Below are 72,089 nucleotides of genomic sequence, written 5' to 3' on the forward strand. Positions count from 1 at the left end.
AAATCTAATCTGACAAGTCTTAGGAATGCACGACATTATATGCAGCATGCATAACATCATTTGGAGAGATCCAATAAAATAATAAAATTCAGGTGCATGATAAAGCAGAACACATTCCAGTAACTTCTGTGAAACCCATTCTTATGGAAATGTGAACAGAGATCTTCATATCTCATATGCAGGGGGAAAAAAAAAAAAAACCTTAAAAAGTTTGTCACAAATAAGGATCCTGGAAAATAACTTTCTTCTTGTGCCTTATCCTTACACCATACTTATGATAAGGGATTTCAGGTTATGAGGTGACTGGTTTGGACTTGTTACATTATGTTTACCACACAGACAATAAGAGCATAGCTCTGTCTAAAGGCAAAAAAAATCCCAGATACACAGTTTCAACACAGTACATATACAATTATACCACCATCCTGAAAAAAACAACAATTGTTAAAACTAAATAATGTTACCTTGATTTTGATATAAGGAACCATTTTTATTTCGGGAAGAGATGCAACCATACGGTTGCAGTCAGTCAGTATAATCTAGATGTGATGGGACAGATGTGGAGAATGAGGGCATGGTTATAACAGCAAAGCTCTTCATGCTGAAGTGTATAAAAGTTACCCAAATAAACTCTTTCCACAAAAAAAATTACCTGGTAGCAACACACTGCACAGATCTTTCTGAATCCTTGAGACCCTTTGTCTGGATATTGCCACTTTAAAAGACAGCAATGTTTAGGTAAAATTCTACCTAAAACATTGCTTGAATTCCTATTCTCTTTTGTGGGCATCAGTTTGTTTGTTTGTTAGGTGTTTTTTTTCCCATGAGATAAAAAGCACCACCCTTTATGCATGGTAGGCACAATCCTTGGGGGAATGACAGTAACCTCTTTTGTTCAGAACCATCAGGTTAAAGTTGTTCATTTATGCAATCTGAGTTAGAATTACTTTCTTTTTCCATAAAAATATGATGTTTATTTAAAAATCTGTGGTTTTTTCCCTCATCAGGTTTATCCTGTCTTCTGTGACCAGCCAGAAGTTACTCTTTCTGAACAACTTCTTTAAGAAATACAGTTCCCACTAGTTAAAATCCCACCCTAAGGAGAAGATCAGCAGACTGTTTGTTGTACCTGATGTTGCGCTCTCAATGAAAGAAAATGTGTGGAGCTCCCCCTTACCTGCAAGATATGCAACATTTTTTGAAATTAGTATCTGTTTAAGCTTTTTCATTAACTGATTTACATTCAATGACCTTCACTTTTTATTATTGCCTCATTTGTCTGTTAGGAAAGAAAAATATGTTAAATTGTCCCATGGCATTAAAATATCTTGATGGAATCAAATTAGTACCTATCTTTGTCATCTTGAGGGTGAAATACATGTAAAGATAAGGGGTTTTTTTCTGATAAAAGTTTTTTGCTTCATTTTTTTTTGACCCACATATTGTTGTTCATGATAGTCTTAAGGTAGTGAGAAAAAGAAATTGTTTGAACTGTGATGCATTGTATCTAAGGCTAGAAAGGTCTAGAAAAGTAATGTTTTTTAAAAAGTGTTTATATTTATATATGCGTAAAATAAAGATTCTTTGAATTCATACTTCTTATTATTTGAAGTTCATCACATCATGAGCCACGAAAACTTAATGAAATGCCTTTTTCTGAGTACTGGAACTAAAACAAGGACACAATAGGAAAGAAATGCAAACAATACTGAGTAGTCTAGTGAGCATTAATGCTTCTATGACTCAAAAGAAACTTGCTTTATGGTGGGAACTAAAAGAAGTACTTCCAAAGATAGTTAGACATTAATTAAGACTGAAGACTATGCAATTCATCCAAACTCAAACAACTAGTGACAAAGGACTGAAGAGAAACTTCAGAGTTAAACCTCTTTATTTCGCTCTGGCTGCTAGGCAAATTCCTAGAGAATTATGCTGGAAATTTGCAGCCCAGAATCCAGAGTGAAAGCACAGCCGATTAGATAAGCAGTATAAAAATGTTAGTATGACTAAATTATGTCTTGATCATGCTGTGAAACCAGGAACAGTGTTAATTTCCATTTCAAATAACATACATAGCTCAGCTCTGTTTGTTTTGTTGGACAGCGAAACCCAGATTTAAAAAAAATTAGATAAAGAAGGGGAGCCTGTACTGTTGGCATGGCAAAGTACTTGGCTACAGTAAACCTCAAATTTCATCACAAACTTAGTGTCAACAAGTCATCCAGATGATTAGATCCTAACTTGTACAAGACTGTCTAATAAACAGAGTGTTCTAAACACAATGCAGCTTCTCAAAGTTACACAAAGCAGGTTCTTAACTACATGGCAGCCTGTGTGAAAGGCTTTTCAGTGAGTCAGAAATCTGGCAAGAGAGTTTGATTCCATTAGATGAAGAGCAGAGGAGACATAGGAAACCTTGCAAATAGTAAAGGAATAGATTTAAACATGGTCTCAAAATAAGATGCACAAAGTCTCAAGAAGTTTATAAAAAATAAAATGGTCTCTGTCTACTCATGATTTTTGTAGACACACAAAACCATATTTTATTATAGTTTGTTTCATTCCAACAGGTATCTAACAATCGAGTTAAGGTTTAAGGGGTCAACATTTATATTTACCTCAAAGGGTTGTGAAACAATGGCCCTCTTTTGCAGCTGCCAAGCTCTGGGATGTTAGGTTTTGCAGACCCATTAAGCATTGAAGTGTGTACCCAGTTTCTTCCAGTTTCTGCCAAAGATTAATCAGAGATCCCAGGTGCCTAAGGCACAGAAATGAAACCACGTGACGACCCAGAACAGATGAGCTCATCAGAGAAGTAGGGTAAGGAACAGGCACTAGGTTTTCATTTGCTATGTCTGGATGGCCCAGGGGAGTGTACCAAGCTGCAAAACAATTTTTTTTTGAGTCCACAGGCTCTGGTTGGTCCTGTCTGCATAGAAAAACTTTGAATTCTGCTGACTATTTCATGCTGAATGTTGCTATGCATCCCCAAATCATCAGGCAGTAGGAACAAACAGTAGGAACAGTTAGTATGATGCAGCTCTCATGTTATTGAGAACTAGCAATTAATGTCACACCTACATATGTATAATTCTTCCAGCATATTGTTTGCACACTCAAATAGGAAACATATCCAACTGGAACAGGAGAAGACGTGGTCCTACTGAGATCTGCTCAAGCTGAGGTGGGAGTCCTTTCTTTGTATCCTAGATTGTTCATACCAAAATCAAGTCTTGAAAAAGCGTGGAGAAAATTATGTTCCTTTTTCTAGTATTTAGTGCTCTGGAGCTAAGAGAAAGATTCTGTCTTCTAAGACGATCAGTCTGGCAGGTCTCACTGACACTTTATAAAGAATTAAGCTTGACACAACTAAGTAACGTCTAGACATGAGAAATTGTGCATTGACATCTTTAAAATTGTCCTAAGGGTATGGAACAAGAGTTAGGAGTTTTATGTATCTTGATTTTTTTTTCTTTTGTGGGGAAGTAAGATCACAGTGCTGAGAGACACAAAACAAATATTCTCTTTACATATAAGTAGGAAATTGAAAAAAATCCTCCAATAAATATTATCACCTTGCCTGGAATTCGAGAGTGCATTTCCTGATCTAAATTTAGCCAGATACATAAAAATTACATCTTTTGCCCAGTGCAAAGGTCAGAATGCAGGCAGAAAATTTTCAGCACAGGTAATTTCCACTGAAGCATCATGAGACAGCCTTTCATGCATCAAAAATAAGAAATTCACACAATGTAATTTTTAAAAAATACCTCCCTTCTCCTCCTTTTCTTTTTTATATTTCTTAGGGAGAGGGGCAGGCAAGGCATTTAATACAGCAATCAGAAGTAGTTAAAGCCTTATAATAACAACAGAAGCACACAGCTAACACTGCTAATTAAGCCAGAAGCATCATGGGCAGGTTCCTGTTGATCATAGGTTTGCATGTTGGTTTTGGGCTCAGGGCCATGTTTACACTCTCCATTACTGATATAAGTAAAAAGGGTATTTTGAAAAAACAATGGCATAACAGAAGACAGAGGGCCTCTGTAATTAAAGTTCTGTGTAATTAGAGATCCATGAAGGTGAAGCTACAGAACTGACACTATTCTGTCCCTCCCTTCAGAACCTGGTGATGAGTTTGCCTGAGGTACCTCTAATCTGAAGACCAGCTGCATCTTTGCTGTTTTTCCATTTACAACTTTGTTTCCTCCATCATTAAAACCTTTCATCCCAAGGAGAGTCACACTTCAGAAAAGCATTTTGGTATCAAAATTCATCACAATTAATAGGGCAATATAATACCACACTAATTTTGACAGTAGACTTTACTAGTTAAATGGCCAGACCTCTCTCTCTTTTTTTTCTTTGCTTTGTTTTTTTCTTTTCATTTGCTATTGTTCTGAGAATACTTGGACCACTAATAAAAAAAAGGTTGACACCCACTGAGCCAGAGATTTGTTGTTCACACAGTGTAGCAGAATAAGGCTCTCAGCTAAGTCACTGGGCTCTTCAGCTCTAAAGGAGTCTGAGTGCACTCAGATCCTTCCCAGAAAGATGTGTGGGCCCAGCTGGAAATATGGCACACGCATGCACCCTCACCCTTTTAAAACAGGGACATGCAATTAGTAATACAGTTATTGTGTTAAAGAGGGGAGAGAAAAGCCAGAGAGAAAGAGATGGAGTATGGGGGGACGGAAAACAGGGATGTATCTGGCTACCCAGGGTAGCATGGGTCCAACCAGCTACCAGGGGTTTCACCAGCAGGAACATCTCCACTGCAGAAAGACACTTTAGGATACAAATTCCCCTGCGGAGTCTGGCTACCTTTCTGTGCCGTGTGCCCCCAGCTCACATAGATATCCCCGAGAGGGAAGCACACATGCTGTCACAGCACTGACATTCAAAATATATGAGCAAAGCAAAATCTGTAAAAAAGAAGCAAGGCTTTTATAAGACCAACTAATACAGTTGGAACAGCAATGAAATAGAAAGGCTTTGAGTCACATGGAACCTCGAAGAACAGTTTCTTGCCTAGAAGTTTTCTGCTTTTTTCCCAGCAATTTTTCAAATCAACATCAGTTGATTTAACATGAAGGATTACCTCCCAGCACAAAACAGTGATTCTCTTAGATCTGGCAGCAAAGAGTCAGTGATGGTTGGCAGACAGCTTCGATGGAAAGTCTATCTAACATACAGAGACATTTTCTGAGATCCAGAAATGAACTCATGATCACAGGACAGGACATACTTGTCAAATCTTATATTTCATTTGCTCTATAGAAAAACAATCATAATTACAAGTCTTTTACAATTGCATGATAATGTGAAATCTGATAATAGTAATAATAAACCCAAACAACTATTTCCATTCTGAATCTCAGAATAAAGGGGGAATAACTTTAAGGAAAATTTATTTCGCCTATAACAATCTGGTTTTATCAATTTAGTTCAGACAACTTCCTGAAAATTAATGAATGTCACTGGAATGATTTTCTTGCTGACTTGGTGTCTCGGGGATTACCAGCCTGACAGAAAGAGAAAAAATGTATATATGTACACACTTCTGGGTACAGAAACTATTTTCGTTTTATCAAATATAAACAAAAAGCAGCAGTATTTTATACTCCAGTAATTTATGAGCAAATATCTTCACTGACACAATAACTTTGCACCTACTCACATCAGGAATGATTGCAGGATGGGATTTTGCTTGAGATGTATAAATTAGAATTTTGTCATAAACGCAGAATATTTAGCAAGGCTCTCTGTCTTCACTAGGATTCATTTATACATATTAAAAGAAAACAAAAAACCCACAAGGATCTAAATTAAGGGCTACATAGCAAAAAAAGGGATTTTCAAGTATGGCTGCCTGGCATTACAATGTAACTAAAATTAAAAACGAGTGATAGAAGAACAATATCACCTCATCTTGTGTCGTGCAAGCCTTCAAAGCAAAACTATGAAAAGCAAGAACACAGCAAGTATTTGTGGGTTTACAAATTATGTCAATAATGTATGAAGTGCTGAATACACCACAAAGTGCTAGATTTTGTACCCTTGGTTTAATCATGTAAACCATTACATGTTTCTTTGTCCCTATCTGGTGCAAAGCAGAACTCACAGGCTGCTGCCAGGAGACGGCTACTGAGCAAATACAGTGAGAAACATCTTGACCAAACCAGGTTTCAGCTTAAATACACAAAACAAATAATAGAAGTTTCCAACAGCAAGATCTTGAGGTGGAAGTGAAGTAATTTCCCTGCACCGAGAGTAAAAAGCCCTCCCAAAACACACGATCTTTAGTTCAAACACTAAATTAATAAGATGAAAACATATTTCACATTAGTTTCTCTGCTGGACATCAACAGCACCTTGAGGAGGTTTCTAGCCTTAGATTCATTCTGCCTGACTTCACACTGTAAATATCTACATCTGAACCTGTAATCTCAGCTGCCCATTTTGTCAACAAGGAAAACCAAGCTTTTTTAGAGCATGATTCATCTTATCTGATGTAGACATCTGCCTTAGGCTAAACTGAATTTCCCTGGCAATGACTCAGTCTCTCTGGAATTGCAAAGGGAGTCTGGGGTGACCCACTAGGGTGAAAGGATTTACAGAGGAAGCATGTAAATTTAAATGGAGGAATCTTCCTCCATGTGCCAAAGGTGTGAAATGCCATCTCCCTCCCTATGCTCCCCACTCCCATGAAGCAAAAAGCAGAAACAAAGTGGGAAGTGATAATTTGTTTCTACAGTTATTTGCACAGGTGTCAGTGCAATGTTAAAATGTAAAACATAATTTAGAGCACAGGTTTGGCCTGGATGAACTTCCTCTCATTTCTTCTGCTAAGGAATAGTAGTAGTCCATAACAGCACAAAAATGAGTTTTGGGGGATGAAATAAAGGCATTATGCAGGCTGCCCTCTTATTTCTACTCTGCAAAGAAACTGAGTTTTCTGTACAAAAAGGACTGGCACTAAATGTGATCCCCTTGCATGAATTTGAGGGAGATTATTATTCTTAGAAGAGAGCCTGATTTCTTTGTCTTGCAGAACAAATGATAAGTAAGTTGGCTACTATAGATTATTAACTTGAGGCTAATTGCATAGGGTAGATGCTTAGTGGATAAATCAGAGGAGAAATTACCTTCTCAAAGAGAAGAAATAAAAGCAGAAGTGAAAACTATGTACAAGACAACTAGTTAGACTTTTCTAGTTCATCTGGAGAATAAGAGCATGACTAAACAAATATAAAAAATAGGAGGGAATTTGAAAGTTAGAGTGAAGTTGTAAAACTGATAAAAGTCAATGATGCTGTAATGAAAGACATTAAAACTTGGTGAAAACATTTGCAGTATATTATATTTCTGTGTCGATTGTCAGTGGGTGGTTCTTCAGTTATGTACTTGGATTAATATTCTTATGATTCCTGTATATTTTTTTTTTCTTCTTTGAGACTATTTTTGGGTTCCCCAAGTAAGTTCTTTGATGAAAAATAAAAGTTGGAATATATTAGTTGCATGGCAAGAAGCTTCACAAATCTTTTTAAGAGCACAGAAGGCATGATAATTTTCAAAACACATCACCCTATGTTTTCCACATGAAATATTTACCTGTGACTGAAGACGCCTGAAGACGTTTAAAGTCTTCTTAACTACATTAGAGGTCAATTTTACACAGAATTCAACTAATTTTCATGTTTCTAGCTTCACCAGTGTAGTAGGCATTGGCTACACCTACCAAAACAGGAAGGAAAAAGCTGTTCAAGAAAAATGTACTAAGCCAGATACGAGATGGTGGGGATTTGAAGGCCCATGCTTTCAGAGCTCCCACAGGGGCACACCACAGCCCATTTTCTTCCTGTTGTGTTCTTAGGGGAAAAAATATTAAGAGGAAAAATGGAGACTATTTTAAAAGGCAGATATGTAAGACCCAGTAGAAGACAAGGCAAAAAATATTTTTAGTCACAAGTGTAGCAAAACTAATTAATCATGTTAATTAGTAGGCTTGCCAAGTAGTGATGAAGCACTGGGGGTTGGAAATTATGAGAAATTGTGTAAAGCTACAGTTCTCTGATGTGAAGCAGAAAGTAACTGTGTCCAACATCCTCAAGCGTGCAGGACAAAGTTGCTCAGGAGCTGGCTGTGTCTGGAAAGGATCTGTGAAGGAGTCTCACAAAAAGATCTCATAAGAGACAGAATAATTATGTAATGCTCTGAAGTGCCCATCAAATGCAAGTCTGTTCTTGAGAATACAGTGCCGCTGCTATGCCAGCTCTCCCCATTGAACAGAACCGTGTGGAGAAAATGTCAGTGTGGAAAAGTCTCCTTCAGGTAAGAGGGGGTGTAAGGGGGTGTCCCAAATACATGAAAGTTATGAGTTTGATCACCATCCCTACCAGTTTCTAAAATTATAGCTACTTTCTTACTGACAAGAAAAATGTAATGAAGACTCATAATTTCCTTTAGAAATATCTTAACCATAGTAGACATTTTGCTCTGAGGACCGTTGATGCATTTTTGTATTTGTTTTTGTCATATTACTTAACATATTCCTGAAAAGCAGTTCACTGGGGAAAAAATAGAAATCTGAATGGAGTAATATATGGATTGCTTCTCCGTCTCTGGAACTCGGATTCAGACTCTAATGGGATTTCGAGAAAAACAGGAGGTACAATATTTTACTAGAATGATATTTCAGGCCATGATTATTTAGCTCTTTTAGGACCTATTGAATATACTCTGTCAATATTTTCATAATGCTGAAATCTTGTTGTTAATGTATTTTATCAAACTAGTGCAATACATGATGTCAGACCCAAGTAAAGTACAATGACTGTCAGATATTCTTCTCTAAAAGGGACACTCAAAGCAGGCTTTTTCTTCTTTTTTCTTGTGAGATTTGGAATGACTGAAATCCAAGTCATTAGCATTCAGGTTGTTTATGGCACTACAAAATGATGAAAGTAGTTTGAAATGAATAGTATCTTAAAGTGTGAGACATTTTGTGAAATTATGCATCTGTTTCTTCCCTGGAAAATTTGTATTCCAGCCAAGGCATAACAAGGCAGAGAGGCTACAATTAAATCAGATAAAATTTTATTATGGTGTCCAGTTCAGGGCCTCAGCAGTACAGGTAAGGATTTTTTAGCATTCTCAATATAGATAAAACACACTTTGAAAATAAAAATGAAGTATAAAAGCTCCATGATAATCTTCCCATATTTTATTAAAATAACTTGAATTTTTAAATTGACAGACATTTGAAGATATTTAGACAAGGCCCTGAATATCTAATCTTGTGATTTTGTGAATAATCCAATTTATTATAATACTCACAAGACAAATATTTACCTGAGAGTCCATAACAGCTTAACTAAACACAAAAAGGCAACCATGCAAAATAAAAGAAGTACCTTGTAAAAGCTCCTAGTCACAATTTTGATGAATTAAATATAGATGGCAGTCAAAGAGACAGCCATTTTTGACCACCTGTAAAAAGCTCTGAATTCAACCCCCCCCCACAAAAAAAAACTTAATTGCCAGGCTGAGAGCAGACATAGTAGCAGTTTGTCATCTTCTTGGGTCTTGGTTCAGAAATTAGTTCCCAATAAAGGAAAATATGCACATACTTACATTTAATTTCAGAGTCGTGTTTGCATATCCCTAAAATTAAACATGTACTCAGCTAATGAGCTGAAATGCATCTTCAAGGGCCGGAGTCCAAAGTCCTGGTTTGCATATCATATTCAAAGTTTCCTATACACACTAGTTTTATTAAATATTACCACAGGATTTTTGTTCATCTTGCTTTCATTAGTATATCCACTTTTTTTACATGCATTTCAAGTAGCTTATTTTGGGTCAGGTATTCATCATGAAAATGCTGGTTTTGCCGCTAATTCTTGTTTGATCTCTATAAAGATTTTAGCTATCTGAACATATGAAAATACAAACATTGATATATTGAAATACTTGAAAATAGAAGCAGGTTCTTATGCTAAGTTAAGCCATATAGTAAATTTTACAAAGTGTTAGTAAAGACTTCTGTTTTACTATCAAAAGTCAAAAAAATACAATTTATTGCTGATAAAAAACATACCTATTATAGCTGTTTTGAGAGGACTGGAAGGTTCATACATATTTAGAGGGACATTGATCAAGGAAAAGTGAAAGATACTGCTGCATTTTGTGTGTTCTTTGGCCAAAGGGAAATTAAAAGGCTGAATTCAGCCATGTTCCCAAAGGACAGGTGACAGCATAAAAAAGGATCCCCAAAACACATAATTCAGTAACATCAATGGAACAAAGATGTTAATGATAAACTAGGCTCACATCCTCATAGACTCATAGAATGGTTTGGGTTAGAAGGTACCTGAAATATCATCTAGTTCCATTCTCTCTGACATGAGTAGGGACACATTCCACTAGACCAGATTGCTCAAAGCCCTGTCCAACCTGGCTTTGAATGCCTTTAGGGTTAGATAAAGTGCTACATCTATGAGGCAGATCCTACACATTGCATTTGATGTGATATCCAACTTAGGAATGACTCACAGCATAAACATCCACCTCCAGTACAGACAGCTCACTTTGCTGAGCTGTTTATTTTGTAAGCATGGGGAGGGGAAGGAGGTTTGCCTCCAAGCCTGGGATTTACAGAAGTCATGATGAGTGTTGGTACATGGAAAACAGCTGAGAGACACCACGTTGTGGCTATGGAGGCATTCCCCATGGAGCTCAGCCACCTGTGGGGTCTGCAAATCAAAGTCTGTTGTTTTGTGGCTTAGAGCACAAGCAACACAATATAGGAGATGGGCAGAATTGAGGTGACCTCCTCCTTGGGTCATTGGCTCCTTGTGTCATTTCTAAGTCATGAATGGTCTTTCTAAAGAAAAATACATAAACATAACAAACTTCCCCTCTCTACATATCCAACCAGCAGGCTACAGCTTCTTCCCATCCTGGCTATGCGCTCATTCAAATTGTGCAGGCATTAAGTTCTCTGTAGTCTCTTGTCCTGGATACTTAGGTGAGAGATCAGAGCTGTGGGCTCACCTGCTGTGAGTCTGCAGTAGATGACTTCTCTAAGTACTGGAAGAAAAGATCTACTAGCACTATGTCTACTGCATGAATTATTGTTTAAGTGAGTTAAGATCTAAGAATTTCAGTGTTCTCTTCCTGAAACTCAGGCCCACGGATAGCAGTTTTCATAGCTAGGCTTACAAAAATATTTGCTGATTGTTTGTTTTTGTTTCCCCATAGGAAATCAAAGCCACACACCATTCCCTACGTCAGCCTCAGACAAGAGGCATGTGAAGTAACTTTACTGCAGCCAAACATGAGGCAGTTCAGCCCCAAGGTAGACAGCAGCCCAAATGAACCAAAAAGGGCTTCACAGATGTTTTGTGAAAGTGGAAGACATTTCTTCTTTAATGGTATAGGTGGATGGATGCTGTGCTTTAAGCCTTGGAAAGAGATCAGCTCTTTGGGCTTGATGGGCAACATGTATCTGCCTTGTGTTTTGATTTGTAAATGAAAGGTAAAGTAAGTAGTCACAAGCAACAATGAGGACCTCAGTTCTGATGTTTCTGTGTCCATTCCATCAGAACCAGTCAAAAAATTAGGACAGAGTATCAGCATGTGCCAAGCATCTCCTATTGTATAGTCATCAAGAAAAGATTAAATAAAAGAGGAAAAAAATAGAGCTCAGTATCTCTTTGTTTTTAGCAGAGTTAACACATTTGAATTTTGGGTATTGCAGCATCCTCAAAAATGTCAGAACAGTTTTGTAAAATTTGGAAGGAAGTTGCCTAGAATTTCTATTTTTCATCCTCTTTTATCCCTGGTTAAAGAAGAGATTCACAGTAAACCACTTTCGGTATTTATTACAAGCCTTAGTACAAGCCAGATCTATTAAAAATGCATATTGAGTTGAGAGTGCAAAAAATATAATAATGCATTATATTTTTTTCCATTTTTTGACAGTATTTATTCACTTTAATGGTTGGGTGGTCCCATTCATTGCAACCAATTTGTAGGAAGCAGTGACACCAACACCCTTGAGCAAAACAACCTACAGAAAATCTGAGACAGAAGAACAGGAGGGTGCTTTTTGCAAGCTCAGCATTAACACTCCCTTGTTCTATAGTCATGACAAGGATGGCAACAGGAAGGTTCACAACACAGATGTGGTAGGAGTGAAAGATATAGGAAGTGGTGCAAAAAGTCCTCACCTATTCCCATTACATCCTCAAAAGGGTAATCTGTGTTCTCTCCTCATGGACTTCCTGCTTTCTGTGAAATATTCCCAGTTCTCTTCTCTTCTCTTTTCTCTTCTCTTTTCTCTTCTCTTCTCTTCTCTTCTCTTCTCTTCTCTTCTCTTCTCTTCTCTTCTCTTCTCTTCTCTTCTCTTCTCTTCTCTTCTCTTCTCTTCTCTTCTCTTCTCTTCTCTTCTCTTCTCTTCTCTTCCCCTTCCCTTCCCTTCCCTTCCCTTCCCTTCCCTTCCCTTCCCTTCCCTTCCCTTCCCTTCCCTTCCCTTCCCTTCCCTTCCCTTCCCTTCCCTTCCCTTCCCTTCCCTTCCCTTCCCTTTCTCACAAAAGGCAGTTCTGTAATTCCTGAGTTTTCCAGGCTGTTCTGTTTCCACAGGAGCTACATGAACGTGTCTGACCCCATTTCACTGTGGCACTGAATAGCATGGCATCAAGGTTAGAAGAAATGAAAAACAAAAAAAAAAGACAAAAAAAAAGAAAAACATTATACAATAGAAACCTTAATCATGTAGTTATAGGTTTAGAAAAGGGTTGAGAGTCTGTTACTTTGTCTTTCCTATTTCACATGGTCCTGCTGCTAAAAAAAATTTCCCTGAAGTTCCTGCTGCATCTCTCCTATGAATGATTCTCTTTGATCAGAATCCAGTGCAAGCAGGGCTTTTTTTTCAGTCTTACAGAGGCAATGATTTCATATCACAGCATTGAAACTCTTGACAGCTCAGTGGGGGTGAGAAGAAGAAGCAGGATTATCTAAAAAAGAGAGAAAAAAGAGGAAGCAATTCAAAGTCAGGCCAAAGATGACAGGAGAATCAGGATAGCAGCTGTACAAAATTGTACTTGATCTCTGCCAGAGATGTGGTATGTAGGGGTGAATGACAACTTCTAATTAAAGTTGTGACTGATTACCATGTAAGAAATGACACAATTTGTCGAAGACCTGGAGCCGAAGATGAATCACTTTTATTTGTGGAAAATGCTAATTTAAAGTTATGAATTTTTAGAGGAACATCTGTGGCTTTTTTTCTTTTTTTTTTTAAATTCACTCCATAATTAAATCCTTCAGGTTTTTACTGAAACTTTTAAATTGTCTTTTATCCAAGCACTGACTGTGCATTACACTACATAAGGAGGAAGAAATACTGAAAACAAAATTTGGAAGAGACTTTGACCGTAATTCAGCAGCTCTTATTTGAAATTCCAGGAATGATGCAGTTTTGACATACATAATCTATTGTTGTGTAATAGATTCACAGATCTGTATCAAGAAACTCAGGATATTATTTTTCAGAGATTTTGAATTGTTTACTTGTCACATATGCATGTGAACTGAATTCAAATCCCTTTTCAAAGAGACACATGAATATGAGCATTATTCAAACATGTGCTGACTCACTCGAAAGCACATTTTGAAACTGGACTCACACTGAGATTAGTTGGCTTCTGTGCGGTTTTCTCTTTGTTGTCCAAATTGATATTTTTCAATACAGAAGACTAAATTATTGTCACCTTCTACTGGTTGCTTCACATTTCTCAGACAGGGCAAAGCCTCTGGGAATCCACCTGGTTCAGAGTTTTCTTAGCATGAAGTCTTTGCATGGCCAGATACTGCTTTGCCACCTGTTCTGATTTGATCTCATATGGAATTTGTCTCCATGGTATGTTTTATCTTTAAATATCTAAAACATAGTGTTTAACATTTTTAATAAGATCAGTATCTTAAAACAGTCACATAGATAAACATTTTCCAAGCACCTTTCTTCATTGGCTTGCTCGAGAATTCAAATTGTGTTTTACACTTAAAGGTAAATCTGAATTCTGAGGCATTAATTATCACATTTTCACACTATTCAGTGTTATTATATACCTCTAGGCTGTTGTCAGATGATCTTAGATTTAAAAATCTAGGAATGGAAAGCAAAGATTTTGCATATTTGCTTATGCCATTGTTTATGTCTGTAGTTAGCTTTACAAAACTGGAAGTTAAACTGTGCATTTATTTTGCAACTCTTTATAATTTGTCCTTATGTAAATCACATTTGGCAAACAGGCAATAAAATGTGAAAGTCAAATTTTATGTCTGTTTTTTTTTTTTTTTTTCTGAAATTACACATTTTTATGAGTTACCAATTAAGTTACATATGCAAACACCATCTTTCCCTGTGAGAATAAGGAAACAGGTAATTGAGGTAATTAATTAAGGTAAAATTAACATGCAAATATTAAAGTACTTCTGCCCAACACTTCTCTTTCCATCTAGCATAGGAAGCATGGTCTTGCAGCTGTTATAGTTTTCCGTATCAGCACATCTTGGAGCTATGGCAATAAGACATCTTGAACACCATTCTCTCTTCAGCAAGGTCTATACTGCGCTTTATCCATGATACTGAAACAAACTACAGAACAACAACAACAAAAGAAAAGCCTAGGAAACTTCCCTAAATAAAATAAAAATCTGGTCAGAAAAGCAATGTTGGAAGGGACCACAATGGGCTCACCTGGCCCAAGGTCCTGTCTCAAGGGAACTTGTTTTTACTTGAACATTTAAAAGCCAAAGCATGACTGAAACCTACAGAGGAGAGAGGACAAGAAATACTCTGTATTCTTAACTGACAGCTCCACTAATTCGACCTGAATCCCAACTGCTAACTTGAGTTATGCTCTTTTAAACCTCATCACTGATCTAGAAGCTTCTGTAGGTGAGTTGGGATATCAACCCTGCCTCACAGATTCCACACTTTTCAGTAAGTTTTTACAAGTGCCATTGGTTTGTCCTGCATTTTTAATTTTTTCAAGCAGTTCTGAAATGTTGATGATGGTGCACAACAACAATCCAGCATTTTAATTGATCTATGGATTTTTGTGCTCTCTGCGTAAAATGCATTTCCCAGTAATCCCAGCAAAGATTATTCTGGAAGAACATATGGACAAACTTGGCTCGGTAGATTGGTACAAGTTTTAAAGATGGCCTGTCCTTTAAAGTGGTCATGTGGTTTTGTTTATTGTTTAGCATTAGACTTTTTCTAATACTTTAAATCTTGAATTGAAGATCAAAACACATCACTATGGAAAAAGACACCATTTAAAAAGTAGTGAATATATTTCTGGATAAATACCGAAAATATTATTTTTAAAAGGATAATATTCTCTAAAAGCTGTAAAATATTCACTTTTCCAAGCATTAAGTACTTCTTTTAGGCTTTTCCTGTATCATACATTTAAATAAAATATGTAAAGCTGACATTTTATGTCATCTCTCTATAAAATAAGGCAAGCTCACAAACCAGTCAATGCAGATGATAACGATATACAACTTTGGTTCAGAGAGCAGATACTCTTAAATCCAAAAGTGTCTTTTGAAGTTCAATCCCTTATACTTGTCACAGCCTTCTTCTGCCTTCTCATGATAGAGGTCTCTCCTCAGTTCTATAAAATAAGATTTGCTGGGAAACACAGTTTTGACAGCTACCATTTTGGATTACGTCACAAGAATCTGGATATTGCGCAAAGGTAAGCTGAGGAGGACAGACAAACTCCAGATCTGAGACAGAAAAGAACTCATTGGCTTCACTTGTTAATGAGTAGTGCCTTTGGTTTCATTATCCAGGGACATTTCAATTTCATACAACAGTGCCAGTGCACTTCAAATTTCTCAAACATGCTCTTCTGACTGGTCTCACATTTTTGCTCCTTCATTTTCCACTAATGGAGAAGATCACTGATGAGAGGAAAGATACAGTGTACACCACAATGAGACTTGAAACACCAGGAATGTGAGATGGTGGAGGCTGATGACACAGCTGCATCAGCTACAAATATCCTTGGTGAAAACCACGTGAGTCCATTGCACCGACCATGATTCCCACCCAGACCCTCCAATTAGCAAGCTGGCTGATTCAAATACTACTGCAGCAGAAAGAATCACCTTCAAAACGGAGTAGGTATGGTTGGCCATCTGTCACCCAAGAGAGGTATCAATGGCTGCTGGGATTTATTTTGTTAATTAACATCTTGCAAGCAGGTTAGACATGAACAAGGAATAGTTTGATATCTTTCCTGCACCCAGATAATGCTTTGTTGCTGAAGCAGTCCTAAAGAGGCCCACCAAGAGACGAGGGTAAGTAGTAAGTTCAGATCCCAGATAGTGATGGGGAAATACCCAGATTGTCATGAAGAAATCTTAGGGTTCTAAATGACCATGCAAAAGGGTTTTGTATCCCTTGATTCAGAGCTATTCTGCAGTTTGTGCCCTCCATAATAGCAGAGATAAGGGAGAATAATCTCCTTTAGCTCAAGTGCTCAGGACTAGTGCAAAGAACTTCAGTTGTTGTAAAATAAAGTAACTGAAAAATAGCAATTTGCAGCATATTATCAGTATGTGCAAGCCAAGCAGAAAGCTTTTAAGTGAGATATCCAGCTGGTCTGCCATGGCTGGCATTTCCAGCTGGTCTTAATCAAGCACTGCTGTCAGCAGAGGTGCATCACTTTCTGGTAGCTGAGAGTCTCATACAATAACTCCAGTAATGCAGAATTGATTTTCACTAGCTGATGACTTCAACTACAGATTTTCAGTTTTCATAAGCAGTTAAAGTCTTTAATTATTGTTGTTGTTGTTGTTGTTACTGCCAGACTGGACATGACAATGATAACCTGGGAATTTCACTACAATCTCCGTTGCTGTTGTTCTTATTAGAAGTGGGTTACAAGTGTTTGTGAAGATTGTTTTCAGACAGGTATTCAGATTTAGAAAGGGTCTCATCTAAATGTAAAGCTAAGGTAATGATATTATTTTCCTGATATTGGGAAGTCAAGTTAATGAACAATTAAAAAGAAATTTGATATGTATAGATAGAAGGCAGGTACAACCAGAATGTATCTTTTTTTTCCCTAGCCTGATCTAGCCCCACAACTTGCAATTATTCCACCATGTACGCTATTAAAACCGCATGTTTTATTTTTGTTCATTATTATGTTTTCAGTTTAAGTTTTATAAGTTTTATAACAGGCACTTCTAACTTTAACGATCTAACAGTGGTGGTAAATGTTTAAATCAAATTGACTGTATCAGGGAACTATAACCAGGCAAGAAAGCATCAGTTACAGCAAATATAAGACACAGATGTTTATAGAGAAAAAGGAGGAAGAGACAGATCTTTGAAAGAGGGATTAGTTCATGCAATGGTATAGTATACTATACTATACAGTACTATTTTATGACACTTTTAGAAAAGCTCAAAACACTTCAGGTAATGATTTACTCTGTGAGGCACTTGATCCTAACAAAAATGCTTAGCAACATAATGACAAGTAAACAGCTGTTCCAAAGCCACCAAACACTATTCCCAGATTAGCATTTTGTTAATAACATTGGCTTAAGGAATAGGACAAGAAAAAAACCCATGAATTCATGCCTTAAGGGAATATGAGATGATATTAATTTTGGTAGAAAGCAAAACTCGAATTTGTTATATCAATGAAAAAATCCATAGATTTGAAAATTGGCCATATATTCCAGCATCATAAACAATGGGCTTTGATTATAACAATCTGGGGTGCTTCATGGGAAAATACTACTTACTTTCCCCTTTAACACTGTTGCCAAATATAAGAAAACTTACCCTGACCAAGCTGATTATAGCTGTTCTGCAGTCATAATCTGTAGCTCCATTGCTGAGCAAAATAGTATGGAGTTAGGCAAAGATCAGAAAGTAATACATACAAGTCAAATTAATATCCTTGATACAATCAGTAGTTTAAAACAAATCCCAGAAACTGCAATGTCATGGGGCACTCATATGTATATGAACAGAACAGGTTTCCCAGAGAGGCGGGAGATACCCCATCCCTGGAAACATTCAAGGTCATGTTGGATGGGGCTCTGAGCAACCTGATCTAATTGAAGACATCCCTGGTCATTGCAGGGGGTTGGACTTGATAGGGTTTGAAGGTCCCTTCCAACTCAGACTATTTTATGTCCTTCTATGAAGGCATAGAAGAGAGATGTTCTGGTTTTTTCTGTACTTCTCTTTCATTTCAAATCATGAGAGCCACAGCATATTACAGTCTCACCTATAAGTGGTGTTACAAAGCACTGTACACAGGTTCCAAAGGAGTGTGCCAAAGTAGCCTTTCCTAAAATACACACATTTAATAAGAGCAGTAAGAAACCTCAATTCTATGACTGCCTGCCTGCAATCATGCAACAACCTGCTATCTCTCCAGCCTTAGTCAGAATCCATAAGCAGATACAAGGGAAAAAGTCCAGGGATCATAGATTTAAGTGTTAACTATTCAGTGCTACTGTCCCTCACTACATCTGACCAAATCATCAACACCTATGTAGCTCAAAGCTTGACCCTATTCAACTCATGGGAAGAGTTGATGCAGATCCGGAGTAAAATATGGTGTGCTCTCCAGCAAGAAAATACTGTGAGACAATCTCAAGGTTAACTCACTGACTAGCATTTCATGAACATGATTTTTTACCAGTATCAGCTGGTTAGAAGGAACTGGTTTATCTTGACAAGCAAACCCTCAGTATTTCATGCATTTATACCATCTACTTTGGAATATAAAAGAATAAGCAGGAAGAAAATCTTCCAGACGTGGCAATTGCCATCTGGCCCAGAGCACTGAAGCATGACTCCCTATTCTTGAAACAGTATATTGCTTGCCTAAAGCTATCAGATTAGATTCATGGTCTCCATCCTTATCTTCAAAGCCCACAGTATCCCAGAATTACCATTCGAACACCAGGTATTCAGTGTTCTTAACATAATACTGATATAAAACTCATGCATGCTTATAAACAGGATTCAAAACAAACCTTTGTTCACAGTCTGATTAGGAGAGAAAGGTGGTGAATTTAGCCAATATATTTAATGCCGTCTTTATAGGCAGCCAGTCTTATAGTCTGCTGAACACCATAAAGCCCATGTAAAACAACTGACACTTACTATCAAACTGGCTTCACAAGCACTTGAAAATTATATAGTCTTTTAAGATTTCCTTACAAATATAACAGCAGAGCATCTTGTCATATTCCCACACTCTCCTCTTACAAACATTATTCTGTAATTCTTGAAAGAAACGGAGAAAATAAACGCAAGATGAGAATTTCACTACTGTTGATGGTAGAATACATTTAGAAACACAAAAAAACCAAAATATGTGGTACAATAATTGATATACCAACCATTAAAGGAAGTATGGAGTAATTAATGAGACAGCAAAGAGCTTCCATCATGGAAAAAGGCAATAATGACTACATCTGTTCTACGGGATGCAGGATATTGTAAACTATGCCACTGAAGATTAAAGTTCCTGAATTTGTTTTGTTTGCCTATTTGTTTTCATATAAAGTATCATTTATAGGAAGCCACACATTCTGTACTGCGTCATAAAAATTTCCTGCAATGAAACACTTTCCTTTCTAAGCATGGATTGCACTAGGGTAAACAGGGTACCAGTAAAGAAGATTCTGCATTATTTCTTAATCAAAACTTTAACAGGTCTAATACAGATATCTTTTCTTAGAAAAGGGGCTGTCTACAACTCAGCACCTAGGGTATTCTGTTGAGAAACAGATTAGAAATTGATGTACAAATCCAAGTCTGCGAAATATAAAAGCATCCATGAATAGTAATAATAAAAATATGACACTTGGGTATCTAGAATTTCCTCTCACAGGTGAAAGATCAACTAATAGGCTGTATTCTTTGTACAGTTTCCAGAGGGAGGTACTGGTCTTGCAGATTAGGAAAATTTATCATCTTTCTGGAGCTCATTGGAGGCATCTGTTCAGTCAGCACATAAAGCACAGATACCAATGGGCAACATCCCTATCTCTAAAGTTCAAGCACTTACATTTCAGTGAGGTATGACAAAGTTAGGCAGCTGCTGTAGGATTAACTCAATTTTTCTGTCAACTGGTAGAAAAAGAGGAGTTTGCACTGACAGCAGCTCGTTGACCACAAGGTTAGATAAAATGTGTGACTCCCCACTATGGTTTGCGTAGGTCTTTATGCCTTAAGTGTATGCATGCCATTTTAAAAACCTGAACTAAAATCTAATGGAAGTTAAGGTTATGTAAATAAGAGCAGCAGTTAAAATTAATTACAATAGCATCACAATTCAGGGTGTAGGTCTAAATCCATCCTTCACTGATAGACTGTTCTCATCTACTATTATCCTGTCACTGATGCAGCAGTAGCTTGATCCAATGCTTGATCCAATCCACTCATACCATGTATAGTCCAATCTTATGCATTAGGATAAAAGATACACAAAAACACAGAGGAAGGACTTAAGCAAAGAGTTATCAGACTCCTTATATCAATGGTGAAATGCATTTCTCACAGTTGGCTGTGCAACTTTAGCATCAAACTTCTAATTGAAAACACTTAAAATAATACGTGCGTTCAACTAACATGCTTAAAGTGATTTTTCACAAACTTCAGTTGGAGAACTATGTTCTAAGCTAATATGCTCTCTCAAATGAGAAGCCAGTGACAGCAAATTCATGCATACATCTAGGTGATTATATATAAAACATTAATTAATGCCACACTGATTGACGACCTTGTCTAAAGTTAAACCAGCAACAGTCCTTCTCCAGCTGTATTTCTTCTATCCTGAACAGATTTGTGTTTCAGAGATGGGCAGCTCTTCTGGCTCCAGGAGTTGCATGTTGAACACCTCACCTCGTCTTGCACCACAAAGCCATAAATGCCACATAACCACCGAGGTGAAATATGGTGTGGTCTGGGAACGCTTCACAAACTGGAAATGACTGCCCGTCTGCAGGGATCCTGGCATTCAAATTATAGGACAAGGACAGTGTAGGCAAGCCTGATGGAGCCAGCCAACCATGCCATCCCAAACAACCTCTGCTTGCTCCCTTCTCACAGCCAGGCACTCCCTGCAGCTACTGCCTGGCCAGGACATGTTGAACAGTTTAAGAGGCCTAATCGTGGGTTTTTGTGTTGCTCAAAAGCCTCAACTGTTTTCATTTCTTTTTTCTCACTTTCTTTCCTTTATGCTTAAAGATCAATAGAGCATTCAGACATACTGCCTTGTAACTTGATAGTGATCTGCCCCAAGGTATGATGGTTCAAACTTTTTTTTAGTCTGAGGGTCTCTATTAGCACCAGGATGTGACAATGATTGTGATTTGTGATCAAAGCTCAATATGGTAGAAGAGAATCTCTTTTTACTGTCAGAGGTAAAAAGTATGGAATTATAATGCATATTTCTTGTCATCCTCATGCTTCCCCCCTGTAAATAATTACAGCTCCTGTTCACTTATTCATATATTTAAAAAAATTCACTGGTTTATTTATTGTCTTTGAATTTATTTGCATGTACTGTGCCATCTCGTCAACTCAAATGCTAATAGAGATTCTGTGTGTCATTTGCAATAATAATCATATTTTCATCCTTTCATATTTATTGGTGAGCCTGTTTTGTCTTCTAGAATATACATATAATTCTCCTCTAGATTCATTAGTAAGAAACTGTGATACGATGAAAATAATGTTTATGAAAATGTAATTTATGCTCTTAGTGTTAGGGAAAGTCAGTTATACTAAGTAATATGCATTTTAGGGAGCTTACCAGATACCAGGAATGAGACTGAGTATGACTGAGAACTCCCAACTGATGTGCTGTGAAAGATTGTTTTGTATCATTTGCAGAATGCTGATGCCTAGGACTGGGATCTCATTTCTGCTATATCTAACATCATTTAAATTACAGTGAAGGAAGAAAGGAAGTGATGGTTGGTGTGAAGTAATGGTGATGACTGATTTATTTTGTCAGAGATGAAGCTTGACTCTGATCTTTTAAAATAGCTTTTCCAGGGAAAAATAAAAGGCATTTAAGTACTCTATTTATCTGCTACCTACAAAGAAATTGGCAGCACATTTCCTGTATTGAACAGCAATACTCCCTTCAACCGAAGGAGTCTCCATCTCCAGTTCAGTCAGATCTTCCCATGAATTCTGCCTGTTAACACTTGTATGGTAAACTGGTTACACAGGCAGCAAAAATTATGAAATTGAGCTGAAAATTATTCTTCTCTTCATAATAATTGTATATTTCTGTGAAATAACAGAGGCTTGGAAGGTGGTGCTCTGTCTGACCTTGAACTGTTAATAATAGGAGCTGTGAAGCTTGTTACCACATTTCATCATTCTCTGGCCTGAGGGAATATATCTCCTTTACCGTGCTTCTTAAAAAATCCTAGACAAGGTTCTGTGTATGGTGGGTGCAATGGCTGGAAATTTCAGTTGAAATTAAAAATACAGAATCATAAAGATTTCATCTAGTTAATATTTTGCTTAAACTGTAATTATAAAAACAGTGCTCCCAAATATGAAAGAAACAGTTATTCTTTGCCCCGAGTATTTTCTGGTAGGAAAAAGTTTGAAGGGATTTTTGTTTAAGATGTAGTCCTGTTTCTAAAAGAATGGTTGCTCTTATTTTCTCCAAAATGAACAAAGGAAACCAAAGAATGAAAAAAAAAAAAAGATGTAGGAAGCTAACAGATCACTGACAGAGTCAGAGGAGTTACTAAAGTGGTGTATGAAGTAATCTAAATATGTGATCTGTGTGTTATTTTGAAACTTATAAAATGCCTGCATCAACCTACATGCGCAGGGATATGCAATACCTGAATGTTTGTTTTCACAATCACCACTATTTAAAATTTCTAGGCTAGCTCTGAGAAATTCAACCACTAACACTCTTCAAGAAAGATGTGGTCCTTGGTCTTAATAGAAATGGCAGCATTTCCCACCTCTGTGACAGGCTTCACATATAATTAGGGAGTCACTATTTCCCCCCCTTTCCTACCCTGACATATGCCCTTCACATCTCATACCAGATAGGATCCCAGTTCTATCTCATTTATTTTCACCCTCTCAGTTACCTGGTTTATTGGTTTTGCATGACAAAGTTTTGTTAGCAAAGGGCCTGCAGTGGTTTCTGTGAGAAGCTGCTGGAAGTTTCCCCCATGTCCAACAGAGCCAAGGCCAGCTGGCTCCAAGATGGACACACTGTTGAGTCTGGGTGGAGGGAAGGTGCTTTAAGGTCTGGTTTTTATTTTCTCATTATCCTGCTCTAGTTTTAGTTGGTAATAAACTAATTTCATCACGTCAAATCTACTTTTCCCATGGCAGTAACTGGTGAGGGATCTCTCCCTGTCCTTATCTCAACCAACAAGCCTTTCATTATATTTTCTGTCCCCTGTCCAGCTGAGGAAGAGAGTGAAAGAACCGCTTTGGTGGACACCTAGTCTCTAGTCAGGGTCAAGCCAGCACACCTTGTCATATTCCACCTCTGTCCTGCTACATATCATTCCAATGGTATGTCAACACACTTCCCTCAACCACAAAACTCGTGAAAGTCTAGGTGGCAAGAAAAGGGAGCTAACAGGAAGGTATGGGATGATATACAGCAAAGCACAGATGATATAACTTCTGAGGACTCAAGTAATATCTAGCTGTGACTCCCTTCCACCCACTTCTCAGCAGGATAAGGATAATCAGTCTGCCAGAGCCTGTGTTAATGATTCCTAATTCCCACCCCCTGCCGCACATTTAGGAATTCGCACAGCTTTCAGGATATGAAGCGTCATATGCCTTGTGTAGGGGACGAGGATAGTTAATTTCACAAATCAGAGGAAAGTTTTGAAACTTGTCAAATGTCTACTACTCCTGAAATAGAGATATTTTGAAAACCTAATGTGTAGCCTAAACTAAACAAAAACCCAACAACAACAAAAAACCAACCACAAGACATTTAAAACAGAGAAATTTGTTTTGTAGAGGGTAGCAGTCAGAACACTGAAAGCCTTGATTCAATCCCCAGGCATGGCTGAGGGAGTACAACAGTCTTGAGGTGTTACCATGCAAAATGAACAGAAGAAAGCAACTGAATTTTGTTTTTACTCTAATTTATGACCAACACCTAGCCCTGGAGGCTTTCATTCAGCCTAAATTCCATGTAAGTCGTGGTACCTCTTTGTTGGCTCTGGGCTTTTAGAGGCAGGCAGCCAATGGGAAATACCAGGCTCAGAGATTTAAGTGGAATTCAGGCTGGGGGAAAGTTCAATGAAGTATGATTTTCATAGATTTGTTTTTCCTTGATATTAAGATAACTTTAAAAATACATCTGCTTGGACTGTAGAATAGTTTTTCTCATGTTTTTTCTACGGGAAACCAAAAAATATTTTCATTCCTTTTAATTTATTAAAAAAGGCAACACCAGTTATAATAATGACAAAGCCATATGATATATTTGAGTCTGTTTTGAAAATATACCTTCAAGTAACAGAAAAGAAGGGGCTAAATTGTGTTTTATATAGCTTCTAATAACATTTCAATGTGTAATAGAAGTTACAAGGTAATTTTTATAAATTTAAAACCAGACTGCTGAAAAACCCTGATCAACAACAAATAATTAATAGCCATTTACAATGCACACAACAGCAAGATGTCTTGGCTCTGGGAATCTACTGAATGCTCAGTTTCAGCTTGTCCAATGTATTGTAGTTTTGAACGTTTAAAAAAATTTCTCTCTTCAGTACCACCCTAATTCCACTACCACTGGAATTTAATGGCAAGTACAATTGTGAAGAATATGCAGATGACATCTCAACTGAAAATTTAGTGAAGTCAAACAACAAACAATATTGAGAATGTTTCCTGTAGGCACTAAATTGTTCAGAAAGTGGGGAAAAAATGATGAAAAACCCCATCCTTCCACTTTGTTTCTGTAAGATGATTATTCTTTTAGTGATTCCATATAGCGTCATAACAATTAGAAATACCTCAAATTGTTGAGACTCTAAATAGTCTTTTATTTTTTAGACCATTGAAAACTTTGAGGTTGATCCAAAACATTTTTTTTGGTCATGGATCAGAAACAAAAAAAATCATTATTCACCCTACCATGTTCTCAGGAGAATGAGATAGCAGGGCCAGTTCACCACAAATTCTAATGAGTATGAAAGATACTGTTTAAAAATGGTAAAATATGATTAACCTAGAAATATAGCTAAAATGTAAGGACCCAGATGAAATTAGCACTTGATCTTGAAGCAGTCTGGGAACACTGTACAATGCCTGAGGACTGAAATTTCAAAAATCACTTTAAAAGCTTTCAGGCTGTGCTCTCAGTTACAAAAGCATGTTTGAGAAGAGAATGATGTTGAGGGAAAAACAATAAAGGTCACATTTCTCTGAAGCCTTACACAGCGTGTTTAACAATGGCTGAGCCTCCAAGGATGTTAATCTTTCATTTCAAAAGATTATCAAATCAGTAGAGTAAAAATGAAAACATAGAAAATGGTTTACCCAGAACCGGAATTATTTCAGAAGGCAAAAGGGGTAATTTCATGTTAGTAATTTTCTGTCCCCTGTAATTGCCCATATTTAAATGGTTGGTAAAGTACTTATAAACAGTTATGTGGATACTCAGAGTAACATTCTTTTCCAAGGAATCCATGGAAGAGTGGATGTCCACAGCAAATGTGGGGAAAGCCTGCTTGGTTGATGTGTCACCACAAGCCACTAAGATAAAAAACAGATGTTAAAGCTCCAGAATGGGCTACTGACTCTCCCAAGAGAGATTTGATCATGGTTTGGTAAGAGCATGCTCTAATTCCAGTGGAACAACATATAAACCCTTCTTTATTTTTGCACAAAAACTATAACCCTAAATACTGATGAATGAATCACATAAGGGAGACCACATGTGAGCTCTTTAATCAGAGTTACTGAGAGCAACTGGAGGAGTTCAGCATTGTGAGAAAATTGAAAATCTCTGTATCACTGCCATGTGAATCTCAGTATGGATCATGGATGACTCTGCATTTTAAACAAGACTATTTTTAATACATGGTATGGCCATCTTCCTGCATTTGGCTTAGTTTAGAAAAACTTTTTCATCATTCACTTTTCCACAGTGGATTTCACAATCTTTACAGTATACATTATAATCAGAGGTAGGTGAACAGGAAGGTGGGGAGAAAAATTGTGCCAAGGCAACACATTTTTGGACAGTATTTACTATCCATGAATGAACACTTTCTTGTCAGTAGTCATTCCTACCAGTATTTCTGCGCAAATGATTCACAATCACTCTCAAATGGATGCTTGAAGTACTACTACATTGTGGATTGAAGGATTATACCTCCCATCAGAATGCAGAAGAGTTGCTTATCTAATGCATTTTATCATTAGGGGAGGATGATACAGAGGGAAAGCCAACAAAAGGGGCTCTTTGGACACCAGTGAGCCACTCAGAGCACTTAAAAAAGAAGCCAAAGCTGTAAGAAAAGCATTGTTCAAGTGTTCAGTGATAGCAAATTAGTCTTAATACTTTGTGTAACACAAAAGAGATGAAAAATCCCTGAGTTAAAAATAGAATTATCTTTATTTCTTAAGTGTGAGAAAATTTTTGTACCTACAGAGACCAGTCTCCCTGGGTTGCAAGGCAGCATCACATGCATCTCAGCTTATTCACATGCAGAATTTCTCAAGTATTTGCCATATTTGGCTCAAATTGCCATTGAGGGCTACAACTTGTTCCCTGTTTTCTGGAGAGTTTGTCAGTAAGATCAGTTACTGGAATACAGTAACACTTCAATGTGACTTCAAAAACTCATTTTTAATGTGAAATAGCAAACTTGCTGATGAGTAATTTTTCCTTCCAAAGAGGCTTAATTATTTAGCCTCCCCATTCTCTTTGATGGATGCATATTCCTTTTATTGGCTACCATGACAACAAAGAAATTCATGATGGGATGTAACAAAAACTTTCTATTCCCTCAGGTATTTAACTTTTCTCTAAGATTTCTCTGAAGTAGCTGAAGCAGCTGCAGAAGTCTGCTGAACTATTTAAGGCAATTGTAGAAGTACAGTATTAATAAGTAAAATTTCATTAAATTCTGGGCAATGTCTGCCAAATTGATGTGGAATTCTCTGTCCTTCTCCTAGAACACTTTTAAACCACCTGTGTTGATCAACACATTATCGACAAGTAGTGAGGTTCAAAAAGGCCCAGTGCCAGGTCCTGGACTTGGGTCACAACAACCCCAGGCAGTGCTACAGGCTGGGGGAAGAATGGCTGGAAAGCTGCCCAGTGGAAAAGGCCCTAGGGTTGCTGGTCAACAGTGGCTGAATATGAGCCAGCGTGTGCCCAGGTGGCCAAGAAGGCCAGTGGCATCCTGGCCTGGATCAGCAATAGTGTGGCCAGCAGGACCAGGATAAGCCGTCTCTGTTGTGTGCCTTGGTGAAAAATAGTGCTGAGCAGGGCTGAGATGATTCTTCCTGTTCAGGATGACCTCCATTTTCAGAGGCTGATCTCCCAACCCTAGCTCCAGCTTTTCTTTGAGTAAAACATTTTGGTGTGTGTGCTGTGCTGTAAGCATTGTAGAAATGAGACAATCTATTGTATTGTAATGCAATACACAGAGTTTCCTCTCCCAGAGTATATAGAGTGCCGAGATACCTTTCACGATAAAATACATCGATGTCTCCCTCTGGCCAAGTCAGTGGCAAATGAGTCCTGGGCACTTTCAAATATTCAGTGATGCAAACAAAAAAAAAGTAACAGCTTGTTAAAGAAAAGTAACAACTTTCAGGTTTTGTCATTCTGGTACTGCATATCAGGTCATTTAAGGACTTTGTCCCCCGGTACTCTACTAATCAAATCCCTGAAGAGGTCAAAGTCTACTCTCCTGAAGTCCAGGGCATCCAGCTTGCTGTGTTCCCTCCTCACTGTCCTAAGGATGTCCATGATTTTGTAGTCACTGTAGCCCAGACTGCCCTTTACCTTCACATTCCCCACCCTTGTTGGTGAGAATAAGGTCCAGCATAGCATGACAGAACAAGATCTATCAAAGCACCCCTCCTTGTTGGCCCCACCACCACTTGATCATCAATGCATTCCAGGAACCTCCTGGATTACCTGTGCTCTGCTGTGTTTTCCCTCCAGCAAATATTGAGGTGGTGGAAGTCCCCCATGAGGAAGCAGGGTTTGTGACTATGAGGCTGCTCCTATCTGTCCATAGAGGGCCTCATCCTCTCAGTCTTCCTGGTTTGGCAGCTTCTATCAGGCCCACACTATAATGTCACCTGTCCCTGCCCTCCTTTCAATTCTGACCCATAAGCTTTTGGTTGTTTGGACCTGGAAAAACCTGGTAAGCATGATGTCTGAACCATTTAAATTTGTTGGCATCACAGATTTAAGCCCTTCCAGCTTTATTACTGTCCTTTCTATTTCTGAGGAGGTCATGTCATGTTTCATGTCTAGGAAATGTTCTGCTGAGGTTTTAAACCCTAATCCAACCATCTCAGCATGTTAGGATGAGGCAAGAACTTTCTCAGCGTTAGTTTTTGTGGTTGAAACAGGCTAATAGATGAGGCTTCGTGGTCATGTACAGCTGCAAGAAAAAGAGTCTCTTTTCAGGTAATACCTGAAAAGTACAACCCAAAACACTTGGCAGAGTATCCCACTTTTGCGCAGTGCAGCACCATATGTGGGTGTGAATATGGCAGCTCAGTAAAAGCTGGTAATTATGGTCAGTTTAGCCCCAGAAATGTCTGGATTATGCTCAGTCCTGAATGCATTAATTTCTAAAGCACATTCAGAACTCTAAAGCAGCTGAATCTCCCCATTTGCAAGTAGTCTTTTTGCCTGTTTGAGTTCTGGAGCCACAAATTTCGCTTACCAAAGGATGATACAGGGTATAATGATAGACATTGGCTCATACCCAAAGAGTCATCCAAGCAAAGGAGTACATAAAGAAATTAGTCTTCTTCACCCTGTCACTTTATGTGACAAGAGACTATTGCCAGCCTAGAAATTAAAATAATCCTTAAATGATCAGTTTTCTCTGCTTAGCTCTTCATACACGTTTTAAATGATATACCACTTCAGAGCAAGTTGCAAAGGGAAATTTCCTAAATGGCTGTATCTTTATCAAGAATTTAAAGAAATTAATGGTATTCTTGCATATTTCAACTACCCTTTGACTCAGAACTTGACATTCATAGAAGAAGCTACTTCAGAGTGGTTTCTATTATTCCACTAAGAAATCTTGTTTGTCAAATGGAAAAAATTCAGTTGAGAGGTTGTTTTTTGATTAATATCTTCTGTTGAGAACAATCTGGTTGATTAGTAATTTTTTTAATTCAGTATTTTTATTTTGTGTTTCAGATTACTTTTTTTCTCGTGTGTGATTTACTAATAATAGAAACAAAATTTCAAAAGATGAGGTAAAATGAGTATTTTAGCTGTTATAAAAAATAAATGCAATCAATGATACAGACTGGATGCAGAGCTTAATCTGCTAGGATTACACTCTTTTCACAACTTTTGCTTTCTTTTTGTGTGCTGAAAAAAGTCTATCTTCCCACTTCTGCTTATTTGGGGAAGAATTCATATGAACAAACACACAGAGGACATCTCAATAACTGGAATTTTCCAATAGTTTGTACGCAAGAAATGCTATTCTTGATGTACTAAAAATGCCATCCGGGTCCTACTGTGCTGCTTTAGTTTCTTAATGTTTCATATCTCAATTTCTAATATGCCCACAGTTTACCTAGTAAGGCCAATATGTAATGATGTTTACTCAAAGTGTGTCTTTGCCATCGGATCAAATTCTAATGCTGTGTTTAAGGCATCCAGCGTCTCTTTATAGCTTGCAATGAGATGCACATTTTCCTACAGTCTCTGCTGGAATCTTGTAACAAAGTGTCCTCTGAATCCTACAGAAGCCTGGTTTTCCCTCCAACATTATAGATGTCTGCAGTGTGCCTGAAGTATTCTGCACCTAGAACCACAACACAATGCCAGGTTTTTGCCTTTCACTCCCCTTTTATGAGCTGCAAGTAAAACTGGATTTCCCACAGAGATGAAAGCTGACTTAAGTGTGTCACGTGCTCCTGTGTGGACAGCTCTCCCCACTGTCATCCCTCAAAAGAACACCTTCCAGGAGGAAGATGCAGTTTAAGTGGCATTCTCTATTTTCTTTAGATGACACATAAGAATGAAGTTGGATAATGAACTGTAAAGAAAAAAATCTGGGTTTAGAAGAAATTTCTTCAGCTGAGGCAGCTTTTCAGGAATCAGTTCCCTAAAACTAGAAGGGGGTAGTATTCCCCAGTCTTAGTTTCTTCAGGAAGCTTATTTATACATTTCTTAAGATGCATGTTGTTAAAAATATATTAGAACAACATTAGATTAATTAAAGCTGTTCTGTATTCCAGCTAAATAAACAAAAAATATAACCACAAATTTTACAACAATGTTTAACCTCTAAAAGCAACAAATATCATCTGATCATTTTGGGCTAACAAGATCACTAGATATCTAAGCATAGGGCTCTTCCTTGTTCCCAAATTTCAGTAGTTCTTACTTCTTTCTAAACTCTGTAATGGCAGAGAGAGAGAGCTTGATAGAAAAGTGTCAGATCTCCCTTGGATTCCCTAGAGGGACAGCTGCCTGCTGTAGGCACTCTGAAAACAGCTCAGTTCCCCTTTCTTCTACTTCTCTCCTGCTACATCTATGAGACTGACAGACCAGCTCATGAGGACTGTGGTGGGACAGATAGAAAACATTGCCCTGGGCTGCTAATCACACCTCCTCAGGCAAAGATGGTTTGCTGACCTAGTTTATGTTTTACTGAAGTAGACCAAACATGTTCCTACAAACATCTATCACATCTCAGCTATTGGGCCTGTCACCTCCACCTGCAGGATAAGGAGCAATGACTGAGAGCTCTCCAGTGTTGACACTGAATTGAGGTATAAGCACCTTCATGGACCAAGGCCTGGAGGAGTATCTGGCTGACTATTTGAGTTACACAAAGTAGTGAAAAAGTAGGATTCTTGGGTCAGCAGTGAAGCCCAGTGGCAGAGATGTCTTTGTGCTTTAATATCAGCAGTGCTCAGGGCCTAGAGTTTGCAGTTTTGTACCCTTTCACCTAAGGTGCCATAACAGTGGTTTTCCAAATTCTCTGTGGCACTTTCCCCTTGTTTCTCCCTTGCTTAAGTTCAGGTGCTATTGCCCTCAACCCTGTGCCTGCCAAACCCTGATGTTGGTGTTCTCACGAGTTCTCATGGGAAGCGACAGCTGCTAGCATAAGAAACACCTAGCTTTGCTTCTTGCTTGGCAGATTTCAGTTTACACAAAAGAGAAACAAGAAAAGCAGCACAGTAGATAATAGCCAGTTATATATTTGACAAGTACTATCCATGGCTACATGGCCAGAGGCTTAGCAGCCAATGGATGTGCAACATCTGTACCCAGTTAGCCTGCTCCAGCCAGGGCTAATAGTTTCACAGGCAGAAACATGGAATATGAAGCTTGAGCCATCCCTGATTAAAAGTCTTATGATACTAGGGAAAAAGCATGGTGAAAGTGTCATCATTCTTATCAGTCATTGCTGTTCTTTCTTCCTGCACTGAAGAGAGCCCCTACTTGGGAACACTCATTCTGGGCATCCATCATTGTTCTCCTCCCTGGCTACTGGAGAGTTTCCCCTTTTCTGTTCCCTTTCCTCTTCCTTTTCTCAAAGCCTTTAATGTTCCCTTCTCTCTCTCTCTCCCTCCTTTTCCCCAAATGTAACTTCCAAAATTGGAGTCGATGTGTGTCATGTGGTGAGGACCCTGCTCACACATCCTCATGCATGTGGGCCCGTCTCACCTTCCTGTGTGCAACGAATGTCTGTGCAATTAATCATGGGCATGGGAACATGATACCAGTGTGTATCAGCTGAGAGTCTACAAGTCACAGGACACCATGACCTAAAGTGTTGGAATGAGAATATGGAAGATTTTAGTATGCCAGAGACCATGCTGATTTCCAGTCTGTAAATCAAAGCCGTCCTGTGACCACCAAATTCACTTAATGTATTAAGATATACAGGTAAAGTGCCATACTTGATAATTTATAAGCTGCATTTTGAAAGGCTTTTTTTAAAATACTTCAGCAATGTCATTTTTATTTACCATACTTTCAAGTATATCTCTTTTGTTAATTGAAAATATTCTCTAGATGCTTTTAAAAATAACTGAAATTATTAACCTTTATGATTAACCTGAAATTATTAGATTTTCAAGGATACAAAATCTTTTATTATGCAACCTTTGGCACTTGGTATTTCATGTAAACCCTGATCAAAACTATTTAAAAATGTATTTTAAAGTTTCTGTAACTCAGGTTTCATTGAGCTCAGAAAATTTGCAACTATTTTAAGATAGAAGCATCTAGCAGCATCATGAAGTAATGATGCTTTCAACACATTTTTCTGATTTTTGTGCAGCTTTGGCTGCATTTCACTCTCTAATGAAGTATCTATACAATTCTGTTCCATCTGTGGTGTGGACTAAGTACATTGTTACTAAGGTCTTTATTTCAGATTTTTTACTACTTAATCATTATGCCAAGAAATAGCATGACCAAATTTCTAAATGCGGATCCTTTAGCTTCTCTCACATTCTTGTTGCAACTTCCTTTCCCACACTGTCTTTACCACAGATCACCACAGGATCAAACTTGTTATTTGGGAAATCTATGAAGCTAGACTTCATTTCCATCATACTTTTTTAAAGGGTTTTTTTTTTTTCAGATGATGAATGAAGAGGTTAGAAATCAGGATAGGCAGGTTCTGATCCCAATACTTGAGAGTTTTATTATTTTTTCACTAAGCTAAAAATCTTTTAGAAATATAAGTATTGAAGAATTGAAAGTACATCTTAAATTTTAAAATTAAAGTTTTTTAATGATTCTTTACCATCTTTATATATTTTCACTAGTTGTTTCCACCTCTAACTAGCAGAATCCTAGTGCAGAAAAATAATTCCCATTTGATGATTCACAGACATTTTATATATATATATATAGCAAAATAATTTCTACCTCCACTCTTAACACTTCTGTTGCTAGTTTGATGCTAAAAAGTGGGAGACACTTCAGTGAAGTTCATGAAAAGTATCTTCAATTCTTTTTATTGGGATCTTACTTCAATAATAGGCTGTTTCTGGTTCTTTGAAACATATATCCTAAAAGCATATAAAATGGTCGACAGAAAGAAGGCCCTCAATTGCTCTTTTCATTTTGTGCCTTTTTTGGTTTTTTTCCTAGGAAAACTTTGCAAAATTTAACAGGACCATTACATTACAACAGTGGACAGCATAAGATATTTCCTTTATCTTAACAAATCCAGAGGTATAGTTGTTACTGCCCCTGGCAGCAAATTGTCTGAGGTAATTGATGTTTTGCAGAAAGTCTGGAAGAAATCCTCTTTGGCAGTTCCAAAGTGAGTCATGTATTCTGTACAAGATATCATTTCTCCATTTGCTTCATGTTTGACATTCTAAAAGAGCATTTCTGAGTGGTCATAAACGTACTGTGAGTTAGTAAAGATGCCATTTATAATAACACATCAGAAATCTGCACTGGATCTTTTAGATTTGACTTTTGTCTCCTCAGTATCTTTTTCACACTGATGTGTTGCTTCCAACCTCTGCAAGCTACAGGGAATGGTGGGCTGTGTCCCGTGTGTGTACCCATGCTAAGGGTCATCTACACCCATAAGAGGCAGCTGGGGGCCATTAGGGACGTGCTCCCTATGCCCAGCTATGGTGATACCTTCATAAAGATGCCTACATTTAGCTATCTCAAACTGAAGCTGCTTTCACTGATTGGTTCTTATGGTGCTATGGGGCATCAATCACCTCACAAGGGTGGACAGTAAAATCAATTAAATTGCTTTATTGTTTCATCAGATTTCTTTCTTTCTCATGTCTCATTTTACACTGAGATTTTAACTTCTGTCAGCTAGGAACCACTTTATTTTGTAAATTAACAGTACTGGCACAAAGTCCTTGGCTAGAGTTCCTAAGTGTGATAATAATACAATTATATTCTCTACTTTCCTAGGCTGTTACAAAGTGCAACAAAGTAGTGCCCTTCAGTCAACTGAAAATAATCACTAGGAAAGAGGCTTGGGTGCCTGGATGAATCGAAACCCTGTTTTGCTCTCCTGCTTTTTTATTCATTGTTATGAATTTTTCAGCAAATTATGCAGTAACAGAAGTTATAGCAGACAACGTTAACTGTAAGTTAATCATGGAAAATATTTACAGAAAATATTTCTAATCCCATTTTATGGAGGAGTAAAGTGAAACAAATTGAATTGAGTGTTTTAATACAAACTAACCATTGGAGACTGCAGCAGAATTGAGAACTGAGCCAAAGCTTCTTTCCCATAGCAACTTTAATGTTTGTTTCCCCATTTATGTTCAGTATTTGTCCATCTACTGATGAACACTTAATTGACAAAAGTTATACTGAGTGCAGAGCCTCAAATAACCAGGAAAGTAAACCACCACAAAGTATTTTTTTTTCACCAAAAATGGAAGAAACTAGTGCCTCGTGTTCCTCAACTGTCAGTATCCTCAAGTGCAGATAACTCCCCCTGTAAAAACTTGAGCAACAGCCCAGAAAATTGATTTGTTTGCACCACAAATCTCTCAGATGGATGAAAGGAATGGAAATTGCTGAAACAAAGCAAGAAGTCTGACTCAGAAAATACAGTAATAGAGCTAATAAAGTTCAAAGTCAAAGTGCAATTCTTTGAATGTCTGGCAAAACAGAATAGTGTATTAAATGCAGCATGCAAATGAAAAGTCTTTTGTTGCCTATGATCCATCCCAGTGGCACAATAAAATAATAATTTCTTAGACCACATTCTAGTCGTGATATTTATAACCATAAAATGCAGTTCTTAAGAATTAAGACTTGGTGATTATAAAATCTGTAAGAATCTCAAAAGAAGATGATTGTACGTCTCTCAAGACATAGAGTTTTCCTCTGAAATTACTGTACAGTGGATTTCGCGTAAGTGTACAAATCATTGTTAAAGAATTGAAATGCTGAAATTGAACATACTGATATTTAACCACATCTTAATCATCCTTAGTGACAAAAATTTATTGGAATTTTTAGTGTGAATTTATCTTCACTTTCCATTGTTACAGCTTTGTATTATCTTCTCATTCTGTTGATATAAGAACCTTCAGTCTTACAAATTAATGTAGGCAGCTATGGAATTCAAATAGAAAAAAATTTTTATTCCCCCATGGGTAAGCAACAGTTCAAGCATGTTAGAAAGCAGCTTCCCAAATATCAAATGATTCTTTCTGCTCTTTCATGAGCAATTTCCACATTTTTTTTTATATTGTCCATGAAATTTGAGAATCAAATCCAGATATGGCTTTCTAGGAATGATTTAAATAGTTTTATCTAACCACTTCATAGAGAAGAGAACTTAAGAAAAGTTAACTTTTTCCTTTTTTTCACAAATACTCTGACTTCCACTATCTAGAAAGATGTATTAATCCCTCCTTCCCACAACTGACAATCACTATTTACTTATTTAAATTATTTAGCTTGTGGGACACAAAACCCAACCCAGTTCTTGCTAGATTTGTGAATAAAAAACCTGCAAATAACTTCCAAACATAGACTTCTGCATGGAATTAATATAATTTTGTGACTTTGGGCACCTCTTTAACCTTGTATCCTTCTCTCTTTTGTAGTTTATGAGTTGTGCATCAGAAAGAGATTCCTAAAATTATGCATCCTTAACAAGTTTTCAGATGTTAGATTCCCCCTCTCACAACTCCTCAGGAAAACAAGAAAAAATCCTATAAACCAAATTATTCTCCCATTTCATTATGGCCAGTTTAGTCTTCTTATTTTAAGTTGTGTTATAGAAGAAACAAAGAGATTGCTATGTCTAAAACTAACAGCCTGCTGATCCAATTTTTTTGTGCCCTCAAATAATGGCTGAGATTAGCTTTTTTCACCTTTTCTGAGTTTAGTCTGAATTATATCAATTTCAATTATAAACCCTCTAACACATACATCTTTAGAGATTTCAAGTTCTTGTTCAGTCTAATCTCTAGGAAGAATGGAATTTTTGGACGTTGGTTCACGGTGGACTTTACTGCAGTGTTTAATCAATTCCAAATGCCATGTTTTGTCATACACTCCACTGCTATATTAGCCCAGATACAACAAGAGGACTTCATTTCCCTCCAATGTGTCACAGTGAGAACAAAGTCAGCTGCTTAAGATGGGAATTAGAGAAGAATGATGCCAAGAATAAGACAAGATTAAGGATTATTAATCAGTGCTTTTTATAGCCCTGATTTACAATGCTCTCAAGAAGCAATGGGAAATTATCTCCAGCACATTAGCCATAATGTGCTCTGACAGTAAGAAAATAATAAAAAAATGTTTCAACAGTATTATCTTGCATTGGTGTGAGTAGCAAACATGCAGATATATGAGTGATGCTAAGCAAGGCAGGCTCATGAACTTGGTCTAAAAATCTGCTTCCAAGTGTGATTATGTTCAGCTTGCATGTTTTACAACACACAGATACAGCCTGAGCTGACTCAGAATATTTCTCACAGAAATGAGAATGAGTTGGTTCTTCCCTTTTCTTTGGATCTGTTTATTAGTGAATATGATACTGTCTTTACTCAAATCTGAATTTTTCATCATTAGAACTCACATATAGCTATGAAGGGAACTCAGAAGGTAAGCGAGTAGAATGTGTCCTTAATCCACTGAACTCAGTGGAATAAAGAACTTGGCCCAAACGAATCACTCTGGTTCATCTTTATACAGCTTGGCAGGACAGCTTCTCCCTGGACAAGACCCACAGCATCTTCTCCAGACACCTATCAAAGTCTTCTCTGGGGTCCGTAAAACGTGAAAATATTAATCTGACAAATTTTTTAATTCAGAGGTGGTTATAAGAAAAACTGTTATGTGAAATAGGATTTGTCTTTCTGTTCTTTATTTTTCTGTTGTACCTTTCTGAACATGCTGCACCCACTAAGCCATGTGAATCATATAATTATGATTAGCCCTCCCAATAAGCCCTGTCTGAAATGAAGGTTTATATAGACAGCGTGTGATAACCATTTATTATTTTTCTCTAGCTCACTTAGCTGTGAATTTTTATGGGAAGTATTTAAATAAGTGTTCCACTTGGTAGAACTGACTGTCTGAATAAAACCCCAAAACACGGAGGAAGCTCAGAGGGATTTATTAGAACAAAAATTTTAACCATTGTACTGCAAACACATCAGTTTTTATACTCTTGTACAGCATTTTGTCTTTAATCAAGATCAGACTGTACAAACTGTAACACAGACAGGACTTGATAGCTAATCTGAGGCAATTATACAATAATATGTACCTAATAACCATATTAATAAAATAAAAACTTAGCAATCAATGTTTCCCTCCTTCTATGGTGGTTTCTTATCTTCCCCTTTTCTGTTTCTTTTAGGTTTAAAGGCCTCGAAGGGAGAGATTTTTCCCCTGCATCTATAAAATAATAGTACAGCCAAGCACAACTTCAGTTCCCTTTGGGATGTTTGTGTGTTGGTTGGAAATATTTGTATTGATTTTTTTTTTTTTTGCCATTATATTCTCTTTAGAAAGTTAAGATTTTTATGTAGTTTTCTTTTAGTAGTCTATAAATGTTACAGCTACACTTTTAACACTGCTCCTTTTTTTTTTTACATTTTATTTGAATTAAAGAAAAATATTTTCTAATTTTTTTGTTTCCCTCACGAGTTGTAAGGACAGAAAGGAGACGTTTATTTCATTTAACCAAATAAAATAAATAGAAGATTAAAATTAAGATATTGGAATTCCTCTAGCACAACACACACAGAAAAAGTAACTGGAAAAATATAGTCCTCCTCAAACATTAATATCTTTCTAAGAAAATAATCTTTTTCCTTCAATCCATGCTCTGCCATCTTTAACAGAGATATCAGGGAATTTTTTTCTTTAGATTAAAAAATTATATATTTTTTTCTTTTCATTAGAAGCGGATTGAAAATAAAACCTAATTTCATGTGACAAAATATTTCAGAAAGTCTTTGGGGGCTAATCAAAACATTCCTGTTTTGATTTTGTTCTCCTAAGACATTTTGAAGTGAAAAATCAAAACTTTTCTCTAGAAACACCAAAAAGGGACTTTTCAGCACTTCAGAAGCCTGTCATTGCTGGGTTTGATTCTCAAAATAATTTCCCCAGCCCACAGACAAGCACTGCTGAATCGGTGCACAATGGTGCCCACAGGAGGGAGCAGTGTGTGCGACGATCTTTTTCATTCTATTTCACCTACAGCTTCATTCACATCCAGCACGATATTTTCTAAGAACAGATTTAACTTTAAAATCATGTGTAATTCACTACGAGGCAAATATTTAAGCACGTACTTACCCTGCTCTGACCTCAGGAATACATAAATACGTACTTCAGTGCTCTGCCGAGGAGGGATACACTAATTCCTCACTAGCATGTTGCAGGGCTGAGGCCTCAAGCTTTTAATAAGGGATGCACAGATATGAAACGAAAGAGCGTCAACCATCATCAAAGGCTTGGATTTCTCATTTCATTGCTAACACATGAGAAAACACGCGTTAGGAAGATCTGTATCAGGTTAACTGCTTCAGTGGTGAGATGATACTGACGTAGCACTGTCTATCCTCATCAGTTACAGAAGGCCTGAATTGATTTATAATACACTGCATGGATTCTTTTACAAACCATCAGATATCTGATAGGAATTTAAAAACTGGGTCAGTTCCAGAAAAAAAAAAAAAAAAGGCGAGAGAAAAGAAAAGATTAAAAAGAAAAAGAGAATAATGTTTAAAGAAAGAGTAGGTCATGTTTAACAAAAGGCATTTTCTAGGCAAATTCTTATGATCAGCTTACCCATAGTTGGATTTTTTTGGGTTTTGGTTTGTTTTTTTTTTTTGAAAGCCTTTGCTTATACAAAATGAAGATAAGGTTTCTTTTTTTAAAAAAGGAACATGAATCTATCAAGAAAGACATTATGACAGTGTTACTACATGCTGGCTATATTCAAACACCCTTCTCTGAGAATCCAATTCTGGTCACTTAAACTGATAGGAGAATGGGTTAGATGGATCTTTAAACAAACTTAATATGGCCAGTTTCATATCTTATTGAATAAGTCATGGAGGAGAGATCTGACATATTTCATTAACAAGCCAGTTCTTTAACCTTATTTTCCTGTTTAAGCCATTTTGAAAGTTGGGGTTTGGTTTGTTTTTTCTTTTTTTCTTTTTTTAAGTAAAATCCTGCATTTTCCTAGAGTACATGTAAAAAGAGTCTGCAACTGTTTGGTGAAGGATCTCCCAAGGTGTCCTTGCACCTCATCCTGCACCACTGGTGAGCCCCACCCAGCTGGTGTGATTTAACCAACCTGGAGAGTCGATGATGATGAAGGGCTTCTGTACAGCCTGGTACTTGTGTAACCACTAAGGTAGGTCTACAGAGACCAGAGAGAGACTACAGACGTGACTGAAAACTCCACCAGATACTATTGGGAGGGAGGAGTTCATTTTTTTTTGCCCTGTTTAGAGTTCAACACACTCTGCTCCTTTTAATTTCAATTCCTTTCCATTCAATATTTTCGGGTGCAACACTGTGTGACAAAAATATGTAGAGGATCAAAGAACTCACTATACTGAACCCACCAGTCCCATTCCCAGCTTCTAACCAGTGCTGGCCAGTACCAGAAGATTCAGAGAAGGTTTTGAACAACTTACGTTTTATGAAATGGGATAATCTGGTTCACATTTATATCACACTCTATTTATACTTGGTTGTTTTAGACACTGACTAACAAGACTTAACATAAATTTTTTTTCTGGTTATTCTTGTCCTCCAAGTAAATCTCCAAACTATTTCTGAAACTTGTGAAATTCTTTGTCTCAATATCTTATTTTGACAGTGCATGCATAGTAGGCACTCATGAGAAAAACATTGCTTATATTAATTTTGAATTTGCCTTGGATGGTATTTATTTCTTTATCATGCCTCTATTCTTACAGCTTTCAGTGTCTGATTCTTTCCTTCAGCAAAGACCATGAAGCTATAAGAACATCTGTAAACCAAGACAGAGTGGATTAGCCCAGTAACTGTCTCCAGTAATGGACAGCATAGAAGGATATGAGAAATTCCTGCAGCATTTACGAGTCTGTAGAAATCTTCTTCTCATGGCTGCTTCTTTTCTGTTTTGTCTTGGGTTTTGGTTTGGTTTGGTTGCTTGTTTTCATTTTTTTTCCCCCTGAGGATTTTCTCCCATGTGTTTGTCTTTTTCATTTTTAACTCATACATACTTTTTCATATACAATATTCTGAGTTTCACAAGTTATGTGAAGTAACACTCTGTTTTGATTTTCCAGACATGGCACCTGCTAGTTCCATTTAAATCTCCTTAGTTCTTGCATTGGAAAAGACAGTAAATAATGATTCCCTTTTGGCCTATTCCTTGACTCTCATCATTTTATAGTCTTCTGGCACAGAAGGCTATAAATTGGTGCCAATTAAAGGCTGGTGCTGATCTGTAAGGAAGAAGTGATCATGCCCAGCCAACTAAACACAAACTCCTGGACCATTCAAGCTCCCACCCAGGATGGTACAGGGCCACCTGAAAATCAGAAGAAGACCAGATATATTAATATGTGCCTTCTTTGTGACAGCTGACTGTGCCAAGGCTCAGGATATATTTACTTCTCCAGAGCACCGTGCCCTGCTTTCAAAGCTAAATGAAGTATCTTCCCCTGGAGGCATAACCCAAAAGCAATTTCTCTGAAAAAAGGACAAGACCTACAATCAGCTTCGATGTCATTATTTCTGATGATTTTTTTCTAGAGAAAGAGAAAAGAAAATTCTATTTCTCTGGGTATTTTTTAAATCCCAAAATGCCTCCAATAAATGGAGGTGCTTAGGGAAGCTCAACAAATGCCATTGCCATTCTGTAAATATGCAGGGAATCTTCCAACCAACAGGAAAGAAAAAATGGGTTTGTTTTTTCATACTCTGGACAATATAATCCAGTGAACAACTCTGCTAGACAAAGAACTGGATTGTGCTAATTGTTGACAGAATAGTCAGCTTTGGGCTACCCTGTGTCTCATTTTCCTGTCTGAAATGTGGCATGCCCTCTCCATAATACAGTCCTTTTCTTCATGCATTTCTTATACCTTGCTTCAGTAGTTTTTAAAGTTTGCAGATGTGATGGGTCCCTACAAGTGGATTGACAAACCTGACACACTGACTGACATTTAACTCGAATATTTAACTTTTTCCTCTTCTACTTCACAGTAAAAATTGGCTAGTGGGGCCAGCATAGCAACAGAGAAGAAAATTCAAAGAGAATAAAAATCCCTAGTTTGGGTAGGGCTGAGAAAATTTTCCCTTTTTTCAATTAAAAGAGAAATTCAATATAAATTTTATTTTTCAAAAAAATTAAATTACACGCGGGATTTAATGTCAATCATTTTATTCTGTTTTCCTTATCTTTTAAAAGGAATTTCAGTCTTTTTAAGCCAAAAATATTGGTTTGATACCAAAGAATTGGCAGATTTTCTCAAAAGTGTGTTGAAAATAACATTCTCATGTTTCCATGATAAAATATATCACTTAATATTAGATACTTAAAAATGTCAAAATGAAATGATTCAGCATTTTCATTTCCCTCCCTCTTTATTTCTAAGTTGGAATTGTTATGATTACATTGATTTCCACCTATTCTCACTCCAAAACCTTCTTACTGTTAAATTTTCTGTTCCTCAAATGCTTCCTGATTGCACTGGGTAGAATGGGTTGATCCAGCCTAGCCATTGCACATTGATCCTGGTACTTGGAAGGGCCCAGATAGCAAATTCATCACACCAGCAAGCAGTTTTAGTGACCTACTGCATGGAGACCTCAAAACATCACACAACCCAAGGAACTCTCTAACCTCAGTAATTTTTCTCAGCTTCAGCTCCCACAGACACCAAAAATCTTCTGTTCTATCACTGTTTAAGTGAATGAGCACTTTGTTTCTTCAGCTGAGAAATCCAATTTAAAACTCATTGGGGAATACTGTTAACCTGTAAAACACATACAAGGGAGAAAGCAAGCATGAAAAAACTGCTCAGCCAGGGACTAAAGTAAGTGGGTTATTCTGCAAGTAATCCATTCACTGATCAATTTTAGTGGGAGTTGTGGCTAAATCAGGACAGAAGGAGAAGCACACAATGGGTCTAAACCACCAACATCTGCATAGTAATGTTTCTGAAACAACTACTTCATAAGCTTTTTCCAGCAGCTGGACAAAACCCATGCAAGTCACTTCTCAAGAGATTTGTTCCAGAAATACTGCTTTTAATATGTACCGTTCCAGTTACTACTTTCTGACCTTGCATATTTCGGGATCTCTGGCATATCTTATAACATAAAATAAATACTTTCCCCTCTAAAGTTGCTGTCTGTTTTAGATTTTGTGCTTTATTTGAAAAACTGTGCAGTAAGTGATTTTTCCATCCTATTTTAATTTAACAACCTCTGGTTTCTTGGTGTATATCTTGTAATACAACTCCATCCACTCTCTGTGGGTTCAGGTATTCCTATTTTTGTCTGTCCTTAATAAGGTCATTCAGATCTTTTGCATTCCAAGGAGGCCTTACACTATTCTTTTAAAGGATTATTAAATCTTACAATTTCTCCTTTTCTTCTTCCTTAATGAATTTTAAAATTATTGCTGTTTCAAGTTCCTTTATTTGTTGCAACAACTTTATCAGAACTCACTGTTCTTCCCAGTAGCTAAGTGGCTTACTCTCTGTTCAACTCCTCCCCTGACTCTTGATTCCACCGAATCAAAATACTTAAAGGAAATCTCCTTCAATTATCTTTTTGGAGGGTTAAGCTCTTTCCTCTTTCCTTCTTCTTTTTTTAATGCAAAGACATGTTAGACCTCTGTTCTAACTAGTTTCTTAAAGAAAATGGTCAGCTAAAATTGTCCTTTCCTTTTTTTTAATGTTCTCAATATTTTATGCTGTCATCTTAAAGCACCACATGGGTTTGATTGTCCTCCTTAAATCAATATTTATAGAAATATTTCTCAGTGGAGTACCATCTAGAGCAACCTCCCCTGCTCTTGAGTGGACTGGTGCACCTTTGAAATGGTCTGAGGCTGAGCCTGGAGGACTCTGCTGTGGCACCACATGCAGACAGCTGCTCCCTGCCTAATCCTTCACAACCTCAGCAGATAACTAATATGTGCTCTAATACAAGCTTTTATCCATCAGTTTTTGATACAAACTTTCATCCAATCATATTACCTTGCCTTGATCCTTCCATCTTGGGCTTGCCACCAAAGCAATTTCTACTTTGGCCATGGACACACCTCTTATTAAATCCCTTTCCTGCCTGCCTCTTCTCTGTCACATCAAACCAAAGTTACATTGGTTTGACAAAACTGTCAAAACAAACCATTCTGTCTCATATTTAAATCTCTGCCTCCATTTTGCTAACTTTCTATGTCCGTAACCGAGCAATTTTTGCTTTCTTCATTCTGTTCCTCAAGTGCTATCATACTTGGGAACAGTTATCATATGTCTTCTTTGTCTTCCTTCCCACTCTCTTTAAGCATCTCTTACCATACCAAATCTGACAGTAGTTATGCCTCTAGGACGTGGATGCCAGGCTTCTACGTGTCCCACAATAACTTACTCCCTTTCCCTCTGCATGCAGTTACCTACGGATAGATGACATCTCTTTAGAGTGTTGTCATAGAGTTCCCAGTCCCAAAAAGCCCCTTTAGGGGTTATCTAAAATAGGACAAATGTTATCTCAGTGATTTTTATCTTTCCTCTTGTTGAATCTCCACTCCATAAGTAATAAATTACTTAATGAAACACCGTTCTTGCTTTTACTTAAGTGTTTATGTAAATTGCATTATATGAAAAAATATGTATATTATCTCATGTATTATGTAAAATATTATGTGGATTGGTCTGCCAGGAAGAGATGTGCTCATGAACTTGTATGTAGCTTGTATTTGTTCATAACCCGCAGAACACTAGTAGAAGCAGAATTAATTCAGCTGGATATGATATTCTTTTTATGAAAGCTGTGTCAGAAAATTACTGCTTTAGATGACAGGAATTAAGAGGTGAGCCACTTTCCTAATAATATTGGTTATCAGGAATATGAGGTAGAATAATTTACACTGAACTGAAACGTGATTGGAGGAGTCAGCATTGTGCTCTTGCAGCCAAGGAGCCCAACAGCACCGTGGGCTTCATCATCACAGAATTATAGATTGGTTTGGGTTGCAAGGGACCTTAAAGATCATCAATTTCAAATCCCTCGGCTGTAGGAAGGGATGCCACCCTCTAGACCACATTACACAGTACCCTATCCAACCTGTCCTTGAACACTTCCAGGAATGGGTCATCCACAACTTCTCTGGGCAACCTGTACTGGTGACTCACTACTCAATTCTTTGGGTACAGAATTTCTTAGTAACACCTGATCTGAATCTCTCCTCTTTCAGTTTAAAACCATTCCCCCTTGTCCTATTATTTTCTCTCTGTATATATAAAAAGTCACTCTCACTCTTTTTCATAACCACCCTTTAAGTACTAGAAGGCTTCAATGAGGTCTCATTGGAGTCTTCTCTCCATGCTGAATAACCCCAACTCTCTCAGCCAGTCTATACAGAAAGGGTTCTCCAGCCCTTTGATCATCTTTTTGACCTCTTCAGGACTCATTCAAACAGGCACATATCCTTCTTATGTTGGGGCCCCCAGAACTGGATGCAGCACTCTGGGTGGGGTTTTGTCACGGGGGCAGAGTAGATGGGAAGATTCATCTCCCTCAACCTCCTGGCCATTAACATTATCATAGCCACCAGGTCAAGGAGAGTGAATATTCTCATCTCTTTAGCATTTCTGAATTCATGTTTGGAGTACTGTGCCCAATTTTTAAGTCCCCAGTATTCTGGGAAAAAAAAGTATAAATTAAAAATTATAAATTTCATTAATTTTCCCAGTGTAGGACAAATCTCATGGGTAGAGCATGAGATGCTCAGGGAGCAGCTGAGGGACCTGGCCTCGTTCAGCCTGAAAAGGAGAAAGTTGGGTAGATACCTAACTGCTCTCTTCAACTACCTCATGGAGGAGTTATAAGATAGCCAGACTCTGCCAAGAGATGCTCAGTGAAAAAAGAAGCAGCAGGAATCCAAAGCTGCAGCAAGGGAAATATCAGCTAAGAATAAAGACAATACAAGTCACAATGAAATTTGTCAAATATTGGAACAGGCTGTCCAGAGAGGCTGTGGGATCTCCATTTGGGGATTTCCAGAGCTCAGCTGGGGAAGCTGGAAAGCATTCAGATAGAAAATCAAAACCAAAGCTAATTATAGCTTTGTACTGTTTGATTTATCAAATACAATAACTAGTTACTTACACCTGGTAGTTTAGCATGAAAAAATTTAATTTGCTTTTACCTTCTCTATCTCATAATAAGGGAGTGAATTCATGTTGATCACAGTGGTATCTCAGTACTCCAGGACTGGTGATATTAAACACACCTACTCTTCCCACATGGTGATCAGGAGGCCCAAGGAGTAGCAGGGTGCCTCTCCACAAAATTGTGGGGGGAAGGAATTTTTTGGACATGGTGATGGTGAGTCATCCCCCAGGGCAGGCTCTGGCTCTCTATCCTTGCCTCACAACATAGTGGGGAAAATACCTGTATCACAAGGGACTCCTCAGAAAATAACAATCGTCTTTTATTATTCACAGTGAAAGGAACTTGTGAATCTTGGCCCATAAAGGGGCCTCTTTTGTGCTATAGCAGTAAAAATGAAAATAAAAAGAAGATTGCTCTGCATCAAAAAGAAAAGAACATTTGTTGAACAAGCTGCTATACCAACATAAATAATGATGTCATGGTCTAGCTCTTTGTCTCTTTTTCTGCTCTTTTTTAATTACCTTTGTCTAGTTAGCTTCTTAGGTATAGAAAATGGGGTTTTTTTTTCTCTTTCCATCCCTTTTAACTCTTGTTGTCTTTTTTTCTTTTTAATCTTGTTTTTATTTGCTTTATAATTTCAGGTGTCACTAAACTCCAGTGTAAATTACATGTGTTTGATGGAAAGAGAAGACAAGATTCTGCTTGTGCTCTGCAGGGAAGCAACGCTTGGGACAACCATGTCCTCATCCATTTATTTTTCCACTGTATTTAGTGGCTTTCCCAGACTAAAATTGATGAATCAGGCAAGATCTCAGTTGCTATTAGCTCATCAAGGATGTCAGTGCTGGAAACATAAGACAGTTCCACCTTTTAGGCTTCAATGCAAAGCTGCACATATATATGTGCAAGCATAGGCTTGGATACTTTCAGGCAAAGCAGGCAGTTTGGAAAATTGAGAAAGCATTAAATCTAAAACACTCTGCTTCTCAAAACAGAAAGAGGGAAATGCAAGGGGCAATCTCCCTGCCCTTGCTGTGACAATGCCATGTTCTTCACTTTCCTGAGAATATTCTGCAGTCACGTTCCTGAATGTGAGCTAAACTTTTCTGAAAACACCTCTCCAACACTGTGATGAAATTCTGTCCCTGAGCTGATCTGAGTAGCTGGCTGTCATATGTGCCAGACAACATACACTCACTAAAAGAGACTTTTCTTTCAGGGAGCCAAAGATAAATGATCCTTACATCCGCTAACCTAGAAACAAAGAACCCTATCCCTTCACCTCCTAGTAACAGAATAATAATCACTTGACACCAGGTAATGAACAAAACCTACAAAATGTCTCTTACTGCAGACAGTCACAGCACTAGAAAAATTATTCATTCTAGCTAAAAAACTAGTAATTCCCATCTGTTTTTTCCATTAAGTATTAGCAAAGAAATGTGAGAGTCCTATACATTTTATTCTCTCATTTCTACACTTAGACCTCATGAAAAATTGAATAATGTCTGTAGGAAACATCAAGCACCCCCCACCCCCAGTTTTGTATGATTTGTTGGTCTATGAAAATTAATTGCAAAATGTCTTGACTTCTTCCTGCAAGGAAGCACAAATCTAGCTTCCTTCACCTCAGAAAAAATGTAACGCTTTAAAACAAATGGTAAGGTTTGAACTGTATCACTTTGACTGATTATTCAGACTGATTCTTTCCTTACCAATGCTTGTATAAAGTTAGAATAAGTCCTTTGGCTTCCTTGTTTTTCCTTGAGTTTTACTCTGACTTGAAGAAGAGCAGAACCTCGGTGAGAAGCTGATATCATTCTGGCATGACATCATGTAACTCAGTTGATTGCAGTAGAGCTGCATCTGGTGAATATGGGCTTGACAACAGACTCAGGTCTGAACTGTTGATTGAGGTATCAAAACTAAAAGAGGAGACTTTTACTCTGCTAGGCTATTATGTTCCCTTCCTTTTGAATTGCATCTCAGAAATATTAAACAGTTTAGAAAATCTGAATAAAACTTCAATACATTTACTCGATTATTATTATTAATATTTCATCTGTATTACTAACCAATTGAAAAAAACTAGTTTGCTTGGTTTTTTTTAATTTGAGATAAATACGGTTTTAAATCTTCACATAAAGAAAAGAAAGGATTCTGTTAAACCCCCAAATCTTTCAAGTGATAAGTATGGGTATAATGTTTTATATTACATTTCTGTGTTCAACCGTGCCACAGATGGGACTAATTTGAAGTTTTAAAAGGTACGTGATCCTGGCTGTCTTTATATTTTGTTTTATGTTCTTTTTTGAGTATTTTTGGGGAAAAGGTAGACTACAGGATTAACTTTCAGGAGACTGAGGATTAGATACCTCTGTGAGAATAAATCCGTGATTTGCAAGCAAGACAAGATGTAATATTTTGTAAATGAAAATATCTAGGGAGAGAATTATATACATAGAGGGTGCTGACTTGTTGAGTGCTGGGAGAGCCAAACTGCTGTCTTTGAGAGCCAATTTACTGTAGTGCTATACAATATTTACTAGCTTGAGGCAATAAGCTTCTTCCAGTCCAGGAAGAGCCCTACAGCAGGTAAGTGCCTTTGTCTGGGCAGGGTGGAGCACTGTCTGGGAGCTGGCACTAGAACAAGCAGGCCAGCCAAATGTTTTAGCCTTCCAAAAACTAGGGATACAAAGGGCTTTTCTCTTTTGGGCAGGGTGGTAAGAAAGGCTTATAAATAGCCTGCAGTAATGTAAGAGAAGGTGTAGACAACCCAGAGGTGAAGTCAAGACAGCCTACCCAGTCAGCAAAGCTCTCATGTTGCTTTTTTGATCACGAATATAAAGTTACCAGGCAGTCTGCATGAGTGTTCTCTCACGACCACTCTTAAGCTGCAATTAATGCCAGGTGTTCTAATTCAGTTTCAGATCAAAATCTGCCCCTACATTCCCTGTCCAGAAAAGATCTGAATTGACCAGCTTTCCTCTAGCAGTGGAATAAACTGCCTACTCTCTCCTGAGGCACCTACATGGAGGACAGATCCTTGCTACTCACTGACTAACCTACTTTGCCCATGAGTGCAAGGCTCAGTCCTTTTTTCTGCTCCTCTCTAGCACAGAGGCACTGAAGTAGGACATGCTGGTATCCATCCTGGTACAGCTATTTATGACCTAAACTACATCCTGTAAGTATGTCCTTTGCAAACACCCTAAAGGAACCCTGCTGAAATCTCTGAAGAAACAATACACCCAGCCAGATATATTTTTAAGATTGGTGGGGTGTGGGCGCAGAAAGCCATGAGACACCTACCAGAGAATTTTTGCTCTACCCAGTCTATTTTTAATTTGTCAAAAATATCTCCAGGTGGCCAACCCTAAATTTAGGAATGCAACACACAAGTCCATTTTAAACTCCTTGTGGATACATCAGACAGTTAACAACCCTTCACACCAGTCATGCACAGAGGTCACCTAGATTCATTGTGAGGAGTGGGATGGAGAGGAGCATGCAGAAGTGATCCAGAGTTCTCCTGAGCAGACAGGAGATTTTTTGCTCTTCTTGTGACACTAACAAGTTTACTGCAAGAAACAGGGCACAGGCTTACAACCTTTGGTTCTCAGCATTAGCAGCAATCTAAGGAACACAGGGGAAAAGGCATATGAGTTCAAACACAAGTTATTTTGTAGTCAGTGGCAAAACTCTCAAACAGAACAACTGAGTGGAAATGGAGAATGGAAAAAAGACACATGGAGAGAGCAGACAAAGAAGGAGAAAAATGTGGTGGTAAGGAAGGAGAAAGACTCTTGAGAGAACAAAAAGCAAAAATGTAAGGTGGGGTTTTTTTAATATATGTAATGTAGAAGCATGGAGTAAAAAAAAAAGAAACTTTCATTAATGTCTTTTTCGTTAGTTGATCCAGACAGCAGGCAAAGGCATGGAGCAGGGCAAATAGAGGAATAATCTAATTACATTTATAACAAGGGAGTAAACAAGGGAGTATTCTTCCATACAGACGAAAAAGTATGGGTGTTTAATTTCAGTGGAGCAAGCTTTGTTAGAACTGATACTGTTGGATAAAAGTGAAAGAGAATCATGAAAGGAAGGGGCAAGTGAGTGAAATTGGAAGGCATTTAAAGTAAAATTCATGTTTGCCTCAGGGAATGTTGTGTATGTGCATGCTACCTACCCAGTAAATATACTGTAAAGGAAAAGGTGTGCCAATGTGAAAGAAAAATGCTCTGTAGAAAGTAATCAAGGTTACAACGGGAAAAAAATGGGAGAGATAAAATGGGGATTATGGAAGGGAGAGATGAGAAAGTGTAGAGAAAAGAGTAAAATGTGAGGAGACAATAGAAGCAATAGAAATGTGTTAGGGCAGGAAGGTCATCCAAGGAGATTACAGAGGAGGATATTGTAAATGTAAGATATTATTAACTAAAAAATAAGTATGGCAGTGACACAAAGTTAATTCCCTGCCTCAGTTTTCACAAAGTAAAAATAAAGGACAAATGTTAAAAGCAGACATGAAATTTCCCCAGGGAGGAAAAAGAAGTATTAGAAATAATACAGGAAATCTCGGCTATGCCAGAACAGGTAATCAAAAATAATGGTCAAAACCATATACACCAAGAATATATATAGAAAAAAACCCTTCAAACCACCTCTACTCAAGCCTGCTTTACAACTTTCTTTTTAAGGAAAGGAAAAAAAAAAAAAAGGAAAAAGAGGTTAGAGGAGAGATGAATAAAAATTTCAACTCACAGCTCTCCTTTAAAACATATTGATGACAAGCTAAAAGCTGTATTCAAAATACCCAGCTCACCAATTCATCCCTTTTCTGATAAAATAAATGTCTTTGGAAAAGAACAGAATAAAACCACCCCTCAAAGCCTGTACCTTTCACTCTTTTATGATCCACATACCCATTAAGGACATCATCTGCTACCACTGAAGCCAATGGAAGCATGTAGTGCTGATTTCACTCAGCATTGAGTCATGCCCTGGCAAACAGAACAATTTGCATGCCTGTACTGGAGAAATGGTATGGGCCTTCACAGCCCTGTATGCTGACAGTGTCTCCACCACCAGTTCATTCACATTCATCATTTCTTGTCTCAGACTTTCCAGGTGAAAAATGGGACATGCAATTGGTGCTGAAGGGCTTGAGATCAGTTGGTGACAACTTCTGGACGTTAGGCATATGAAAACTGCCCAGAATGCTTCTTCTTGGGACATACAGAGGAAGAAATTGCAGCTGCGTACCTCTGTATTTCTCTGCTTTGGCTGATAACCCTGCATAAAACTACGGGGCAGAAGGGCAGTTGCCTCTAAGCTCCTGTGCTTTTCCAGTTACTCATGTTCGCTTGTGTACCAAAGTGCAGGTCAACAGGAGAGAAAAGTGCTACTTCTGTCCCCAGGCTGCTCTCTAAATTCCTGCTCTACTGCCAAACAAGTGTAATGACATGCGGCCAATTCCTCAGGGAAAATTGCAACCACTGTGTTTTCAAGCAGTGCTCGGTGAGGATATCTGAGACTCATCAACATAGTAGTCTTAGAAGAATCAGCCTTGAGGAGTTACCTGTTTGACACTTCATCTGAGGTCCCTGGTTCTAAAGCTACAGGAAAGTTCTTTTACCCCTTTTAAAAAGGTTCCCCAGCAGCAGGGCCTCTTCTAACAAAACTGCAGCTGGCTCCTGCTCTGAGTTGTTCTGGAATTAATTCAGATGTTTTCTTGACTTCTACATGCATGTAGAGTTGCCAACCTGCCACAGCAAAAAAGGAACTTTCCTCAGCCCAGAACACTGACACAGGCATCTAAAGGTTACTTTTTCTTTTTTTATATAGTTAAAAGCTTTTAAAACCCATTTTCATAGGATCATAGAATGATTTGGATTGGAAAGGACCTTAAATATCATCTTGTTCCAAGCCCCCTGCCATGGACAGGGATGCCACCCACTAGACCAGGTTGCTCAAAACCCCATCCAGCTTGGGCTTGAATACCTCCAGGGATGGGGCAGCCACAACTTCTCTGAACAACCAGTTCCAGTGCCTCACCACCCTCACAATGAAGATTTTTTTCCTAATGTCTAATCTAAACCAACCCTCTTTCAGTTTAAAGCTATTCCCACTTATCCTTTTACATGTTCCTTTTCACATGCCCATGTGAAAAGTCCCTCTGCAGCTCTCTCATAGCCCCCTTTAGGGAATGGAAGGCTGCTATAAGCTGTCTCCAGAGCCTTGTCTCCTACAAGCTGAACAACCCCAACTCTCTCAGCCTGTCATGCAGGAGAGATGCTTCAGATTTCTGATCATCTTGGTGACCCTCCTCTGGAATCACTCCAACAAGCCCATGTTTTCCTTTTTAGGGGCCCCAGAGATGGACTCTTTTCAGAGTCTTTAAATGCTAGTAAATCACTTAGTCACACAGTACTCTTCTCTCTCTTAGTTCCCTCGATAAGACGCCAGGCATAAAGTGGCAGAGGCACAGGATACAGTTTTTGCTTGGTTTTATCTTAAGTATAAATGCTGTCTCATATCTTGCTGGAAGAAGAACATATATGTGGAAATGAAAACGTACATGGAAATGGGACATGGAAAGCAGCAGGAATAACACTTCCTTGAGTATACTAACTTCAAATTTCTACTGAATCCAGAGGAATAGTTGTCTTCTGTCTTATGAGGATTAAAAAGTGTTCTCTGATCCATCTAAGAATTTAACCAATGGGGTTTCTGTGGATATTTTCAGAGGTGTGAATCCCAGATGGTGGATTCAGATTGGCTGTACTGAAATTAGACTGATTCACACCAGATGAGAAAGATTAAGCAGCAAATCAGGAAACAAGAAGCAGACTCCAGACTGCCTTGAATCACATTCCCACATGTATCTTGAAGGCCTTTAACCTTCCCAAGTGGTCAGTTATATTGATTAGACCTTCTGGTGTATTTATTTAATTAAGTATCCTATATTTGAGACTATACTTAAGGCTTTCTTGAGTCAAAAGAGAAATTCCAACTTCAGAATAGGAAGGAGCTGTACAAATGAACCAGCCCTCAGTCCAAAAAGAACAGTCAGAAGAAAGTGTCATTCCACAGATAAGTGACCTTTTCAGCTAGGTTTGCAATCAGACAAAGATCCAAGCTTTTGTAGCAGAGGTTTCACTGCAAGAACCTTTTGAAACAAATTGAAAATACAGGTGCTCAACACATTAAAACACTAGTAGAAGGCAGAAAATTAGTATTTGAGCTGCATTCAAAAGACAAGTGAAGAAGATACAAGAAATTGATAGAACAAAGGGCCACAGTGTAGGAAAATATTATTGAACATGCTATGCTGCTTGGGAGGAATCCAGATCAGCACCTGAGCAGCTGCATATTCTGGACAATCTGTTGATGATTAATGGAAGGAAGATGGGAGGCCAGTTACAATCATCTCTGCCCAGTGCTATGAATGCAAAGCATAAATCAGGTTTTCATCATCTTTTTTAAAGAGCCTCTGTGGAAAACACAGACTAACTCTCAGGTGGCAAGCAACTAGGGTGTTGTGGAAACTCACCTTCAGTAAGCAGGCACAGTGTTCTAATAGCCCTTCATGCAGAATTAATTATAAACAAAAAGATATAATCATATGGCAGTGAACAAAAACTGAGGAACATTTTGGAAAATATTGCTGAAATGGTAGAGGAAGTGAATGAGGTCATTCATCAGCTCAGGAAGTCAGCATTTGCACAGGCATAAGACAAGCTATTTTGGCATCTCCAGTGTAAGGGTCCATTCCTAACATTCAGGGTTTCTCTTGTTTTTACAGAAGACATTCCTAGGATGTGTTTCTCTGACCTGTTCTAGTTGTTTACATCAGGATGAGTTCAACTGTACCTACGAATGCTCATTTCTGTCCTTCGACCATGAGGTGGATTGGCAGTAAAACAATCTGAGCTATAGCTGGCTGAGCAAATGCCTCATTACTCAGATCACACACATGCACACCACGGCCACCAGTAGGAAATGCTCACGTTGGGCATTAAATTTTGATGTTAAGGTTTGGAACTGAAGTCAAAGATATTTGGGATGGAAGATACTGGCTGAGTTTCTTTGCTTCTTGTGAAGGCTCTGTGGTTCCCTTTACACCGAGCTGTGGAGTGTGATCCAGAGATCTTCAAGCTATCAGCAGCAGCCCATGTGTGTGAATATGTTCCCACAGCAAAGCTTCTTGCTTAACACCTCCTCTTCAGAAGTGGTATGATCATGCTGCCAGAGCCAAGGAACAATATGGGCAGGAAAATACTGTTTTGATAGCTCAGCAGCATGCTTTCTAGAGTGCTGGATTCCAGGTCAGGAAGAGCCAGTCTGAATTTCTCTGTACACAGTATGCAAAATAAAATCTCATCCTTCATCTATTATTGCAAGGACTTAAATACGATCTCCAGTTCCTTATTTTTTTCACTAGAGACTCGGTCACCGAGGACTTTGGGAAAGGCATGGATTTTATCGTATATTCTATATTAAATTAGGGATTGAGTTTATAAGATATTTAAGGTCCCTTTTAACTCAAACGTTTTTACAATTTTAAGGGTGTTTTCCTACAGCTAAATGAGATACTTTAGCTTACTTTTTAGTGACCAAAACCTGGAACAGGAAAAAAAGGAAATATGTAAAAATTGTTAAGTTTATCAAACAGTTCAGCTAAAGTGAATTAAACGAAACACAAATTCTTAACCAAAGGAGAAGTTCTGCTTTAATTTAAGGTTTTAGAGAAGAAGTTTTCTGTTCCTAAATTTATATTGCATTTTTGAGATATTAAAATAAAAAATAACCAAAGAAGCTAAATATTTTTTAAAGTAAATATTTAATCTGAAGTAACATATTTTTAAACTCTTGAAATTTAATATTAACACACTTATGTTTTTAATATTACTAATCCTGGTAAAAAAAAATGAAAAATTAATGTGAATATCTTCATATATTGAAGTTTCAGAGAAGAGGGATTATAATGCAATTCTTTCTGCAGCTTAGACTAACATAAATCCTTAAAGAAAATTTTCACATGGCAGTGTTCTGATCCAATGTTCCATCTGGAGAGGTTCATCACCTGGTTGACTAGTGTTTTTATAACATTGCAGCAACCCTCATGTGGTCTGCATATATGTTTTTAAATACGTGTAATATATTTTTAATATATGCATACATGTCATAATGTTTGAGAAGCCCAAAGTGATCATAATGGAACAAGGCTACTAAAAACACAACAAAATACTTGTGTTTAGAAGCTGCCTAAACTACCAAAAAAAAAAAAAAAAATCCTGCATTTCTCCTCGCTATGTTTTGGTTTTCTGTCAGCAAAGGTGAACTACTGTATATATCTAAAACCCTTCTTGGTTAGGCCATACAAATATGACAGGCAAGAATATGTCTGAGAATCAGTTGCTGCTTTGGGTTTTAGTGACTGATCTTCTCAGATGTTGTATAATTGTGCATTTTATCAGTGTCAGAAACTTATATCCGGATGGGATTTAGGTGCTGCAAGTACAAGGTGGACATAGGAAAGGTCTGTGCATACTAACAGATGTCAGCTGTGGTCATGAGTCTCCTTCAGGTACAATTTATCCTTAAGAGGTGAAAAAAGAACATCTTTCTCATGCAAATTTTTGCTAGTATACAGAGCAGAACAAATGGAAGGCAGACGTAGCAAAGCTATGCAGGAGGCTATGCAACCATAAGATTAAGCTTAAATGAGAATAAGGGCACAATTTGTCTTCTGAATTCCTTGTAGGGTCCACTTGGTTCACATTGTCAAGCTTTTCTGTACACCTGTGACCAAAGAAATTTAATTTTCTTAAATAAAAAAGAAAGCTGAGAATCATACTTAACCACATCATTTTGCAAGCTAGATATGGAACACATAATCCTTTCCTTCTAAGTATTTTCAGAGGCTTTCAGGGAATGGTCCCAGTTCTTAACGCAATCTCCTGTAGTTTTTGACTTCAGTATTGACTGCAATTGAGTGAGATCACCTTATATTGATCCCAAATCTCACCTTCAAAGCAAACTTTTTGTTTAATCTGACTCACCAGTTCTCTGACTGACCATTTCTAGTCTGATGTCATGTTCTTTAACTGTTCGCATTCTTTCTCTTCAGGATGAATTATTCATCATTTGGACACACTCCAAAATGCATAGACACTTTTAAAAGTCCAGAGATAGTTCATAGCATTAAAAGTAACCATCTCAGGGAAACATGCCTTCCTTTCCTGACTCTGACTCCTGCTCTCCTGCAGAAAATGCTTTCAGCTTTCAGAGTCTTTTCCCTGAATATGGTCTTCACTCTTCATCAAATTACCCATTCATTGCTCCCCACAAGCATGTGGTCCCATGTTGGTCTGGAACACATAGAGGGTTATTGAATTACATGGTTATTTGTGACCTGTAAAATTGATACCAAGTTTGTTATAGTGCAGCTGACTTGGTTTCAGATTTCAGACATTATTAATCATAATAGAAAAGAGTGTAACAGCAGGAGCAGGTCTGATGGAGGAGACTTCAGACTGAGATTTGTCCTATATGTAGGCTGAAAACCAGTTAAAACTATACATATTTTAAGCAGAAATTCTAACTTGTGAGATCTCTAATCCCTTACGTTTGCTTTTCAGATATCTAAACACACAAGGAGACTTACGCCCTTGGAAGTTTAGCATTGCTTTTATCCGGGAAACAAAATAAAAATAAATTTAAAAATGAAGGTCAAGATAGACAGACAATCAAAAATCCCAGTTCAGGACTTCTTCATTCACACTAATTTTTGAAACAGTTTTGCAAAATGAAAATTTATTAAATACTGAAGGATAGATTCTGATTTAAGTTACCATGGGGTAAACTGGAATTATTCCCATGATGTGGGCAAACCTATGTCAATGAAAACAGAATCAGAGTTTTGTGATATCAATTGCCTAGAGATGGTTTATTTCTATCCCATTGGAAATCATTAGTACAAATCTAACACTTGAGCAGGAAAAAGCCCAGACACACATAGAGAGGGAGCCATGGTTAGTTTGTCTTCCGATGTATTTACAGATGTTGTTAGAAAAAAACAGCCCAAAAGTAAAAATTATACTACAACAAGAAGTGCTTTTTCTTCTAAGTAAATATACATTCTTGTGACTTCTGGGAAAATCATCAGGTAGGAAGTGTTTAAGGAACTGTGGCTCACACTGGAGCCCCATTAATGCTGTGGTGTGGGGCAACAGCTGTGCTATTGGGGCTATATGACCATTTCTGTTGTTGGCAGCTGACTCTCGGTGACCCTGTTTGAGCAGAGGAGTTGGTTAACATGACCTCTAGACATCTTTGGTGCTGAGGAGCATCAGTGAAACTCTTTCCTTCATAATGGCATTGAGCCCAGAAGTCAGGGAAAGACTCACCAAAAACTTACTGGGTATCCCCAGCTACTAGTTATTACAATACTGAAGACTAAGATTTTGAAGAGAGACAACACATTATGCTGCAAAGGCACAGGCTAGCAGAAAGCCAGAAAAGCTTTCCCAGTTGGCAGATACCTTTAAAGCTGCATTCTTGACCCATGGGTTGAAATATGCAATGCTCACCATGCCATTCCAGGATCTTTGCACAGACAAAATACAGGATGCTCATTACCATGCTGCTATGCCTTCATTTAGTCAGAGTCACCATAAGGGGCTTCTGCCTACTCTGCAGACAGGGACTGGTGACCTACCACAAAAAAAGTTTGGTGCATTAAATTCATGCTCAGTGTCAAATTTGGGATTAGTTTTATCACAGGCAGAAAGCAGAGTTTTACAGAGTATATAAACACTTTATTGAAGAGATCTGAGCTCTGCAGTCTACCTCCAAACAATAACATTAGGCAAAATTTATGGGTTGAATCACTAAAAATTATTTGCCCAAGTCTCAAAGACAATGTGTTGACACTACAAACACAGGAGTGAAGGAGAACATAACACAACCATTTATACTGTGTTTCTTTACTCTGTCAGATCCTCCCGACTGCAGAAGCTTTTAGAAACTGTCAATTTATGTTAGGGGTATGCAGGGATATTCAGCCCTGATAGCAAATAATTTTGCATAAAGCTTAAAATTCTAGTACATACAGTAAGGCTAAATCCCCAGAGTACCTCTCAGCTTCGAACAGGGCTGCTTAGGAAAAGAATTGATTGCACATGCAAGAGAAAATCAGAAATAAAACCCATCTATGTTGAAAAATGGAATACCAAATGGGAAGATAAATAATATGCAGCTTCAAAGTAAGTCTTGCCACAAAAATCCTATAATCACTGTGAGAAAAAGGGATTATGTAAATTTATTTGGTGATTAGAAAAATTAAATATTCAAAATTATTTAATTTCATTATACACTGAAAGTTACACAAATAAATACCTACTGTACCTGCATTTTTCCTATCTGCCTTTTTGCAATTTTTGACATTTATTATCTACAAGCTAGACAATGTATGGCCCATGTGACAAGCCAGATTTTGTTTAACAAATGTTTATCATGTATGTGCTGTGAATTATTTTAGAGCGAAAAAGACTGATGATTAGTGTATGAATGACAACCAAGAAATCTTGGCACTGTCTTCACCTTCTTGCTCGCAGAAAGACCATAATTTTTATGTCTCATCTTTGAGGTATGAAAGACGTGCTGACTGCCCAGCCACAGGTCCCCTTGGTCAAAATGTACTGCATCAGACGTAGAAGTAGAGTACCAGGAAGGGATAGGAGCAGATAAAGAAGATAAGGAAAACTGTGAGGTACAGTAATTATAGTGGTTGACACACGCACAGTCAGACAGCCAAGGGCAGAAGGTAAAAGGGACACCTTTGGACCATCCCGTCATCACAGGAAAAGGAAGGGCAAGTCTAAATACTAAAAGACACTCAATCAGCCTCTGGTGAAGCTATAGGGAGAGAAATAAAAAAGGCCTGAACATCTAGTGGGTCAGTGCGGATAAGGTTCTTTTCTGCCAAGAACAGAGTTATAAATTGGAGAAAATAAGACAGCAGTAACAGTCCAGGTCAGATGGCCCTGTCCAGATGTGCAGGTTTTGAGTGGTGACCCAGGGATGACAACCACAACCTCCAGTACTTGTATGAAAATTATATGTGATCCTCAGATAAGAAGAGTCCTCCTTGAGAATACAGAAGACAAAGAAAAACCCCACTTGGAATCTGTGGTGTGAGAGACTGTCTTAATTCACAATTGAATTTTTTTAAGAAGCAAAGAACTACTTCAGGATCTGCTAGAGTGAGTCAGAGCACCTACAAAAGCAAGGCAAGGAATGGTGCAAGACAGACCTTGCAACAAAGAGGACAGCTTAAACGAGCAGGCAACTGTGTGAGGCCAAGGGAGAGGAGGCTGCTAGTTGTGGCCTTGCTCCCTGGAAAGGCTTAACAACCTCCAAGTGCAGAAGAAAAGTATGTGGGAAGGAAATTATCAGCCTGAGATTAGGTAGCATCTTGGGCTAGGGATTTGCAAGCGATGCCCTAAAATTTGAATCCGATCATTGATACTGCCAAATAAGTCACAATGAAGGTTAAATGTGGGTGTCTGACCCACATACCCATGTCCAACTGTCAGAGCACCAGTCTTTACTGAAAATGTCTTTACAACTGCTCCACAAGGCAGGAAAGCATCATCTTGTAGCAGCAGGAGCATGGAGAGACAGGTGAACTCAGGGAGATGTCATTGTAGTGCAGGGAAATCAAACAATACTGTCTTCAGAAAACACTCTGATCACTGAAAGACCCTTCATCTCCAGCCAAAACTCATATGAAAATAAATCACAGGGATAGACTAACAGTGTGGATATAGAATTTGTAGGAAGTGTGATTGAGTTTTGATTCAGCCAGCCGATATCTGTGGTATTTTACATTGCATCTAATCCAGTGGCTCTTCAGGTCATTGCCAAAGGGACAGTCACCCTCTCCTCTCCTTTCTCCTCACTCCACGCCATCAACTGAGCATTATGTCTCTTTTCACATGTGAGATCAAATAATCCCTTTCAGGATTTAGATAAACAAGGAGATTTCAGAGAAATCGTTTTTGCTCATTTGTGTGTTAGTAGGTTAATTTTCCACAGATAAGCTGGACCAACTTCAGTTGCAGCTCTCGTACATGGGAAACAGTAGAGGTGCACAGCTGTGGACCAAAAGCAGAAGCAAACATCACTTTGGAGTGCACTGGTAAGTCACGTCAGTTTGAAACATTCATAGGTCACAGACCACGTGTCCCCTACTTACAATTTCTTCTCAGTAGGACAGAATCATTATTTTTTTCCTTCTACATAAGAAGATTGGAAAAACACAAATCAGTAATGATTACGGATCACTAAGCAGTGAGGACAACAGCAGGTAGAAAGTAGATAACAGATAGTCCCCTTCCTCAAGGCCTTCAAGTTTAGCAGAGATCTCGTTCAACTTTTTGATGGGTTATCAGCAGAACTTTCTTTTTTTTTTCCCCAGAAGGAAGTTAGGAAAATAAGATTTGTCATTTGTGAGAACTTGTCATTTAGAGGAAGTTAAAATAATAATAAACAAAAAAGATAAAAAAGCAAGGAGTAATCCTGAATCAAAATGGAAATTCCAATACAGCACAAGAGGTCTAAAAGAAATGAATTAAGAAAACTCTGAATTATTGTTTCTCACTTGCGTTTAGTGTTGACAAAGGGAATGTCTATCAGCCAGACACTCTGAACTCTCTTTCATCACCTGAGAGAAAGAAGGCTGTCTAGAGGCTCCATCAAGGTAAAAAACTTGTCTTGAGAGAAAAAGCTCTCTCTTCATTGCATTGACTACCTGAAGTTTAGAAATCTAAATATCCAAATCCAAATATCAAGTTCAAGCACTCATTTTTGTAATCAGTCACTAAATACCTGCCATGTGTATTCTCAAATATAAAAACCCCAAACCTAGTCCAACCAGTAATATTGATGACCATGCAAAAGTTAGAACAAATGAGACAAGAGAAAAGAAAGTTTCCTCTACCTCCAGTGCCATCGGGGGATAACACTGGAATCAGCGTAATCTGATTCTCTGACTCTTGAAAGAGTTTGTCTTTCACATCAGACCTAACGCAGCGGTCATTCTCACAGGGTTCAGGTCACTTTGCCTACAAGTATCCATCCAAAAAGCTGCTGCCATGATTATTCCATAATTTATTGTTTTCCCAGAGCACCAGCACGTGAATCCCTTAGCTGAGGCATCATGCTGTCATTCATCCATCTTTATTCCCAGTGCCCCAAATAGTCTTTGTCGCTCTCCTGACTTTTAGCACTCATTCAGATGAAAGTTTGGGAGAGAACTGTGGCATCAGACTTCAGAAGAACCACAGTGTCCTTTGTCCTCTGAAATGACTGTTGCTTAGGAGAAGCTCACCTTAAACATCTACAAACCTATTTCCTTCTTCTGCTGAAAATCTCTCTGTAATACCTTACTTAGCTGTGGCGTCCACGAAATGTCATTGGTATGCCACAGCATTTTTTTCTGAATAGTTTACTGTGTCCTGATCATGATGGCAAGTATCATTTCTGTGCTTGGTGTTGTTTGCCATTTATGGGCACCTGCCCTTGTCTTATCCACAGACTTTAAGATCTGAGGATAAGGACTGTGCTCTTTGTCCCGAGCTGCATCTTACCCTGGCCAATGGAGTGGAAACATAATAAACACAAAATTTGAGTCCCACTGCCTTAAAATAAAAATTTATAGGTCCTGATTCATCAGTCATGTGTATTATGCTAATAAAATATTGCGCCATTATGTTGTGTGGAAAGTTGGCATTTTGAATGGACCACCATCTGGAATTTCATTTTTATATATGGTCTATACTGATGCCTGAAGTTAATATTATGCCTGCATTTCCATTCCTAAAGCACATTACCACAAGCTTATAAATTTAACCTTTTAAAATGAAAAAATGTGTTCTCAGCTGTCAAATGGCTTTCAAAACCCTGAATGTAAACAGTTGTTACATTTGAAGGTGAAAAATCTGTGTCTTACTGTTATATGATTTTTGCAAATCTTATAAAATATTTCTGATGGCTTGGGAAGAGAAGACAGAATTAAAAATTGGACAGTGAAGCATAACTTCCTGTCATGGCTTCATGTAATCCCAAGTAAACCTGTTTTAATTCGGCTATTTTCTGGAGTTTTAGTCTTTTTCCTATGCAGTGCTCTTCATATTTAACGTGTAAAGGACCTGCCCAAGCTCCACTGTCATAGAACATGTGTGGAAATTGATTAAAAATTTCCAGTAAATTGTCAGTGCCTGTGCAGTACTGGTATTTTGAATAGAACACAAAATTAAAAGGAAGACCTTTCAAAGATATGTACTTGTGTGGAAAATGAATCTGAAATACCTACATACATTATGTGTGCTTAAACAGAATAGTTTGTATTTAGATACAAACCCACAAAACCTTAAGAGCATGCATGTAAAACAAACAGATGTTATTTATAAAACTGCCAAAATATGTACTGAAGCAATCAGAATTATTTAAAGTGGAAGAGAATATTTCTCTCAAAGATTAAAAGTTTTTCCTTCAAATTTCTCCATTCTCTTATAGTAGGAGTCATACTTCATTTATCATTAAGCAACTTGTAAATCTTTCTTAACTACTTTGCATCATAACATATTTCATACTTTTTCATTCTTGTAATATTTAACCATGTACTTTATATAGTTCATAGTTTATAACATTTTAAGGTCAGGAAGAATCAATAGTGTGATTTAATATGAACACTGAATAACCTGGTTATGAAACTTCATCCAGTTTTTTCACACAGAATGCTACACTCACACAGGTGCCTGTTATGGCACAAAGTTTTAAAATTGTATCAGGTACGCTTACACAAAAGTCAGTTTTTAACGCTTGAGAAGTCCTACCATACTGACAGCTAACTCAAAGGAATGGAAAACCACAGTGACAGAAGCCAAGCAATATGCTTCAGTTGGCAAGAATAAAAAAGTTGAAAATATTGTAAGAGCTGATTGAGAGAGAGAGAGGAGACTATCAGTTCTTCAGCATAGATTCCCACTGAGATTTAAAGGCAAGTCACAGAATTAAGACAAGTAAGTGATCACAGGCATGGCATGTACCTAAGGTAAAGTCCTCTCTTTGTACAGGTACTTTAATATAAATTGGTATAAGTCCTACATTTCAATATAGCCTCCTAATGCCTGTACACTTCTAACCAACACGCTATGAAACAATTCCCAGTCTACCTTTCACTTTATCCCACAAGCAAATATATCCTGCACAATGATGTGGCATAACACGCAGACAGACAACACATGCACACTTGAAAGAGCACCACTGCATGTACAGCTGAAACAAAGGCATTTCCAGCAAATTCAGTAAATTAAAGTAGCCCTAGTGCAGGTTAGTTTAGCTGTATTTTGACTAGCCCATGAAGGCAAACACTCTTGTCTTCTAAGAATGAACTTTAATACTCACAAGAGGTGCAACTTTATTTATATATTTTAAATATTGCATTACATGGGCTTGCCCTCACTGCATTAACAGCCTGAAGTATTAAGACCTTCTAGAGTTTTAGGGCATGTTATAATAATAGAAGTGACCCACCCTGAGATTTAATAACTCTCAGTCTAGATGTCAGAAGGAAAACAGTAACTCCATGCTGTAGGCACTTTTCCTACTCTTTATCCTTTAAAAAGCCCTGGGTTTATTTGACGGCTAATATGACAATCATTGTTTGATTGTTCTGCAAGAAAAATACCATAAATAAAATTTTACATTCAGTAGAACGTAAGAATCACCTTATAAACATCATTTGAATCCTAAGGAAGTTTCCTGTTTCTTGACATTACAGACAAAAAAATTACTGCATTGGGAATGCCCTTGAGAACACATAAAAAACTGGCAACTTCTGAAATGAAGTGTGAAATATTTTAAGAAAACAGATGTGTCTTTTTGTGATGCGCTGAATGATACTGGAATATCATCAAGCTGTAGGCTGCTAATTAGCTTAGCATAGAATTATAATATTTTAATAGATACATAAACAGGTGAGTTGAAGAGCAAAACACACACGCTGAGCAACAATCTGCCTCCACTCTGCTAGTTTGTCTTCACTTCTTCAGAAGAAAGGACATACATATGGTCTCTTTGATACAGTGATTCCCAAGCCGTGTCTCTTCCATGTGCCCATTTCATCCTCCTGTGTGTTCACTTTGAAGCAGCTGTGCATGGAATGACTCACACATTAAGAAGCCCAGCTTCCAAATCATCCCTCATCAAATAATGACTTTGGTCTTACAGTTTTCTCACCTCCTCAGATTTCCATTCATACTTCACAAACTCCTCTTGGTTCTGTTTCTTCATATAAATCAGATATTCTCCAACTATTTTCCAGTATATACAGTTCCAGAGAAAGACAATCCGGGGGAAAGTGCTCTGCCCTACTCACAGAAGCTCTTTTTCACTCTGTCTTCCCATTTGATTCATGTTGTAGTAACTGCAGAATTTGTAGCCACCCAGAAATATTGGTCAGTGAGCCTTCGATGCCTTTTTTATTTGTCTAGATTTGATTTAAAGACTGCAAACAGGGAGAAACATTAGATTATGGCCAGTTTCAAGAGTTAATGCTATCTTAGTAAATTAATGACCCTTAAACTGAGGAGGTTTAAGTATTCTCTATGAATTTAGAGAATGAGTATTCTCTAAATGTTTGGCTTAGTTTAAAACACTTAAGTGTTTCTCTCAGACTATATGAGTAGTAATTCAGATTAAAATCTTTAACTTTGTGTTGCATCAAACCAGGGGGGCAGGTATAGATGAATATTAGTGTCAGTTTTTCTCTTCATATTTTCTACCTTTAATCATGCCCATGCCTAACCTCTGCTAATCTATATTTTTATGAACATCCCAAAAATATTATCACATCAGATCTGGTCTGTTTATTTTAAAACTTGAACAGCAAAAATATTTTTGTGTAGAGAGACCGAAGTCATATTAAAAAAAATCCACTCCCTCAATACCAATATGTTTTAGGGACAGCCTGAAGAAAAATGATTTTTTTTTCTCTTGGACTCAATACAGAGAGTTTGGAATCTCTTCCCCAGGCACTAAACAAGCCTGTCTTCTTTGAAAACCCTAGAACCAGAGTCAACTTCCAAGTCAGCAGTTATTTTAATTATCTTCAAGTGTAGAACTGAATTAAAGGAACTGCTGTGCTGGGAGTCCCTGACATGTGCTTCATCTGATTTTGAAGTGTTTGGCATCTCTAGACAACTTAAAGAGACTAAAATCTTTGCAAAATACATAAATAAATAGATAAATAGATAAAATGTTCTAAAAATAAAGCTATTTAAGAACGAAATTAGATCCTGTTACAGCTGTCAAGAATAAAAATGCATTAATGAGGCTGAATACCTTACACAAGATATGATGTACAGCCTCTTGTGCTTTACAGCCACTCCTGCCATGGGGAGGGCACTTTCCACTATTCCTGGTTGCTCTAAGCCCCATCCAACCTGGCCTGGAACACTTCCAAGAATAGGGCATCCACAAGTTATCTGGGCAACCTATTCCTGTATCTCCCCAGCCTCACAGTGAAGAATTTCTTCCTAATACTGGTTTAAATCTACCCTCTCTCAGTTAGCAGGCAGGTTGTTTGAAGGCTGGATCCATATGTGATCCCAGCATTGCAGAGTTGCAGACAGGCTGCGTGCACAAGACAGTCGGTGCAGAACACCAGTACCATGGACATCTCTCTGCAAGGTGGGCATCGAGGCATTTCATGTGTCTAAAAGTCTCAGTAGGACAAGGCACTCCAGCATCCCTGAGCTCATGTTTCCTGCTGACACCAGCTCATTTGATAACATGCCTTGACTTGTCCATTACCCAGGTGCAAAAGACAGTACAGCACCTTTTGCAGATCTGGTCAGCACTGACGTACAGCATAACCACAGCCTTTTCCTCCATCCTTCTTGCCTCCATCATCATTTCTTCATGGCCTCTTGCACAGTGGGCCTCAGCCTGACTGGGTTAACCAAAATTTGTTGAAAGTATCTAAAATTTTAAAGAGGCTCCTTAAATTTCAGCCAATGTTTATTCAGAAATTTTCCAAATGCGAATCACTTATGTAAAGCCCTGCAGCCCTGAGACTCAATTCAGATTACTTACAATTACCTGAAATCATTTGAGCAGAGTAAATCTTCCTCTTTTCAAGCTCTTTAAGATCAAAGAGTCAGCCTTCACCCTTTATGGCTTGTCACTTTAAAACCCTGAAGTAATAATCAAAGGGCACCTTTTCTCAAGAGCTTCTATTATATCCAGACTACATAACTGTGCTGCAAAGGAAATAGGGGTGGAAAGATATTTGCTTTTTTTGTTATATTTCATGAGGTGCCTTTAGCCTCTTTCTAAGGGTATCAGTCAAATTTCCCAAAAATCATCTCTCCTCCTCTCTATAGAGTTTCATTTTCACAAGTTCAAATGGATATTTACTCCAAAGCTGTAAAACCAGGCTTAAAAACTCCATATTTCTTGGGTCATCTGAGTTGTGGAAATCCAAAAGGGGGCTATCCAAAATCAGAGGTCTGTTTAATAGACCTTTATGTTTCACCATGACCCTACAAAGCAGAGACGTCTCTTGTACTTTCTGTGTAACACACCAATCTGTGCCCTAAAGAGCAGAAAACCCTTGTAATCTTGATCCTCAGGACTCTTTCTCTCCTTCTTCCTCCTCTCCCCATAAGCATTTGAATACAGTTTTCATTCTCCTCCTGCAAAATAACTCTTAGCTGAAAACAACCTGCTTTGTGCAGCACATAGGGCTGGCAGCACCTACTGCTAGGTTTGAATTTACTGTTCTCTTTTAAAGAAGGGAAAAATGCCTATTGCCTGCTCTAACAAGCTGGGGACAGTAAGACAGTATGAGCACTCATGTCAGACTTCATAAAATCCATTCACAATCGAGCCTGGATTTTGGCAGTAGCTTTTGTGCCCACTGAAATCCCATTTGTGCAGTCAGATAGATTTGATACAGCAGAAAGGGTCAGATGACACCGGTCACTGAGACAGTGAAGCAGGAGATCGCAGTTCCAGCCAAAGGCCACACTTCTAGTACAAGAATCATAGCAATAAAACAAATGTTTCCGATTTTGTCACTGTCATTCTCTCCATAGGGTAAAAAATTAGCTTTGAACTGGACAACTTATAAGGACAAAATGAATTGCAATAATATTCACCGAGGGCCCAGCGGGTATTTGGTCAGATCAGAACAAAGGCAAAACAATCAGCATCCTATTAGCTTCTGGTTTTGTTTATGTCTTTTTTAAAACTAGGATAAGGATTGCAATTCAGGTGTCAGGGAGTGAAAACATTGGTCTAAAATTAATCCGCTCATCCAAGTTGTGAACACTGTAAACCGACTAAAATGCAGACTGCCTTATTACACTGTTCATGTTTACACCATTTTAGACTTGTTAGATAGATTCCATCTCCATGAGGAGAACTATACTCTGTTAGATAAAGGTAATAATCATCACATACACCAGTGCTCCAGTATGGTTGCATATGTAAGCACCTGGCATTTAAGGAGCACTAATTAAGGCCAAATATTCTGTCTGCTTTTATTTTCCCCACTTGCATATGTGCATTACAACACAACCACTATTATGTGACATACAGTATATTAGCTGCAAAATAAAATTAATGCTCACTATATTTTCTCACATTTAAAAATGTGGTACTATAATGTAAGACTGTATTAGCCAAATCTCAGAGCATTTCAGGAATTTAATCACCTGAAACCCGGTAGAAAAGCTACTGATCAAGAGCCTGGAGTATTTTCCACTGATGGTCCTGAGGGCTTCATTCTCCATCTGTTCTGTGTGTCTCCCCTCCTGCTGCCAGGCACTCCTTCTGCCTTAGGCCAGTCATGGGATTATGAGTATGAACCTCAACTTCTCTTCTGCTTACACTGCTAGGTAAAAATCTGGTACCTTCAGAAACTTGCCTGCTGGGCAAGGACAGCAGTCAGAGATAGGAAAGCCGTGGCCCCAAACCAGCAGACCAGAACACACGTGGAAGGCTGCTACCTGGGAGCTCCAGGGCCAGAAATGAACCAAGAGAGGTGTTTGTGCTAAGTGTATCACTCCAGGATTAGTGGCAGCGGCCTGTGCTTTGATGGAATGCAGGCTTCCATGCTGTCCCTGCTCATCCCAAATAGTTCCCAGGTGGATGTGATCAGTGGTAAAGAAACAACTGTGATGTTTCTAAGCAGCAGTATTTTGCCAAAGGACTGTTACCCTTTTTATGGGTATGCCTTGCCAGAAATGAGGCTCATAACAGCTAAAAAACCAAATCTTTATTTAGACAACCCAAGCAGTGGCCTGATTTTCTACAGCTTCTACTCCCCTGAAGGGAACAGGAGCTCTGGGCACTCAGCAGGATTGAAAAACTACCCATTAACTTCTAAATCTACAGCCATTTCACAGCTGTATGTCTGTTTCACACCATGCTGCTCAGTTTTCCTCGGCAGCAAAGAAGAGCCTCTCACACACAAAAAACCAGCAGACGGCTGCTCAGTGCACTGATCTCCGGTGTCCTGCCTTGGAAAATGCAACCCATATGGCTTGGTCAAGGTTGCTCGCAGATTGCCTGTTGCATCTCCTCCCACTCCTGGACCTCACCCTCCCAGCAGCTTGCCCTTCCCTAATACCATTGTTGCATGTAAGACAAATAAAAGAGACCATTTTCTTCATTTACATGTAGAGTATAGAGTAAAACATAATTAAATCACATACTACAGATGCACTATAACAAAAAAGAGAAATAGTAGAAGCAATTATAGGCTGGCATACTTACTGCTTCACATTTAAATAATAATGTGAACTATTAAGTAAACTAGAGCATAATCAGCTGAGGTTCATTACATTATCTCACTGTAGAAATAGGACTGCAATTCAATACAATTAGGTACATGCAAGTAGGAAACAGTGCTTTTTGTGCACCATGCTGGGTCCAGTCTTAGAGATGCTGAGGTATTTCACTTCCTGCTGACTGCTCAGAGCATGCCTGCTCCCCATCAGGAGGCACCCAGCACCCACTTTGCAAAGAAGCTGGTGTTGCATATGTCAGTTCATTCTGGTGCTGTTGATAGCCATGGACTCCTGAATAAACTGCTAAGAACAAGCTAAAAATAAGCCACATTCATGGATTACTTTCATCCGGGGCAGCATTACCTCTCCGCGTTTAAAGTGAGCAGCAATGAAGGCATGTATGAAGGAGATATGTATGACATTAGCCTGCATACAGTGAGGGGTCTGGCCTGAGCAGACCCAAAATTACTTCAAGTAAAAAATCTCCAGGACACTTCTGGCTTCTAAAAGCCCTGGGAGACACCGATTCTGGATAGTTTAAAGTCATGCAGGAAAAATGAGAATAAGTCAATCTACATCTAGCTATGGCACTTTTAGCATGTTACATCCCACAGTAGATTCTGTCCCACCTCCAAATGACCTTTGGAATCTCAGAAGACTTTCCTTTCTGGGGAATAGGGAGACAAGGCACAGAGCCTTTGAAAGGGTATCTAAAAAATCTCATTACGCTGCAAATTAGCCTCTTCACCAGAGGCCATGTGGTCTCCCTGGCTGTGTCTATTGTAGGAAAGCAGGCTAGGGCTTGACCGCTGACTCTGAGAGCAAGCAGCATGTACAGCTGATGTGCATCCAGGTTGAGTGTTTTTCCACTTCAAAAGAGATAGGTTTGGATAAACTGTCTCTCTGGTAAGGTTCCTGCCTGTCCAAACATGATCTGGTGCACTGGTAGAGGGCACAGGCAAAACTGCACCACAAATGCTCAAGCATTTAAATAATATGGAAAATCCCACATTGCTGTTTGACTCAAAGGCTTCACCCCATTTACTTTTCTTTGGTTTCCTAAGAGTTAGCCAAGGCAGGATTTTGATGAAAGGGATTTGGCTTGAGTTAACAGAGGATGCTGATAGATTGTAGTGAGCATCTGGAGGATTGTTTGTGATAAATGCCTGAAGAATTTCCCTAATCTTTCTTGAAGTGCTCCTTACTATCTGAACACTTTTGAATCTCTCGTTTCCTCAGCCTGTATATAAGTTTGTTCAGTAGAGACTATTTTTCCTCTTCCATCTGTGTTTATCAAGGAGATACAAAATAGGAGCAGATGGAGATGCTGAAGGTCTCCCTGAGACCACCATATGGAGAGTGGTCAAAAACTTATGCAAAAGGACATTATTCTTTTTGGACAGCATTTTAAATCACAATTTCTATATAACAGCATATGGCACAAGAGAGTAAAACACTCAGCTGCTGAGAGAAAAAATACCCTGTCATTACAAGTTAGGGTCCATAAATATTATCTATTAAATCAATTTATAATATACTCTTCAGGTCACACCCTTATACACCCCTAAAATGCATTCAGTTATATGTTTCTCCAGGTTATATGAAGTGGCTATGAGTTACAGCTGCCAATGTCTTCAAGCAAAGGGACTTGGAAAGAGATGCTCCACAACATCTTTACAGCAGGTGTCATGCAGAAAACTCAGCTTAGGAAGGGGCTGGTTTAAAATCCGGTACCTGTGAGCACAGTCAGACAGAAAGTATGTTACGAAGAGCTCAGATGAACAATTCACAAAAAAGTGCTAAGCAACAATCCGTTCGATAAAACCATGGGTCAAACAACAGGTCAAACAATTGCTAACACCAGAGGAACTCATGTTTAAATTAAATCCCTCTCCATGTGCGCAATTAGGGATCAGAAAATGAAGCTTAATTGTCCGAATACATTTACTCCAAATTTCTCACTCAGATGCCTATACCAGGGAGCTAGTAAACTGGAATTTGAACTTCATGGAAAATTCCACAGATCTCCTATGCAATTTTCTTCCAGACTGGGGAAACAAACAAACAAAGGAAAAAGGAAAGCAAAGTATAAATCCATAATACTCTGCAAAGTACAAGATGTTATTTTTGACTTACTGGAATACATAATTGCAACAAAATCAGGTTTTTTTTGTTTTATTTTCAACTTTTTGAGTTGCCCAATTAAATTAACAATAATAAATTCAGACAAAGAAAAAAAAAAAGACAACTTTCCAAACTGAAATGCTTTTGAAAAAGAATAGAAGGTAAACTCTATTTACAAATGCAAACTTGTCCTCATACTCTTGAGGTGACATAGCATTTCCCAGCAGAAAAATGTTCCTTTGGAAAGCGTGTGACCAGACTACAAGGCAGCTCTCTACAGCATGTCTGTGACAAAGTTTGTTTCTATGATTATAGTGCTTCAGAGGAACTTTCTGCAGTATATCTTCTGTAGACATACACCATAGCTCTGTGGGTAAACATAGGAAATCTTAGGTCAAACTGAAAAAAAATCTAAGTACATGCAGGAAACAGAAAATAAGCAGTCCCTCTGGATTGCCATTCTCAAGGTTTTTCTCCAATGGTGCTTCCGTGATGTCTTGCAAATGGATTTACCAGGACTCCACAGGCCCCAGGTGATTAAACTACTGAAAACAGGGAAGAATATTCATTTCATTGCACATGTGTGAAGTCCATTCTTTAATCATATGAAACCTCATAACTTAGGAAACACATTATGGGCAATTTCAAACAGCAAAGCCCAACTGCTCCTTTCTTTTTCACTGCAGTTTACCACATCTAGATCAAATCAGAGCATTTTCTTTTTTACTTCTTTTCCTTTCTTTGTTAGGCTTGCAAAACATTTCAGCTCCCATTAATCACTTTCTACACCCTAATAAATAAGCTAAATTACTGACTTACCTGCACACACAGCTATCTGCCTACTTTTCTACCCTGATGATACAGCTCTGTGCATAATGCAAATTAGCAAAACTAATTTGGTATTCATTATGATGTTAATGAATGCTTCTTTTATAAAATGCTTTGAGATCTAATGACACAAGGCACTGTATCAGAGTTGGCATTAACATTTACTATGTATTTATGATTATTATACCTCTTACAAATATAATTGATTTTCCATGTTATTAAAATTCTCTGTACACTTGTAAAAATTCCCACTCAAGCATCTCAAAATCAGATGCATTGTTTCTGTTTTTTGGACATCCTAATTAATCTGTTACATTGTTGTGATTAAAGCTTTTCAGAGTTCTGGTTCTCGTGATATAATCACCATCATTTTTATTCATTAGTAGTTGATGGTAGTGACCACAAAGTACTCAGCAATTTCCAGACATTCAGAAGGGAGAATAACTGCCCTAAGGAGCTGAGAGCCCAAAAAAGAGCTCATTAAAACAGTATTTAATTTTTTTGAATCACTGAAAATCTGTATTAGACCCATTCATCTTTTGATTTAAAGGTTTTGCTCTGCAGAAGATGCAATATGGGGCTTAGTCAAGAAACAAGCCTGTAAAGC

The sequence above is a fragment of the Corvus moneduloides genome, chromosome 2 (assembly GCF_009650955.1).
Source record: "Corvus moneduloides isolate bCorMon1 chromosome 2, bCorMon1.pri, whole genome shotgun sequence".
In the NCBI taxonomy this organism is placed as follows: domain Eukaryota; kingdom Metazoa; phylum Chordata; class Aves; order Passeriformes; family Corvidae; genus Corvus; species Corvus moneduloides.